Source organism: Dasypus novemcinctus, chromosome 27 (genome assembly GCF_030445035.2).
Source record: "Dasypus novemcinctus isolate mDasNov1 chromosome 27, mDasNov1.1.hap2, whole genome shotgun sequence".
Lineage (NCBI taxonomy): Eukaryota > Metazoa > Chordata > Mammalia > Cingulata > Dasypodidae > Dasypus > Dasypus novemcinctus.
In genome coordinates, this window is record NC_080699.1 from 24,173,259 (window position 1) to 24,224,704 (window position 51,446).

The 51,446-nt window shown below is 49.2% G+C and overlaps 1 protein-coding gene and 1 long non-coding RNA gene across 5 annotated transcripts; one reads left to right on the forward strand and one right to left on the reverse strand.

Moving 5' to 3' along the window:
• Positions 1-15,527: 15,527 nt before the first annotated feature.
• LOC101434250 (uncharacterized) lies at positions 15,528-35,302 on the reverse strand. 4 transcript variants are annotated; one of them, XR_011647622.1, is made up of 4 exons: positions 35,118-35,302; positions 28,373-29,916; positions 28,070-28,249; positions 15,528-15,650 (listed from the first exon to the last, which is right to left on the reverse strand). It is a non-coding gene; the product is annotated as an uncharacterized lncRNA (long non-coding RNA). The 4 variants fall into 4 exon arrangements; XR_002795857.3 differs by lacking the exon at positions 15,528-15,650 and having other exon boundaries at positions 25,946-28,249; positions 28,373-28,418; positions 28,516-29,916; XR_002795858.3 differs by lacking the exon at positions 15,528-15,650 and adding an exon at positions 25,946-26,735.
• Positions 35,303-38,437: 3,135 nt separating this feature from the next.
• On the forward strand, positions 38,438-51,221 carry IL10RA (interleukin 10 receptor subunit alpha). Its single transcript, XM_004452917.3, has 7 exons — positions 38,438-38,618; positions 40,532-40,646; positions 41,214-41,395; positions 42,197-42,366; positions 42,963-43,113; positions 44,436-44,557; positions 48,404-51,221. Exons 1-7 carry the CDS (start codon positions 38,549-38,551, stop codon positions 49,265-49,267), a joined length of 1,674 nt encoding a protein of 557 aa, XP_004452974.2. The 5' UTR covers positions 38,438-38,548; the 3' UTR covers positions 49,268-51,221.
• The last annotated feature ends 225 nt before the right edge of the window (positions 51,222-51,446 follow it).

Sequence of the window (51,446 nt, forward strand, 5' to 3'; positions counted from 1 at the left end):
ATGGAAATCACTCACTGGTGAGGAGCTTCATTCCTTTTTTTTCCTTTGTCTGTTTTCATTCCCTTTACCTGCCCTCCTCACCTTGGACTTGGCCACTGGAACAATAACAGCTAATGTTTATTTAACTCTCTTTTTGTGCAGTTGAACTCTATGAATTAATTGGTTTTATCTTGATTCCCATTTTACAGATGAGTAACCAACTGAGATTCAAAAACGATAGGCAACTAGCCCAAGACCACATAGCTGGTAAGTGCTGGGACTGAGGTTTGAATGCAAATGTGTTTGTCTTCTAAAGCTGCTTTTAATGTTACTCTCTGCCCCTCTCTACAGTCTTCTATTTCAACGTGGAAATGTTATTATTCGTCATTCTTATATTCCAGAGAATCCATGAAACTTTAAATATAGGCTGTCCAGCCAGAGAATCTTTGAGAATGTTACTTGACAACTCTTTTTATAGAAAATTTTCCAGTTTTCTCTATGGTTGGTTTTCTGCTCAAAGCTAGCTCTTTGTGGCATTATAAAATAGTGGTTCAGAATGTAGACTAGACTATAGTATGAAAAACAAACAAAAAATATAAACACAGCTCTGTTGGAATTCTGGTTACATTACTTTTCTTTTTTGGTTGCATTGCTTTAAGTTTATTATCTGAATCTCAGATTTCTCATCTGTAATATAGAGAGAATAGTCATGCTTATCCCATAGGGTTAAATGAGGTAACACTCAATGATAAACAGTAGTGGATATCATTTTATAACTTTTCTCTTAATCACTGTTGTTTCAATTGCCTTGGATATTGGAGCTTTGGAACATACTTAGAAAATCTAAAATGGAGTTTGCAAACTGGCTGATGTTGAGCTGGATTAACAGAAGTATATCATTCAATTTGGATGATATTGTTTTTATCTGAATTAGTTGCTAAGATTTAAAAATATAAGAAAGTCTGGTTTCCCTGCCAAGATTGGCCAATACTATGTCTATAATATGCTCTCAAATAAGTTCTTACTAATTGATGCAATTAGCATCCCCTCACAACGTCTAGCACAAATCTAAACAGTCAGTCAACAAATCTTCATTGCATCTCTACTATGTGCCTACTATTAGGAATTGCTTAATACTAAATTGCTCCCACTGATTTCCCCATCACACACACAAAAAATGACTGGGATTTGGGTCTGGGTCTTCCTGAAAATAACCTCAATTAAATGGATCATGGGCTCTCCCCTCCAGTGATAATCCTCATGTTACATGTATATTCTTCAAAGTAACCAGAAAAGAGTGTCTAAGTTTCCAGAATCATGGGCTGAAGAAGCAGCGTGACACTGGTTGGTTAAGAGCTTGGTCTCTGAGTCAGGCAGGCCTGGGTTTGAGTACAGGCTCTACCGCATGGAAGGTTTGTGACGCTGGGCTAACCTTTCTGAGCCTCCGTTTCCTCATCTGCACCCCAGGCATGAGCACAGAATCCACTTCCGATGAGAGCAGGTGAGATGATGCACATGGAGCCATAGTCCTCAGTGGAAGTTAATCCGACTCACAGAACGTGGACACTGGAGGGAACGTCAGAGATGCTCTTCTCTGAACAGTCATTCCCTTACATTTCTGACTTCCCAGCTGCCTTCTGACCTATTAGGGCAGAACCTTCCAGAGGCCAGGTTTCCAGAGACCTACTTCCTGCCCTGGGCCTTGGTCCTGGGCCTCCACCCGCGCCTCGGGACCTGCAGGCCCTCAACTCTCCTCTGGTTCAAACCGCAAGCCCTGGGAATACAAGTTCAACGCCTCAAGGTCAGCCGCAAGGTGAACCTGCTGGCCTGGCTTCAGCCCCCGCTACCACCACCGGCAGCCCACCTGCTCTGTGCTTGGGGGTGAGGAGTTGAAGAAAACCGGAGAGCCCTCCTGTGCCAACACCTTCCCCTCCTCCCCTTGTGCCTGGAAGAGCCAGTTCTCCCAGTCTGAGGTTTGCTGCCCTGCACTGGGGCTGGGGCTGGTGTGACACAATGCAACTCAGTCATCAGCCCCAAGTTCACTTTAATTACTATATACAGAGATGACACATAAAGAGGGGCTAACAAGGGGCAATTAGCCCGGGTGGAGTGGCAGAGCCCAGCTGACTAAGAGAAGGCTTCGCTGTAGCTGCGGAGAGCTGGGGAGAAATTTGCCAGGAGCACATTTAGGCCTGGAGCTTGTCTGGCCCTCCAGGACACTCTTCCCGGAAGAGAACCCGCAGCATCTACAGGCCGTGGGACTGGCCTCCCAGGGAGGGCTGGCGCACATGCGCAGACGGTGCCAAGCTGCCTGCTGTTAACTGCGTTTCCAGAAGCGGGCAGAACCTTGAGTCCAGGTTCTTGGGCCCAGTGACCAGCCCTTGGGGCACATCCTGCCTGATTCGTCTCCCCTAAGAGCCAGGAGGCCATCAGAAGAGGCAGATCCATTCATTCCACAAATTTTTAAACAGTTTTATTGAGATATGCTTCACATACCATACAATTCATCCATTCAAAGTATACAATTCGACCATTTTGCATAGGTTCACATAGTTGTGCAACCATCACCACAATCAATTTTAGAACATTTTCATCACCCCAAAAAGTAACACCTTACTCATTCGCAATCACTCCTCCTTTCCCTCAAATTGTCTAGCCCTAGCCAACCACTAATGTACTTTCTGTGTCTCTAGAAGTGTCTATTCTGAATATTTCACGTAAATGGAATCACACAGTAAATGATCCTTTGTGTCTGTCTTCTTTATTTAGCATAATGTCTTCAAGGTTCATCCAGGCTGAGGCTTGTAGCAGTATTTCATTTCTTTTTATGGCTGAATAATATTCCATTGTGTGGATATATCACATTTAATTTATCCATTCACAGGTTGATGAGCTTTTGTGTTTTTTTCCTACTTTTTGGCTATTGTGAATAATGCTGCTAAAAACATTCATATAGAAGTTTTGCGTGAATTTATGTTTTCATTTCTCCTGGGTATACACTTAGGAGTGTAATTGCTGGATCTGATTCATTTTTTTTTAAATCAGGTTTATTGAAGTATAATTTACATACAATAACCTTCACTTTTCTAATGTCTGCAGTTTGATGAGTTATGAGAAATGTTTACAATTGTATTGCTACTACCACAAAAAGTTCTCTTGTGCCTTTTCTCAGTCAATCCTCTCTCAACACCCCCAGCCCCTGACAGCCAGTGATGCATTTTTAGTCCTTTTGTGGAAAGTAGTATAAATGAAAAAATTATACATACCCTTTGGTGTCTGGCTTCTTTCACTCAGCATAACACTTTTGAAGTTAATCCATGTTGGCATCTGGAAGTAGATTGTTCCTATTTTATCACTACTAGTAATCCATTGTACGGCTATCCTACAATTTATTTATCCTTTCACCAGTTGATTGCCATTTGGGCTGTTTCTACTTTGGGGCTATCATAAATAAAACTTTTTTGAATACATCTTAGTGTGGACATATGTTTTCGTTTTTCTTAGGCAAATATCTAGGCATAGAACTATTGGGTCATATGGTAAGATTATGTTTAACTTTATAAGAAGCTACTAAGCTATTTTCAAAAATGGTACCATTTTGCATCCCTATCATCAATATATGAGAGTCCCAGCTGCACTTGGTTTTGTGATTCCTTTTTGAATTTTAGCTTCTCTACAAGTGTGCAGTAGTAGTTCAATGTGATTTCAATTTGCATTTTCCTGATAGCTAATGATGCTGAGCATATCTGAGTGAGCTTTTTGGCCTTTCCCATATTTTCTTTGATGAAGTGTTTATTCAGTTTCCCACCCCACCCCCTTATTTTTAACAAATCAATTTTATTGATACATATTAATAAAGCATACAATTCTTCCACAGTGTAGAATCAATGGTATTTGGTATAATCACATAGTTGTGCATTTATCACCTCAATCATCATTAAAATCAAGTTGTTTCTTTATTACTGAACTGTAAGAGTTCTGTACATATTATGAAAACATTTTACACATTCTGAATATGTGTTTGGCAAATATTTTTCCCTGACCTGTGATTTGTCTTTTCATTTTCTTAATAGTATCTTTTAAAGAGTAGACATTTTTATTTTTTATTAAATCCAATTCATCAATTTTTTCTTTTAAGGTTTTTGTTTTTTATGACATCTAAAATCTTTGCCTAACCCAAGTGATTTTCTCCTGTTTTCCTCTAGAATTTTTATAGTTTGAGCTTTTATGTTTAGTTCTGTGATCTATTTTAAGGTAATGTTTGTATATGTATAAAGTAAGGGTCGAGATTTATTTATGCTTGTTTTTTGCACTGTGGATATCTGATTGTTTCAGTACCATTTGTTGAAAGACTGTCTTTCCCTATAAAATTATTTTGACATCTCTGTTAAAAATCAACGGACCAGGAAGCGGATGTGGGTCAGGCAATCCGGCTCCCGTCTACCACATGGGAGGTTCCTGGTTCAATTCCTAGTGCCTCCTAAAGAAGATAGTGAGTTGGCACGATGAGCAGGTGTGGCAAGCTGACATAACAAGATGATACAACAAGAGACACAAGAAGAAAAACATAATGAGAAACACAACAAAGCAAGGAGTGGAGGTTCCTGATGCCTCCTAGAGAGCACGAGCAAGACAGTGACCTGAAGCAACGGGCAGGCATGGTGAGCTGGCATAACAAGATGATGCAGCAAGAGACACAAGAAGAAAAACATAATGAAAGACCCAACAAAGCAAGGAATGGAGGTGGCTCAAACGATTGGGTGCCTCCCACCCACATCAGAGGTCCTGAGTTCAGTTCCTGGTGCTTTCTAAAGAAATAAGGAAGACCAACAGACACAGCAAATGGAAACAACAGGGGGTGGAGGTGATGGAGAATTAATAAATAAGATCTTTTTTAAAAAATCAACAGACCATATATATTTGGGTATATTCCTGAGCTATCTATTCTGTTTCATTGATCTTTACGCCTATCCTTACACCAATATCACACTGTCTTGATTATTACAGTTTTTTTTTTTATTTAGTAAGTTTGAAATCAGAAAGTGTAAGTCCCTCAATTTTTTTCTTACTTTTCAAAATTGCTTTTGCAGGGAAGCAGATGTGGCTCAGTGAGGTTAAGAGCCTGCTTCCCATGTACAAGGTCCTGGGTTCAACCTCCAGTACCTCCTTAAAGAAAAAGACTTTTGCTACAATAAGTCCTCTGCATCTTCGTATAAATTTTAGAGTTGACTTGTCAATTTCTACCAAAAAAAAAGCCTGATGAGATTTTTATTAGGATTGCTTTGGATCTGTAGGTCAGTTGGGGGGAAAATGACATCTTAACACTATTAAGTCTTCCAATCCATGCACTTTATCTCTCCATTTCTTTAGGTCTTTAAATTCTCTCAACAGCTTTTTGTAGTTTTCAGTGCATAGGTCTTGCACGTATTTTGTTAAATTTACCCCTATGAATTTTTAGTTTGTGGGTGCTGTTGTAAATGGTAATGTTATTTTGATTTCCAATTGTTCATTGCTAATATATAGAAATAAAAATTTTATTTTTGTGTATTGACTTTGTATCTTGAGATACACTGTGATTGCTAAAACCACTTTTAGATTTTTTGCAGATTCCTTAGGAATTTTTATGTAGGCAGTCAAGTTTTTTGCGAATGAAGATAGTTATATATTTTTCCTTTCCAACATGCATGCCTTTTATTTAGTTACTTATTTATTTTGCCTTATTATACTGGCTAGAGCCTCCAGTACAATGTTGAATAAAAATAATGACAGCAGACATCTTTGGCTTATTCCTGATCTTTGAGGGAAAAGCATTCAATCTTTCACATTAAGTAAGATGCTAGCTGTAAATTATTTTCATCAGTGCCCCTCATCAAGTTGAGAAAGTTTCTCTCCTTACTTTGGCAAGAGTTTTTAATCATGACCCGAGTGAAATGATGTTGAATCCTTTCTCTGCAGCTATTGAGATGATTGCATGCTTTTTCTTTTACAGTATGTTGCTATGATCAATTACCTTGACAGCTTAATCTGATTCATGTTTTTAAAAGATCATTCTTAGGAATGAATTAGAGGGGAGCAAGGAAACCCATTTGGAGGCTCTTGTCACTATCTCAGTGAGAGATAATGGAAGCTTGGACCAGCCTACAGCAGCGGATGCAGAGAGACGTGGATATATTTCAGAAGTGGAGCCGACTTGCCAAAAGATTGCTTGTGGGGGTGAAGGTAAGATCACGCCAAAATTTCTTACTTGGGCAAATTGGTGGGTGATGGTACCATTGACAAGGTGCTCCTGTACAGGAGGCTGTGCCAGTCCGGGAATGCTTGGGACCTGGCTCACGTGCTAGGGATGGGTTTCTCCCACATACTCACCCCTCTGGGCTTGAGCAGTGAGGTAACTTGGACACCATATTCCAGAATGTCAGGTTGAGTCCAGCCCGGCATAGGCTGTGCCAGCCCTCGAAGTCAGGGCATGGATCAGGGATCTCTGCACCAGCCTCTGACCTCAAGAGAGGAATGCAGTCAGGGCTTCCAGGCAGCCCATGGCCCCTGGGCTGGGTTATGCCTCAACCCAGCTGGGAAGACACCTGCACTCTTCCCACTGAGAAGAGAAGGGAAGGGCTCCCGGGGAACAGCGCCTGGCTCCGTCCCCACAGAGGGTCCCTCCAAACCTGGAGACCTCTTTCAGCTGCTCTGCTGAGGCCAAGGAAGGGGCAGGCCAGGACAGGGACAGAGGAAGGGGCCTCATGAGCTGAGCCAAGCCCAGTGGGCACAGATAGATGGAATCAGCGCGGGAGGCCAGGCAGGCAGAGGCGGAGGAGGGGAGCAGCAAAGGAGACGCAGCAGGAGAGAGGAAAGGAGCGTGCGCTGTGGTCAGTGGCACGACAACAACGCCGGCCAGCACTTGGGGCTTGGGGGTAAATGAAATAACGGGTTGGTGCATGACTAAGTCACCGCAGGAGAGAAGGAGAGTGCCAGACTGGACTCCGGGGTATCTGGAGCCTGGCCTTGTAGTAGCATCACCTGGGAAGCTTTTAAGGCTCACAGATGCCTGGGCCTCACCCAAACCAAATCTCTGGAGGCCAGGCCTGGGCACTGGTATGGCTGAAGAACTCTCTCGGGAATCCTAGCAAGCAGCCAGGACTGAGAACCGCCAGTTCTAGGCTAACTAACGTCTACATCTGACGGAGGAGGAAGCTGAGAAGCAGTGAGCAGAGAACTGTGGGCAGAGAACAGAACCAGGGTGGCCAACTGCGCAGATGTGCCCAGGACTTTCGGTTTTACAACTTGGGACTTTCTGGGCTAAAACCAAGGAAACCCCGGTTAACCAGGAGCAGCAGGCCATCCTCAGGAAACTTGCACCTGCCTGTCTCCAGCCGCTCTTTCCATTAAAAATGAATCCTGGCCAGCAGACCGAACACCTGGCTTCTTGATCAAATCCATACTGTTGCAGAGATTTTGTTTGTTTATAGCTGCCCCTTAGGAGAGGACATCCCAAAAGCCCAAATGGAAAGCAAGTCAGCCAATGAGCTTCGCGGGGGACGGATGTCCATGTGGGCACCGGAGGCCACATCTGGCTCTGTTCCCACGCTGGCTTCCTGCCTCTGTGGGGAGAAGGAGGGGCTTCTCTCCTAGCTAAACCCTCCTAGACATGCTTTCCCATCACCACGTACCTCCCCTCGGAGGCACTTATCACAGCACTACTTTTATATTTGTGGGATAATTTGACTGATGTCTGGCAAGATTTAAAATTCCATGAGGACAGGGGCCGTGTCCGTTTCAGCTCATGATTGCCTCTCAGTTCCTGCCACAGCACCTGGCCCAGAGCAGGGACTCAACAAATGCGTGCACGGTTGGATGAATACACGAATGAGTAATGAGGTTGGTTACCCTTGACTGTGCTCAGGGACTAACCCTGACTCCGAGCCTTACATCACCAGGAGATTTCAAACCACTAGGAGTTAAGTTTCTGTGGAGTGACGCCCACACGGCTGGGAGAAATGCAATCCTTACGCATCTGAAATACACAGACACAGCACCGAGGATGAGCGCAGCGGTGGCCCAGCAGCGCCTCTCTCTGCCACCTGCTCCCGGAGGCGTGGCGGCTTCTAAAGCAGAGCTGCCGACCGCCCTCGCCTCACGCCCAGCCCCTGTGCCTCCCTGACTCAACGACCTGTGACGTCTTTATTAACATCGGTGCCGTTCAGGGCTGGCCAGGCACGGCCCCCACCTTCCTGGTGCTCATGGCAGATGGCCCGTGAGTTTGTCATCACTGCGACCGCTGCGTTGGACAGCCCTGTGCTGGACGGTGGTGCGGAAGACAAGATGCCTGACCTCGCACCTTTTACCATTCAGCTGGTTGGGGAGATCAGATTTGTGCTTGGAAAGAGCTTATCGAACTCCAGGGCAGTTTGTAATAAATGCCAAGGGCACGGGACAGCAAGAAGTGGTGCTCAGTTTCAGAGGAGGAGCGCATAAGAAGGAACCGTGGGCCGGCGCGGTGCTCCACGGGGTCATCTGCGTGCCCCGTTTCCCGTGCTCAGACTCCGGTCTCCAGCCCTCCCAGGGCCCAAACTCAAGGGGACCAGGACAGGAGTCTCTTTGAGGGAAGGCTAGCTGTGTCTCTCTTTGATCAGGTGCAATGCCTTGCATCTTCTAGAATGTTGAATGAATGAATGAATGAATCAAAAAGACCACCCCCAACTGAATCATCACCCTGAGAACGGCAGATGTAATGAGGTAATACCGTCCTCACCCACTGAACCTCACGAAGATCACCCTGCTGACGTGGCAGCCCTTGTGAGTCATTTCCTGGGAAGTGGCTGCAGAGCTTCTCTCTCTGCGCCCCTCGCTTTCCAGTCCTTGGCTTAGGGCGCCCCCTGGTGACCCCTAGGAAAGACTCGCCTGCTCACTCCCTCCCATCTCTGGCCAGCCCCAGAATCCCCGAGGATGGGAACCGAGGGGGAACAGGACCCCAGGGTTCCAGCTCCCCAAGATCGTGGTGTCAATACCCTCTCCCAACCTCCCCCATGCCTGTATCCCCTTGTGCGACCTTGGCCCTGAGCGTCCTCCTGAGGGGAAACGCCACCCCTATGTCAGCTTCCTAGACGTCCCTAAGGCATCCAAGGGCCTCCCCCAGGCCCCCCAGGCCACTGGCCCGGGTCCTGCGACTCCCAGTAGCCTCCCTGCCCTCGCTGGAGACTCGCTCACTGCTCTGGGCTTTGCGTCCTGGTCCTCCGCCCGCTTCTCTGTGCCATGCACCCCGCTGGACGCCCCAGAGGCTCCGCCTGCAGCCCGCTTTACTGACGGGATCAAGTGCAAGTTCCACTGGCGACAACGTAAAGCTGTTAGACATATGGGTCAGCACGGTGTGAGAGGCGGGAGCTCAGGACCGTGCCTGGGGACAGCAGGACGCCCTTTAGAGCGTCAGGTCTCAGGGGTAGGACAGGTTCCGGGATAGCTCTGGACATTTCTGCAGACAAGTGTACTGTGGGGTACGGAGGGACAAGCTCCTTGCCCCCAGTAAGCTCACACCCTTGCGGGGGAGACTAGCGATAGACAAGGGAATCAAGAGGCGATTTCAGAGAGTGAGCGTTGTCAAGAAGATGAAATGAGATGAAGGGCGAGAGGGTGGCTGGGGGGAGTGTGGGCAGGGGTGACTTCTAGGAGGAGGTGACATTTGAGCCACACCCGAACGGTGGGAAGGAAACACAGAGAAGGAGGAGAAGGAGGAGCAGCGAGGAGAAAAGGGCCAGGAAACAGCGCTTCTCTTTTGGGGTGACGCGTCAACAAGAGGCCCCCATAGCGAGGTAACCAAGGCGGCTTTGGAGACTGGGAAGATCAGGGTGCTGGCTGGCCGGGTGCAGGGAGGCCCTGGCCCGAGCCCTTCATTTTCAGTAAAGTTGGCCACACTCAGAAACGTTTTTTGCCCACGGGGGTTGGTTTTCATTTTGTTTAGCTTTTGGTTTTGGTTTTGGTGGAAATTGAGGGAAAAACTGAGATTGCCACCCATAGAACGGAACAGAAACAGAAGCGCTGAGGCAAGGGGACCGTGAGCTCACACACCCCTGGAAATTCCTCCTGGCAGCGCTTCAGGCTGAGGCTTGGGCCTCAAGCGCGTGGATTCTGGATCTCAAGGAGAGAGAGGGGGAGCGGATGTAGCTCAGTGGTTGAGCACCTGCTTCCCATGGACGAGGTCCTGGGTTCAATCTCTGGCACCGCCTTAAAAAAAAGGAGTGAGGCTGCCCTGCTGATTTTTCGGTTCTAATGCCCAATATTTATTGAGCACTTTGCTGTCACTACCTCCTTCCCTCCTCACACCCAGGTGCCACTGTAACTCGGCTTCCTAGGACAGCCCCAACAAAGGACCACAAACGGGGTGACTTAGAACTACAGAAATCTATTCTCTCCTGGCCCTGGAGGCCAGAAGCCCAAGTCAAGGTGCCGGCAGGGCCAGGCGCCCCCTGAAGTCTGCAGGGCTCTGGCAGCGGCTTGCAGCATTCCACGGCGTTGCGTGGCTGGGGCGTGACCCGGTCTCTGTCTCCGTCACCCGGTCATCTTCCCTCTCCTGTCCTCCCTTCTCTCCTTATTAGGAATCAGTCACATTGGATCAGCGCCCATCCGAATCCAGTTTGGCCTCGTCCTAATACCGTCATCAGAGACCCTATTTCCAAATAGGAGCTCATCCACAGGACCAGAGGTTAGGACTGGAATTCAACCATTTGAGGGGATGCGATTCGATCCACAGCACGCTGTTACTCCCACTTTACAGATAGGAAACTGAGGCTGAGGGAGGTTAAACAACTTGCTGAAGATCACATCACTGATAAGTGGGAGAGGTAGGACTTGAACGCAGGACTGACGCCAACGCATTGCCCTGAAACATTATGACATACAGGAATGAATTACAAAATGAATACTTCCCCTCTACCCCCTTGAACTCTCAAATGCACATGGACCAGAGCAATTTCTTAGTCCTTTGTGGTTTTTTTTTAATGATTTATTTTCTTTATTTCTCTTCCCCCTCCCCCCGTTGTCTGCTCTCTGTGTCCATTCGCTGTGTGTTCTTCTGTGTCTGCTTGCCTTCTTGTCATGTGGCACCAGGAAACTGTGTCACTTTTTGTTGTTGTTGTGTCATCTTGCTGCATCAGCTCTGTGTGTGTGCAGCACCACTCCTGGGCAGGCTGTGTTTTTTCTCATGGGGTGGCTTTCCTTGTGGGGTGCATTCCTTGCACATGGGGCACCCCTATGCAGGGGACACCCCTATGTGAGGGACACCCCTACATGGGGGACACCCCTGTGCACAGCAGAGCCACGCTTGGGCCAGCTCACCACACGGGTCAGGAGACCCTGGGTATCAGACCCTGGACCCTCCTTATGGTAGGCGACGCTCTATCAGTTGAGCCACAACGGCTTCCCTTTCTTAGTCCTTTGAATCCCCATAGCAGTCCATCTCTGTTGAAATTGGAAAGAAAACTCAATACACAGAGCAGTGATTCTTAACCAGGGGACCTGTGTCAGCATGTGGAGGGGGCCAGGGGGCCACTGTCATCTAGTGGGTAGAGGTGGGGCTGAGCTGCCATCCTGCGGTGCACAAGAGAGCACCCACAACAAAGAAAGATGCAGCCCAAGATGCCACTAGGACCAACGAGGAGAAGCCCTGACGTAGACGATGCTGTCAGGGGAAGCAGCGCGCCGGCCGGTACCAGATCATCTTGATCATTTAACCTCAGGCTGGGTTCTGTTTCTCAGCTTTTCAAGTCCAGAACCTAGATTTTGTGATTTCTCTGAGATGATAAGATCTTGAAGAAATGATTCACATGCAGCAAAAAAAAAAAAAAAAAAAAAAAAAAGCTTAAGAACTTTTTTTTAAGCAGATACTCCCAAAAGGAAGAAAAAAACAAAAGTTTTCTCCTTGATTTGTAGATACCTTTAAAAAGCCAAAGGATAAAAGTTAAAATAAGCCACTTGACTCCATCCAAGGGCTGTGTTATCTGATCTCCTGACCTGGCAGGGAGGGACAGGAGGAGCGTTGGAGCCTGGCCACCTGCCTGCAGCTCAGCATCCCTTGTCCGGGGCTTCCATGGTGGCACTGGGGGACAGATACCAGAAGCAGCCACTCCAGAAGGTCCCAGACCTGGAAGTAGTCCAAGATCCACAGGGACAAGCACAAAGAAAGACCCAGAACCAGCCAGATACCCTTCCTGGAGGACCAGCGAATCCTCCAAAGCTGAGCCCACAAGACACCTGAGGGTCACCTGGTCCAGAATTTTCTTGTCAGCATAACAATGAATTCTCTCCCCAGAAGCAAACCATCAGGAGGCCAGCTTTCCATCTCATTTGGAGGAAATCCACGTAGAGAAGGTGAGTGAACTTAATAGGCAACTCAGGCTTGGAGAAAGCCTTCCTCATCCTAGGAATGATCTTGTACAAGGGGCCCTAAGGCTCAGTTCAGGCCATGCTGAACCTTTCTAGAAGGATTCTAGTACCTAACTCACATGACATGCCCACTCTGCTGCTCGGTGCCAGAGACACCTGGGCTCCACGCCGTCTAGCCTCCCTCTGCGACGTCCTTGGTGCTATCGGCACATTCACCAGGTTGTGGCTGAGTCTTCCTCTAGCCTGAGATCAACCTGCCTCTTGGTTGGACCCAGGATGTTCGGCTCTCAAAGGCCTCTCCCATGTCCCGTGTTCGCTGTACTAGTCCACGAGGCTCCTGTCCACTTTCGCTGCCCCACGCCGGGTCCTCGTCTCTGTCTGCACCGTGGATTAGATCCCTGAGGATGTGTATTGCCTTCCCCACTAGGACGAGTTTTGGCAAGGCAGGCATCACAGCACAAACGCTCAACCCCGGCAAAGCTGGGTTTGAGCTGCGCCGCCTACTGGCTGGGTAACTTTGGGCAATGGATTTACACTCTTTGCGTCTGCATTCCCTCATCTGTAAACCAGAGCTACTCTCCTGTGGTCGGTGTGAGCACTGAATGAGGGAATGTGTGTGCAGAGCCTGACACGGGGCCTGGGGGCCTCAGTGAGTGCTGGCTGCTCTCTTTGTTGCTGTCATTTCTTACAGGGCTGGCAATAGTCATTGGGACCTTACTTCTTGCTTTCTATGTGATGTGTGCCCAGGACACATTGTGACTCAGGGAATCATGAAGGTATGAGGTATGTGCATCTGACCAATGCAGTAAGGAAAGCAGTGGGCTGGTGGGGGGGAGTCTGAGAGCCCGGGTGTAAGGGGCCCCGGAGTGCTACTTAGCCACTCTGACTCTTCACGTGAAAAATGGGGTGGAAAGCAGCACCTACCTTGTAAACAAACACCGTCCAAGAGAAATATGAGAGCCACAAATGCAAGCTGCACAAGTAATTTTAAAAATTTTAGTAACTACATTACTAAGAGTAAAGGGAGGTGAAATTACTTTTAATAATACATTTCATCTAAGAAAGATGTCTAAAATAGTATCATTTTAACATATAATCAATTTTAAAAATAAGTGGTATGCTTTGCATTCTTTTTATAGTACTGTTCTAGGCTGCTGAAAACAATATACCAGAAATGGGTTGGCTTTTATAATGGGAATTTATTAGCTTACAGTTTTAGAGCTGTGAAAATATCCAAATCTAGCCATCATCGAGATGCTGCTTTTTCCATGAAGACTGGCTGCCAGCCATCCTGGCCTGCCTCCGTCACATGGCAAGGCACATGGCGGCACCTGCTTCTCTCTCCCTTCCTTCCGGATTTCATTGCTTCCATGGCAATTCTTTGAACTTCATTCTTATAAAGGATTCCAGTAAGAGGATTAAGACCCACCCTTAATGAGGTGGGTCACAACATAAGTTAAGATCCTATTCACCAAAAGACCCAACTTACAATATGTCCACACCCCCAGGAATGGATTAACTTTAAGAACACGTTTTCCTGGGGACCATACAGCTTCAAACCATCACAAAAACTAAGCCTTCGAAATCTAGCATGCATTTTACACATACAGTGCATCTCAATCCAGACTAACCAGCTTTCAAGAGCTCAAAAGCCGCGCACGGGGAGTAGCTATTAGATAGGTCAGCTCTAGGAGCATGTAAAAATTAAATAAGTGAATGGAGGCAAATTACTTGGTCTCAAGCAGGTGCGAGGTAAATATTGGTGGTATTCCTCCACCACTTGAAATGGACAGTACACAGGCAACACTCTGAATAGTTACAGGACAGTGTTTTTAATACCCATTTTCCACATTAGGAAAATAATATGCCATAGAGTATAGAGGTTAATCATACAGTGTCTAAAGTCAGACTGCCCGAGCTGGATCCTGCCTCTGCTGCCTACTAGCTGTGTGACCTGGGCAAGTTTCTGAACACCTCTGTGCCTCAGTTTACCCATCCATAAAAGGAGGTTAAAATAAAACATATGTCACGGGGTGGGTATGAGGATGAAATGAGTCGATTTTAAAGTGCTTAGAACAATGTTTGATACATAGTAAGGATATAATAAATGCTAAGTATTATCATTCCACATTTGGTAAAGAAAATCTGAAGATACCGAAAAGGTCAGGAAGTGGAGTATTAAATAAGTAATCCCCAGAGAGTTTTCCACCCCAAACAACCACAGATGATATTTTTGTTCAGTGGTTTCTCGATAAACCGTGAGGTCCACCCAGTTCCTGTCTCGATAAGTTAAAAAGTACATCTCCTATGCCCCCTTATTTCCCACTCCGACCCTCTTCTCTGCCCTTGCAATCTCTGGCCCCAGACTAGGACCCTGAAACCAGGTGGAAGTCAAAGAGCACATTTATGAGCATAAAGAAAATGCAAAGAAATAGACTCAGGCTTTGAACCAGCAATAATACTTTTCTGTCTGTTGTTCAGGGGCAGAGTCCTCAGCAATGGGCATGTGATGTGACATTTTACTTCTGCCAAATGTCAATTGAGATGGGACGTTTGATTTGGTTGATTTGTCCTGAGCAGTTCCACATGTCAGAGATGTGATGCCACCCCATGTGATGACCCAGGGCCCTCTCTCATCCTCCCTGGACAGTCCCAGTATGCCTTGGCAACCTGATACGGGCAGAGAATGCCTGTCCCTGATTACAATCCCTTCTGCAACTGTGTCCTTGGAGCCTTCCTTCCAAGGCAGTGGTTCCCAAAGTTGAGAATCACTCAGCACAACTGTTCAAATGCAGATTCTGGGCTCCACTCTCTGAAAGTCTGATTTAATAGTTCTGGGGATCCCCAGTTATCTCTATTTTTCATACAAGCTGCTGGGGGATTCTGATGTATGTGGTCTTGGACCCACCCTTTGAGACGTCCTGTAAAGTAATGGCTACACGCTTCCTTTGTAGCCCTCTGGCGTCTACAGATGCAAAGAACAAGATAGTGATCTTTAAAAGAGGAAAGACATCACAAGCAAAAAGTGATTAAGTAAATGAGCAAATTCTTAAGAAGCTCAACAAACCCCTAATGAGCAATCCATACCTAGGTACACCTTAGCGAAACTGCTAAGGACAAAGGCAAATAGGAAATCTTGAAAGAAACCAAGAAATAAAAGAAATTTTTATTTCTGTGAAACCTTTTATTTCTTTGAAAACCTTTTTCAAACACGGTTGAAAAAGGGAAGCAGATGTGGCTCAAGCAGTTGAGTGCTTGCTTCCAACATGGAAAGTCCCAGGTTCTATTCCCAACGCTTCCTAAAAAAAAAAAAAACCAACGAAGGGGCACTGTTGTGGCTCGGTGGTTGAGCACCAGCTTCCCACATACGAGTAGTTCAATCCCCAGCCCCTGATACCTGAAAAAAAAGAAAATAAAATTGTATGGCATTTACCCAGTAATTTCACTGTTAGAAATCTGTCCTAAGAAAACAGAGAGTCATGCAAAGGTTATGTTGCACAAGGATGTTCATTACAGTGCTTTGAGGAAGAAGAATGTTTAGTCTAATGTCCAACAAGAGAGGAATCAGCTAAGTAGATTATGGTGTTGCCAGAAATAATATTCAAAACATAAAACATTCCATTTAATAAGGGTTCTGGAATATTAACCTTTTAGTTGTGAAAAGTTGGGGAAAGGATGTCCAGGGAAGCCTGAAGTGGGAAAGAGTTTAGGTAGTATACCAATGAATATACTCTTTATTTGCTAAGAAAAATTTCAAATAGAACTCGGGGAGAACTGTGCAGTCATTAAAAATTGTTATAGTATGCCTGTATATACATTTGTGAAGACTCGCCAAACTGTACACTTAGGACCTGTGTACTTTACTGTGTGTAATTATATCATAATTTTTTAAAAGTACTGTATTACAGAGTAGTGGTTAAAGGCCTGTATTGCAGACTGGAATGGCTCTGGTTTAGAGAAAATAGTTCCACCGATTCCCAGACAAGTTGTTTAATTTTTCTAAGTTTCAATTTCCTGTTTGTAAAGCGAAAATAATGAGAGTATTGACTCATCATGTTGTTGTGAGGATTAAGGTAATTAATGAAAAACACATTAGCACAATGTTAACACTTAGTAAGTGTTCAATGACTGTTAGACATCATTGGATAATATGAGAAATAAATGTGATATGACATTATATATATATAAAAGTCAAATACAAAATTATATCTGTGGTATGATTAAAATTACATTTTTCAAAAACTGTTTCACCTATGTATAAAACAAAGACAAGGAGAAAATACATCAAAATGTTAGCAGCAGTGGTTATATTATGTATCTATGAGTAACTTACTTTTTCTTCTTTTTAATCTTCTCTGCACCACCACAGTTTATTTATTTAGTATGCACTGTTTTTTTTTAAAGATTTATTTATTTATTTCTCCCCCTCCCCCACTGCACCATTTTCTAGTCTCTGAGTCCATTTGCCATGTGTTTTTCTGTGTCTGCTTGTCTTCTCTTTAGGTGGCACCAGGAACAGATCCTGGGACCTTCTGGAGAGGGAGAGAGATGCTCAATCCTTTGAGTCACCTCAGCAACCTGGTCTGCTGCATCTTTTATTGTCTGTCCTCTGTGTTTCTTTTTTGTTGTGTCATCTTGCTGTGCCAGCTCTCCATCCGGGCCAGCTTGTCACACAGGCCAGCACTCCACTTGGGCCAGCTTGTTGCATGGGCCAGCACTCTGTGTGGGCCAGCTCACCACTCAGGCCAGCTCACTCTGTGGGCCAGCTTTGCCTTCACTAGGAGGCCCCAAGAATCTAATCCTGGACTTCCCATATGGTAGACGGAAGCCCAGTCACTTGGGAATGGGGCAGGCAGATGAAGCAGACGTGGGACACAGAGAAATCTAAATAAAAGGTAAGTGATTAAGTAAATGAGCTAATTATTAAGAAGCTCAACAAACCCAAAGTGAGCAATCCATACCTAGGTATATCTTAGCAAAACTGTCAAAGACAAAGGCAAATAGAAAATCTTGAAAGAAGCCAAGAAATAAAAGAAGCATAATCTTAAAGGAGAATAAGACTAATGGCTGACTTGTTGACAGAGACGAGGGGAGCCAGGAAACAATGGCATTGTATCTTTAAAATACTTATAGAAAATAACTGCCAACCCAGAATTACATAATCAGCAAAAATATCCTTCAGATCTGAAAATGAGCACTTCCACTTCTGGCCAAAATGGAGTAACAGGTCTGTATTTACCCTGCTCTTGAAAAAACCTTCTAAAATGGGCAATAAATACATAAAATGGCTTTCAAGACCTTGAACATCAGGCAACAAAATACAGTGACCTTGAGAGATGGAAAGCAAACAAGGTGAGTCATGTGATTGCCCCATCATACTGCCTTGAGAGATTTTCCAAGTAATAGCATGGTAAGGGGGAACTGAGTCAGAGCCTGCACAGCTGGAATTCAAACGACAGAACACAAAAGAGGAGAAAGCTGCACACAGACAGAACTTTTGAGATCTGAAGATGGCTTCCTGGGAGTATTCAGCAGAGTACTGATCAGTGTACCCATAAGAAGAAACTGCCTGGGTCGGAGGAAGAACCTTCTGAAAGGATTAGTGGGAACAGCCCCTGGTGCTCACTCAGTACCTAGAACTGTGCCTGTTCCACTACCCAGGCTGGAAAAACTGATAATTCAAAGTATTCAGGATGTTCTTGCCTCAGTAAAGGGAAATAATTTGACCTAGATTGAGCACTACTCTGGATTCACCTAACAAATGACAAAAGCAAAACCTAAAAGGATAAAAGTATTTCCAAGTAACTGCACAAGAATATAGCTCCAGAATAATTATAGTATTAAATAGTACAAAAATACCCTGTACGCAACAAGGTAAAATTCACAGTATCTCGAATCCAGTAAAAGATTACCAGACGTGCAAAGGAAAACATGACCCCTAAGAAGGAGACTATTGAAACAACCCAGAACAGTCATAGATGCTAGAATTAGCAGGGAGATACCAAAACAGTTATCACAGGTGTATTTCAAATGTTCAAAAAGTTAAGGAGAGACATGGAAGATACTTTGTTTTTAAAACAAAGTTTCAAACTTCCAGGTGAAAACTACAATGCTGAAAATGAAAAATACACTGAGTGGGATTAACAACAGAATCAACAATGCAGGAGAAAAGATAAGTGGACTTGAAGGCCTAGCAATAGAAAGTACTGAAAATGAAGCACAGAGCAAAGAGCCAAAAAATAAATACAACATAAGAGAGCTGTGGGTCAACTTCAAGCAGCCTAAAATATGGGTAACTGGAGTACCTGAAGGAGACAGAGAAAGAGAAAAATATTTGAATAAGTATCTGCCAAAACTCTCCAAACTTAATGACAATTAGAAACCCGTATTTAAAAACCAAGCAAAACAAACAAAAACTCCAAGAAACATCTAGAAAACTACAGGAAGGCAATCATAAGCAAATTGCTCAAAGTAATGTTAACAAGAAAGAAAAGATTTTAAAAGTAGACAAAGAAGGACATGATACCTACAGAAAAAGGATTAAAGATAAGGATGAAAGTAGATTTCTCATCAGAAACAATGCAAGTAAAAAGATAGTGGAGCAACATCTTTAAAGAACTGAGAAGAAAATACTATCTATAGAATTCTATGCCCAGCAAGAATATCTTTCAAAATAATGGTGAATTAGGAATTTACAGATATACAAAAGCCGAAAAGGATTCATGACCAGAAGAACTTCACTGCAAGAAAAGTTAAATGTAAAACTTCAGGCAGTAGGAAAATGCCAGATAGAAATCTGGATCTGCACAAAGGATCACCAGAAATGCAAATAACTACATAAGCAAATATGTAAGCTCATTTCTTATTTTTAAATCTCTTTAAAAGATAATCAACTCAATTAAAAATAATTGCAATGTATTATGTGGTTTAGAATATAAGTAAATGTAAATTGTATAGCAAAAGTAGCATAAAGTCTGGGGGGAGAGAAAATAGAAGTCTGTTATTATGAAATTCCTATATTGTATATGTGAGGCCAAAACACTTGAAGGTAGATTGTGGTGAGTTAAAGATGTATATCGTAAACTCAAAAACAACCACTTAAACAAAAAAACTAAGAGTTATAGTTAATAAGCCAATAAAGGAAATGTTTTAATATTCAAGTAATACAAAAGAAGAAAGAAGGAAAGGAAGAACATAGAAAAGATGGGACAAAGAGGAAACAAATAGCAAGATGATAGACTCTAACCTAACTATATCAATAATCACATCAAGTGTAAATGTTCTAAACACCCCCAATTAAAAGGCAGAGATTGTGAGACTGGATTAAAAAAAAAACAACACAAAAGCAACACCTAACTATTAGCTGCCTACAAGGAATGTACTTTAAATATAAAGATACATATAGGTTAAAAGTAAAAGGATGAGAAAAGATAGGCCATGCTAACACTAGTCAAAAGAAAACTGGAGTAGGTATATTGATATCAGGCAAAGTATCCTGAGAGCAAAGAATAGAGAAGGTCATCAGGCATAGAGAAGGTCATCTCATAATGATAAAGGAGTCAAATAATCAAGAAGATAACGATCATTAACATTTGTGCACCTTCAAAATACATGAAATAAGAACTGATAGAATTTCAAGGAGAAACAGGCACATCTACAATCAGTAAAAAATTTCAACACCCCTTTCTCAATAAGTGATAGAATAAATAGGCAGAAAATCAATATGGATATAATATACTTGACCAAAACTATCAAACACCTTGACCTGATTGATTTTTATACAACATTCCACCTAAAGACAGCAGAATACACCTTCTTTCGAGTACACACAGAACATTTACCTAGACAAATTTTGACCCATAGAGCAAGTCTAAATAAATTCAAAATAATTCAAGTCATACAAAGTACGTTCCCTGACCGCAATGGAATTAAATTAGAAATTAACACCAGAAAGATATCTGGAAAATCACCAAGTGTCTGGAAACTAAATCTCACACCTCTAAATAACATGTGGTCAAGGAAGAAGTGGAAAGAGAAATTAGAAAAGTATTCTGAATTGAGTAAAAATGAGAACACAACAGATCAGAACTTACAGAATCCACTAAGCAGTACTTAGGGAGAAATTTATAGCACTAAATACCTGTTTAAGAAAATTATCAAGTAAATAACCTCAGCTTCCACTTTAAGAAACTACAGAAAAAAAGAACAACTTAAATCCTAAGTAAACAGATAAAGGAAATAATGAAGACCAGGGTGGAAATTAATGAAATAGAAAACCAAACAAAACAATAGAGAAAATCAATGACACCAAAAGCTGGTTCTTTAAGATCAATAAAATTGATAAATCTCTAGCAAGACTGATTAGAATAAAAAGAGAAAAGACACAAATGATCAATATTATGAATGAAAAAGTGGCATCACTCAGCAGGTTCTACAGATATTAAAAGAATAAGAAGATATTATGAACAAGTTTATGTAAAAAAATTTGACAACCTGGATGAAATGAACTGATTCCTTGAAAAACACAAATTACCAACGCTCACTCTAAAAGACAGACAACCTGAATAGCACTGTATCTATTAAATAATTTGAAATTGTATTTAAAAACCTACCCACAAAGAAAACCCCAGTGGTTTCACTGGTGAATTTTACCAAGCACTTAAGAAAGAAATAATACAAAATCCACACAAATTCTTCCAGAAATCTGAAGGACTTCCCAACTTATTTTGAGTCCAGAATTACCCTGATACTAAAACCAAAGACAATTGTAAGAAAAGAAGGCAAAGGGCCAATATCCCTCATAAACATACATGAAAAACTTTGAACAAAAATTCAGTAAACTGAACCCAATGATATATTAAAAGGATAATACATCATGACCAAGGGGGGTTTATCCCAGGGTGTTAGGGTTGAATAAACATTTGAAAATCAATGTAATTCATCAGATTAACAAACTAAACAAGATTTAACACCCATTCCAGATAAAAACTAGGAATAGAGAGGAACTTGCTTAACCTGATAAAAAGCATTGACAAAAAACCTACAGCTAGGAAGTGGACTTGGCCCAATGGATAGGGTGTCCACGTACCACATGGGAGGTCCACGGTTCAAACCCTGGGCCTCCTTGACCCGTGTGGAGCTGGCCCATGCGCAGTGCTGCTGCGTGCAAAGAGTGCCCTGCCATGCAGGGGTGTCCCCCACATAGGGGAGCCCCACACACAAGGAGAGCCGCCCAGCGTGAAAGAAAGTGCAGCCTGCCCAGGAGTGGTGCCGCACACACGGAGAGCTGACACAACAAGATGGCACAACAAAAAGAAACACAGATTCCCAGTGCCGCTGATAAGGATAGAAGCGGTCACAGAAGAACACACAGTGAATAGACACAGAGAGCAGACAACTCGGGTGGGGGCGAGTGGGGAAGAGGAGAGAAATAAATAAAAAATAAATCTTTAAAAAAAAAAAAACAAAAAGAAACCCTACAGCTATATCCACATTTAGTGGCAGAAGGCAATGTTTCCTGGCTAAGATCAGGAGCAGGACAGGGATTTCCATTCACTCTTTCTACTCAACATTTTACTGGAGATTCTAGCCAGGGAAATTAGGCAATAAATAAATAAATAAATAAATAAATAGAAAGCATCTGGATTAGACAGGAAGAAGTAAAACTGTCTTTATTCTCAGATGGCAATGATTATGTAGAAAACCTGATGAAATCTACAAAAAAGCTACTAGAACTAATAAGTTAGCAAAGTAACAGAAGCAAAGATCCATATGCAAAAATCAATTTCTATTACTATTTCTATTACTAACAAAAACAACACAAAACAGAACCTGGAATTTTTTTTTAAAATACTGTTTTCAATAGCATCAAAGAAAGTACCAAAACTAACCACACGTTGTGCCATAAATCAAGTCTCGATGACTCTCAAAATTCAAAATCATTCAGAGTATGTTCTCTGACCACAGGGGAACTAAACTATAAATCAATAAAAAGAAATAACTGGAAAATCCTCATCTGCCAGGGAAGGAAATAATAACACTTCTAAATAATCCAAGGGCCAAAAAGAATTCATAATGAAAATTTAAAATATTTTTAACAAAGTGATAGACATAATTAAACTTGCAGGATATGGCTAAAACAGTGCCCAAAGAGAAATGGAAAACCATAAGTACATAAATTAGAAATGAAGAAAAGCTGAAAATCAATTCTCTAAGTTGCCATCTCAAGATAATAATAAAAACAGCAAAGCAAACCTAAAGAAAGTAGAAGGGAGGATATAATCAAGATAGAACACAAATTTAGAAACAGAAAACAAGGATATAACTTAAAAACAAACAAAACCAAAAGTTGGTTTTTAAAAATGTTAGTAAATTCAGTAAACCTCTAGCAAAACTGATATCAAAATAAGACAGAAAACATGGATTATTAATATCAGGAGTGAAAAAGGGAGATCTTACTACAGATGCTATTCTATTATAATCTACAATATAAAAATAAGAAGGCTATATTTTGAAGATTTATTCCAAAAACTTGAACAATTTGGATGAAATGGATAAATTCTTCAATACACAGACCCACACAAATTAACAAACCTAAGAGAACACTAAACAGAAAATTGGAATATTCTCCTATCTCTTAAAGAGAGTGAATCTCTGCCCCCCAGCTCTCTGCTGGCCCCGTGGGTGTCACAATATAGAAGCCAGCTAAGGGTTAAAGAGGAAGTTGTAGGCAGATTTGGGGTGCTCCCTTTTGTGGCTCCCTTCTTTCCAGGATTTTTCCTTCTCAGTTTCCAGGTGCTCTGGCAACCCCAAGTCCTGTCCTTTGGTGGCATCCTCAGCCCCGTAAGACTGGCTGTTACCAGCAGCTCTAGCAGGCCACGAGCCACTGCCACGAACTGGATGCGCTCTCAGGCCCACAGGGTTCACTTTCCTCCTTTCAAGCGACGTGGCCCCTGCGGATTCTGGCTGCTTCTGGTTGTTCTTTGGTGCCTTCAAACAGTTGTGTTGTTTTGCTTGTTTCTTTTGCAGGTGATATAACTTTTTTGTAAAGATTTCAAAGTTCCAGAAGAGTTGCAAGAATAATACAAAGACTTCCTGTGTACCCTTTACACAGAGTTGTCAATTGTTAACATATCTGCATGATTGCTTTCTGGGATGGACAGATGAGTGGATGAAAGGATGGATGGACGAAGTGGGTGGATGGATAGATACATAGATAGATATAGACATAGATATATAAATAGATATGAGGTTGTATATATATTTTAATAGACTTTTTTTTTTTCAGATACTGAGGGCTGGGCATTGAACCTGGAATCTCAAATGTGGGAAGCTGGCGCTCAACCACTGAGCCACATCAGCTCCCCTGAGCTGGTTTTTTCACTTGTGGTTTGTTTTTTGTTTTTTTAGGAGGCACCAGGAACCGAACTTGGGACCTCCCATGTAGGTAACAGGCACTCAACCGCTTGAGCCACATGCGCTCCCCTAGGCCTTATTTTTCATTTATATAACTGTTTTGATCACCTGCTATTTAGTCCATTGATGAGGGAGGGATTCCTGCCCTACGGTTATGGGGATGGTTGACACATAACACCCAACAATGGACAGATGAGATTGACAGCGGTGCATTATTCCATATGCTCACAGCTCTGGGGAGGATACCATGTAGCACGTGAGCTTCCAGGATGCACATGGGAACTCACTGAACACGGGCTGTGAGAAGCAGCCTTTGTAACATCAAGAGGGTGGGGTGCCCCCTGGTTCCTGCAAAAGGATGGGATTGATTTGTTTGAATAATTCTGAGGGTTGGCAGGGAAACTCACTATTCAAGGATAAGCAGGAATTGCACCTAGTCCATCTGAAAAGGAGGTTGTTTGGCTAGCAGACTGTATCCATGGGAGCAGGATGGGGAAGAAAACTTGTGGTTAGGCCATTTGAGGCCCTCCCAATTTCACAAGATGTCAAGGCAGCACATAATATTAAATTTAGGCCCTATACCACATTAAGTTTTAGATTTACAGAAAAAGTGAGAAAGTACAGAGAGTTTCCATATACCCTGTACTCAGTTTCCCCGATTAGTAACATCTTGCATGGGATGGTATATTTATTATAATTAATGGACCAACACTGATCCATTATATTAACTAAAGTCTGTATTTTATCCAGATTTCCTTAGTTTTTTACCTAATGTCCTTTTTCCTGTTGCAGAAGCCTATCCGGGTTGTCCCATTACATCGTCATGTCTCCTTAGGCTCCCTTTGGCTGTGAGGGTTCCTCAGACTTTCCTTATGTTTGAATGATCTTGGCAGTTTTGAGGAGTACTGGTCAGGTATTTAGAAGAACATCTCTCGGCTGGGATTTGCCTGGTATTTTTTTCATGATTAGGCTAGGATTATGGGTTTTGGGGAGAAAGACTACAGAGGTAACGTGCCATTTTCATCACATCATATCAGGTGTACACACATCAACATGACTGACCACTGTAGGTGTTGACCTTGATCACCTGGCTGAGTTGGTGCTTGTCAGGCTTCTCCACTGCAAGTTACTCTTTCTCCCCTTCCATACCTCACTCTTTGGAAGGAAGTCACTCGGGCAGCCCACACTTAAGGAGTGGGACTTATGCTCACCCCTCACTGAGGGCAGAGCATCTCCATAAATTATTTGGAATTCTTCTACATGGGAGATTTGGACCTTCTCCTAGTTGAGATTATTTTATACTTTAATAAGAGTTCATAATTATCAGTTATTCCAGTACAAATATTCCCTCATTACCTGACCTGGATCTTCCCGTATCCAATGTTTGTTGGACCCTTACCATGTTTCACGAGCTGTGCTTAACATCTTTTACGTATCTTATTTCATTTGATCCTTGCAATAATCCCATTATCCCCATTTCATAGATAAAGAAACTGAGGCTCAGAGAGCTGTCTGTGACACTCTTTAACTCTTACATGTGCTTTGTGTACTATGCTCTAAAAATCGGAGTGAATTCCCTTACATCTTCGTGGACCCAGGTTTGGGGGTTGCTAGGTGAACCCTACTCTGAATCCTCTTGTGCACACGTTCCTCAGCCCGGCCTCCCTGTGGGGTCTGGTGGTGTAGGAACTGGGCGCTGGCCACAGTTTGCCCAAGGGCACATCCAGAATCCATCTATCTGCATGAATTCCCGTGGGTGCCTGAAGTCTCTGGAAAGACCGCAAGACCCTGCTCGCCACCACGGCCCCAGCGCGTGAGGGGCCCCCGCCCAACGCCTTCACCCAGGCAGAAAGTACCCTCACCACCAAAGGGCAAAAAACACTCCTTACACCTAGGAAGACCTGAGAGGTCTAGAGGCCTGTTTCACACTCTGCGCAAAATCCCCCACCCAGAGGTTCAGAGGCGAGAGGACAGGGAGGGCGTTGCAGACTGAAAAGCCGCTAATGGTTGGAACAGAAAAGCAAAGGGGACAAACAATCTCTGGACCGTTAACCCACCTGCCCCCACAACAGCCCCTAGAGAAGGAATCAGGGGTACCACCGAGAAGCCAGCCACTCACCACTCAAGGGGTTGCCCATCTCCACCCCCAACCCACAGGAAGGCCAAACAGGGCCACATGCAGACGCTCATTTGATCTTTACAAAAGCCCTGGGAGGAGGGCGGGCGGCCGTTTACAGCCTCGCTTTGCCATAGAGGAAAAGCAGATTCAGAGAGGCGAAATGATTTGCCAAACACAATAAATTGGCACCTTGTTTAATTCCATCTTTGGGCTTTTTTTTTTTTTAAGATTTATTTTTTATTTATTTCTCTCCCCTTCACCTGCCCCCCCGTTGTCTGCTCTCTGTGTCCATTCACTGTGTGTTCTTCTGTGTCCGCGTGCATTCGTGTCAGCGGCATCAGGAATCTGTGTCTCTTTTTGTTGCGTCATTTTGCTGCATCAGTTCTTCGTGTGTGTGGCGCCACTCCTGGGCAGGCTGCGCTTTTTTCATGTGGGGTGGCTCTCCTTATGGGGTGCACGCCTTGTGCATGGGGCTCCCCTATGCAGGGCACATCCCTGCATGGCAGGGCACTCCTCATGTGCATCAGCACTGAACGTGGGCCAGCTTACCACACGGGTCAGGAGGCCCTGGCTTTGAACCCCGGACCTCCCATGTGGTAGGTGGACGCTGTAGCCATTGAGCCAAATCCCCTTCCCTATCTTGGGCTTTTTACATGGAATGGTTGGAAGGAAAAGATTGGAGCCACTCCTATTGTTCAAAAAGTAGCAGTCACTTAATAATGGTGGCTAATAAAGATACAGATGAAAAATGTGGGCCCAAACAGTCGTCCCCAAAACTGAGAGTCAGCCAGGAAGACTGGCATGGCTAGTGTTGATCAAGAATGATTTTCTGCAAGAAGTGCTGAATACCCTGCAGGAGGAAGAGGAGGTGAGAAGGATCCACTCCCTTCCCCACCCCCCCACCCCCAGAGCATGCATCTCCTGGAGCACTGTGCCCAGGGTGGGCTCCCCATGCAGAGCCACCTCCTGTGTCCCGGGAACCCATCTCGAGATGTGCAGGTGGCACAGCTGGAGCTGGTGTCCCAGGAGATGAAACAGCCAACCTGAGTGCTCTCCTCCCAGCCAGCTCTGTCTCTAAGGGCTGCCAGCACGTGGCCTCCTGCCTAGCTCTGAGTGGGTCAATAGTAAAAGATGCTTGGTGACTTGAGCTTGGTGCTCCTAGAGGAGGACTGAGGCACAGAGAGAAGTCGTTCTCCCGAGATCACACAGCCGGTCCATAGCAGACGCAAGATTCACACCAGGTCGACAAAGCACTCGGCACTTCAGTCCTTGCCTGGAGAGCTGGAAAATTGCCATCTTCTCACCCTAGACCCTGGAATTCCCAACACAATGTCCACCACACAGGAGGCTCCTGAGAAGTTTTAGGTGACCCAAGTTCAGAGGCCTGCCCCCAACACCGAGCTAGAGAGTTCCCTTGCTAAAGCACATGCCCCACTGCGCAGGAAGTCGAGGGGTGGGGCCTGTGGAAGAAGCAGGGAGGAAGGGGCCCTGCATGCAGAGGTGAAGGGCAAGGATTGGGGGATAGGATGGGAGGGGGCACGCCACTCGGATCCCCATGCAGCCCCTCAAGCCATGGGTACCACCCCCAGCCCTGCCCCTCCTGCCCGTGCTGAGCAAGGCCCGATTCTGCCATCTACGGGGAACACTCTTCTGTCCCCTCCTTCCCTGGTTACCCCAGCCTGTCCCTCAGATTTCAGCTCAAGCAGCGACTCCCTGCAGGAAACTTCCCAGGCCCTTCTCATCAGGCCAAGTCCCAGCCACAGGTTCTCATAGCACTCAGTGCGGTTGCAACTTTACATTTTATTGGGGTGATTATTTGATTAATGTCCTCTCCCAAGAGGGCAGGGTGTCTGTCCGATTTACCCACAGTGTAATCCCAGAATCCTGCAGTGTATGGTGCTGAGGGCCTGGTATGTTTATTGAGCAACTATTATTATTTATTATTGTCCGGTTTATTATTGAACATTAATAAGCAGTGACTGAGTGGATGGAAAGAGGAATGTTGAAACGTTGACACCCCCTGTGGCCGGCAGAAAAATGACCCCTGAAAAGAGGTCCCCAGCCTCATCTCTGGAACTGGGAACGCTGCTATGGAATCAGCGTCTTTGGAGATGTGATTCAGTTAAGGATTTTGAGATGGGAAAATTATCGTGGGTTACCAGGGCGGGCCCTAAATGCAATCACCTGGAGGAGGGAGCCAGCGAGATGGCGTGCAGAGATGGGAGCAGCTGGAGGGAGGAGCCACCAGAAGCCGGCAGAGGCAAGGAGCAGGTGCTCGCTGGAGCCTCACCTGGAGGGAGCGCAGCCCTGCCAAAACCTTGACTTGGCCCAGGCAAACTCATTTCAGACCTCGGGCCTCCGGAACTGTGAGAGAAGAAATGAAGCCAGCAAGTTTGTGGTAATTTGTTGCAGCAGCTCCAGGAAATGAAAACTGTCCCCAGGCTTGGTCCCTCCGCCTCACCCTAACCCCAACCCTCCTTCCCTCACCCTTCTCCATGTCCAGGCACTTCAGATCCGTAGGAGAATAAAGAATCTAAAAAGGAAAAAAAAAAGAAAGGAGGAAAAATGAAGAGAAGGAGAGGAGTGTGAGGCTAAAAAAGGCTAGAGCAGGAGAGCAGGGGGCAGGGTACCTTACTCAGTGGCTGGAGGCAGAGCCGAAGCTGCAGGAAGAGCCCGTGTCCGTTCCTCCCAGTGAACAGAAGATTCTCAAGGGGAAGTGGGAAGGGCTGAGGGTTCTTCCGGCCTCTGTCTGCCAGCCACGGGCCATGATCCCCACACAGGAGCCCACCTACAGCCAGTCCACACTTGCCTTGCCGTTCCCAAATGTGCTGGGTATGCTCCTGCCCCAGGGCCTTTGCACTTACTGTCCCGCTGCCCTGAATGCTTTTCCTCCAGGTATCCACGGGGCTCGTCCCTCGCCTCCTTCAGATCCTTGCTCAATGTCACCTACTCAATGGGGCCTACCCTGACCACCCTGTTTAAAATTGCAACATCCCTCCCCCATTCCCTATACCCTTCCCTTGCTTTATTTTTTTCTGCAGTGCGAATTGCCATCTGACGTACTACATAGTTATTTATTACTTAGTGTCTGTCCCCTCCTACTAGAATGAGCACTCTCTGCAGCAGGGGTTTTTTGATTGGTTTGGTTTGGTTTAAATCTACTTTGCCTAGAACAAAGCTTGGAACATGGTAGCCCATCAATAACCATTTGCTGTATGAATAAACGTTCTCAGAGGGCCGTTATCTGGAGAAAATGGGAGTGCGGGGCGAGCACCCTCAGGTTGCGGCAGCTGGGAGCAGGAGAGTAAAGACTTAGCTTCAGCAGCTGCATCCCGGCCACAGCTCCACAGGCCGCCAGTGCCCGAAGCACAGCCTGCAGGGCACCCCGCACGGTCTGGGGTCATTTTCACACCCACGGGACCATGAGCATCGTCACAGGCCCCGTTCCTGGCTGCTCTGGGCTCTGAGTCTCCCGCAGGGGGAAGCGGCAGAAGCTGAACACCTGCCAGTGGGCCCCAGAGCTGGCCCTTTGCCAACCGCCTGGCATCTGGAACTATGTCAGCTGCTTCTGGTGCAGGTGGGGGCAGAGAGGACAAGGGAATATGGTGTGACTTCGACAAACCTAGGCTTCAAATCCAGCGGTACCATTGACGGAGCGACTTTGGGAAAACCACGTAACCCTTCTGAGATTCCTCTTCTGTAAAACGAGATCAAAGGACATCATAGGAGCAAATTACCGCCCCCAAAATCATAAACACTAGCTTTCCTTTCGCCTCCCTTTCCAACGAAACACCCTCCAAGGCAAACACCAAACTCTTTGATTTCTGTATCCCTGGTGCCTAGTCCCGGCCCAGGTCACCGTGACGGGTCCTGGTGAGTCCTTGGTGAATGTCTGCAGATTGGAGCTGTTGACCCAAGGCGCAGAAGGGCCATAGGGAAGGTGTAGCAGTTACGGAATCTGTCACCAAATTGGGGAGTTGGAAGAGATGCGCCACTGCCTCCTTCTCTAATGTGTGGTGAGGAGAGTTGGCCTGGAGAGGGGCAAAGAATAGAGCTGTCGAGCTCAGAACGTGGTGCCGTGGAGCGAGACTGGGGCAAGGGGTCCGCAGGGCCCCCTCTGTGGCTGGGCAGGGAGCAGCAGCTGGGCCAGCTTCCAGCAACTGTGCGCAAACCCTTCGGCTGGCTCATACACACGGACGCAAGTGGTGACCATGTAGAAGAATTTCATGAACCTCAAAGGACTTATTTACTTCAGCTTTCTTTGAAATGAGACCTCGAACGTCCACAACTGGTAACATTTTAAACATGAGTCATCGATTTGGAATTCACACAGGACATCAGAGGGTTGATTAAAAATTGCATATATTTTTGAACACTCATTTACTTCGCCAAAGAATTTTTACATGCTTTGGACACTCATTTACCAAATCAAAGCTTTCAAAGTTTTAAGAAGTATAAAAAAATGACCTCATGAACGCTAAAATTCCACCAAAGAAATGCTCGGTTTTCCTTCCATGGGCCCTGGGAACCGTCCTGGTGAGAGGGGCTGAGCGGCAGTGAAGACACAAGGGGATTGGCTCCTGGCGAGCCAAGGATCAAAGTCACCCAAATGCGGGTCTATGAAAAGAGTTTGGGAGAGCAAGGTGAGAAGAGCTCTGACTAGTTTGTTCTTTTGTCCCAAAAGGTCAGATCGCCACAGAAGAACTCTGGGGGTGGGGTGTGAACCTGCCATGATCAGAACAGCTCTTCCTCTCTGGCTTTCGTTTTCTCATAAATTATAAGAGCCTCAGCTCCACCCCAGGACCGGGCTGCTTCCCTCTCCCGTGCCTCCCTCCCACCACTGTCCACTGGGCCACGTGTGCACACCCACCATCCGCCATCCCCGCTCGACCACCAGGTGCCATTTCTTGCATTTTGTCACCAATTCTGGGAGAGGAGAAAGACAATCTGTCCTGGGAAGAGTGCTGGAACAGGGGCCTTGGGATGGATGGATTGATGTCTCCATACAAAGATCCCGGGATTTAAGAGGCAGCAAGGTCTCCTGGGGCGGTGGGGGACAGGGTGGAGGGGTTCACAGTTAGGAGCCAGTCGAGTGTGGCCTAGCAGTGAGCGCAAAGGACTCCACCCTAGAGGAACAACAGCACGTGCAGGTGAACCCAACTTATGTTACAGTAATGATGCCCTACGTGTGTGAAGCACCTTAGTTACAGGGTTAATATCTAAATCGGTCCTTCTCAGGTCATAGCAGAGTGATTTATTACAAGACTAAAGGCTCTGAAGGGAGAGTGGGCGTAGCTCAGTGGTTGAGGGCTGCTTCCCACGTACATGGTCCCAGGTTCGCTCCCCAGTACCTCCTTATATAGAGAAAGAAAGAAAGAGAGAGAGAGAGAGAAAGAAAGAAAGTAAGAAAGAAAGAAACCCTCCGAAGGTCAAGCTCTGATTAATTTTTGTATCCCACAGGGCCTAGCAAAGGGTACTTAACAAATGTTTGCCTAAATCAATCTTCTCACTAACCCTAAAAGTCCGGAAGAAGAAGTCCCATTCTCACTTCATGGCAAAGACATCTGAGACCCGGGTCTTTGTGACTTGCCCAAAGTCAAGGACGACCACAGACAGACAAAACCCCAGTGTTACGTCTTATTGTCCAGCCTGCTTGCTGCTGCCAGAAGTGTGGCAGAGCATAGATCTTTAAATCCTTGAAGCTAAAGTCTGTAATTCAAGGGGTTGGAAGCAATTTCTGTATTAGAGAGCAGTGATTAGAACTTGTCTTTAGGGAAGTGGATGTGGCTCAGGCGACTGGGCTCCCACCTACCACAGGGAGGTCACTGATTCAGATCCTGGTGCCTCCTAAAGAAGACAAAGAGCTGGCGCAACAGGCAGGCACGGCAAGCTGACAGAACAAGATGACGCAACAAGAGATGCAGGGAGGGAAAACATAATGAGAGACACAGCAAAGCAGGGAGAGGGCATGGCTCAAGCGATTAGGTACCTCCCTCCCACATCAGAGGTCCCGAGTTTGGGGACAAGAAAGATGAACAGACACAGCAAGTGCAAACAACAAGGGGGTGGGAAAAAGAAATAAATAAAATAAATCTAAAAAAAAAAAAAAAGAATTTGTCTTTAGGTGGGAGCCATCCTCTGTCCTGGGAGAAGGTGAACTTTCCTTGTCATGTCAAAATAAAGTACATCCCATTGCTTTGGGCAAACCTCTGGATATCAACAGAGGCAATGCAGGGGCCTCACACTGCGGTGGTAAGCTTTTGTTTGGCAGTGTCAACTGGGCTCTCCTTAGCAGAGCTGTGCCCTGAGAAATGCTTTTCCCTGACTCTGAATTTAGGCTGCCCCAGGGAAAGTCCTTTATCCGGGTATTGCTCACAGAAGTCTGGGGGCTAAGGAGAAGCAGGTGGTGGGACACCTGTGGCCCTGGATTGGGCCACACATGCCACTCTCTGGGTCACACAGCTGGAGTCCCACCGAAGCTACTATTTAAGGCTAAGGCAGATTTGAGAGGCTCTACTGGCAACAGCTCTGGTTAATTTATGTGGGCCATTAAAGCCAGACTACACCTTTGGGGGGGGGGGGGGCGGCTAGGAATTTCCCATGAAGGGTATTGATCTGCTCTGAATCACCCTGAGGCAAAAAAGAAGGAGGGCTTTGAGCAGGGGGAAGGAGAGGCCTAGAGATTTCCAAAGGTGGGAGGTTACCTGGTCTCCCCACTCCCCGCCGCCCACCCCCCAGACACACTGCCGGAGCTTCAGGAGAGTCGGCAAGATGGAACTGCCCTGGTGGAAGCTACAGGAAGAGATCATCTTTCTGACCAGCTGCTTTGTCTGCACAGCTGGTTCGGAGGTTGTAAACCTGACTTGGCAATAACACAACCAAACTAACATCAAAGAATATTTTAATAAGGATATCAACATGCAAATGTAGAGAAGAGTCAAAATGATTGTGTTTTTCTTTAGCTTGACTATTTGAATTCTGCATGCAACAAAAAGAAGTGGGTTTTAATTCTTTCTGTGCCCTGACATTTCGTATGTTATTGAATTATCCAATAATTGAGGGGATTTATCATTATGTAGATAGCTCCCACAATGCTTGTCTAGCACTCCTGAAAGTACACAATGCAAGCGCTTGTGTATATTTCATAGTTTTTAATACTTTGAGGAAAAAGGGTCAAAAAAAAACAGTATTTGAGAGGAGAAAGTAAGTAAAAGAAAAATTCAAAAACGGTCTTACGAGACTTGTGTTACACACTCATGGGATTCTAATTATTATGAATTGTTACTATAATCCCCTACCCCACCCTAAGTAGTTTTCCCCACATGTGCTTTTAGTAGCTACTTTATTATTCTTTCTTTGGTACTTTTTGTCATTAAAAAAATTCATTGAAGTATATCACCCATACATGAACATGCATAAACAGTAAATGTAGAGTGAAAGTTGTGACTTTACAAAACAAACATGCATAACATCATACAGGGCTCCCATCCATCACCCCACCACAACGCTTTGCATTGTTGTGAAACAGTTGTTACAAACTACACAAGATCTCTTTGGTACTTTTGTTTCCTGCGAGCCTCCAACAACACGTGAAAATAGGTCTGTGCCCACGCTGCAAGAAAGCCAGCGCACAGGAAGTGAACTTAGCCCAATGGATAGGGCGTCCACCCACCACATGAGAGGTCCAAGGTTCAAACCCCAGGCCTCTTTGACCCGTGTGGAGCTGGCCCATGCGCAGCGCTGATGAGCACAGGGAGTGCCATGCCACGCAGGGATGTCCCTCGCGCAGGGGAGCCCCACGCGCAAGGAGTGCGCCCCGTAAGGAGAGCTGCCCAGCGTGAAAGAAAGTGCAGCCTGCCCAGGAATGGCACCGCACACACGGAGAACTGACACAACAAGATGACGCAACAAAAAGAGACACAGATTCCCGTGCCGCTGATAAGGATAGAAGCAGTCACAGAAGAACACACAGCAAATGGGACAGAGAGAGCAGACAACTGGGCGGGGTGGAGAAGGAAAAAAACCTGTGAAACAGCCTTGAGGTCACCATCCTTAGACACTAGGTGTGACCCGTGTGGCCACCAGGATGGCTCTGGGGTCGCAGGAGGCTTCCTTGGGATATAGAAATGGAAACCCAAGAGCCGTGGGATGGGAGCTGTTATTGTTTTAGAATTAAAGGGAAGTGATACCTCCCAACGCTGGAGAAGTCAAGACCATCTGGGCTAGAGAAGGGAAACACAGCTGTTTCTTGAAATGACATGGGATGCTTCTGTCAATGTTCTGCTTTCTATTTTATGTTAGCTTTCTGCTTCCCAAGTTGGCAGAGCAATGACAATGATGATTAAGGGTCACCTCGGTGGGGGGGGGGAGTTACCCCCTGTATCCTGGGGCGGGGGTGGGGCTCAGCTCAGCACACCGCCTGGAGGATGCCAGAGCTGGGCTCCCAGTCTTCAGCAGAAGGCACTGTTATTGGCAGACGGAACAGTGTTGTACCTGGCCTTACAACAGCCAGGAAGGTTGCAATTATTCCAGTCTCGCCAATGACTAGCGGAGGTAAAGGGCCAGGGCCAAGGGCGCCCAGCTGGCGACGGCCAAGCTCGACAGGCACTAGGTCTCCTGTGTCCGGGGCCCATGGCGCCTCCCTCCAGCCTTGGGAACCTGGAGCACTGACCAAGAACCAGGTCCCAGGCGGCTTCACGAGGGTGACAAGGCTCTTGGGCCCAGCTCTGCTGATCCCAGGAGATTAGCCGGGGTGGGGGGGGGGGGTCCCCACCTGAGGCTGACGGGAAGGATGTCCTTGCAAAGCCTTCCCAGGCTTAGCTATTGTGAAATGTCAGGCAAAGCGAGTCGAACTTTGCTCAGGAGACTCGAGTTTTAATTCTGCCACCAACTAGCGGAGTCACCTTGGCGAGTGACTTCCACGCTCTGGGTTTCCTCTTCTGTTTAAAAAAAAAATCTACCTTGTCCCTCTCCTGCCAACCCCTCTTCAGCAGATGCCCATTGCCCACCCTGCAACTCTCCCGTTTAAGTCTGGGCCACGTCTCTAAAGAGAGAGGGAAGTTCGGAAAGAGGTTTTGTCCCTTCTAAGTCTTTTACACTCAGCCAGAAGGGAGTCGAGGGACTGGACTTTCATGAGGTTCTACAGGCAAGAGCCAGAAGGCTCTACCCGGTGGGGGCGGGGCAGGGGCGGGGCCGGATGGGGGCCCAGCCTGTGGCTTGGGGGGCAGCTCACCTTGCAGGCTGATTTTCCAGCTCTGTCCGCTTCCTGGGTCAACTGCCTCTGGGTCTCACTCCCCTTCGTGTGCAGCTCGTGACTGGGAACTTCCCCAATCAGCAGTCTAGGGACAGAAACCACGGCGAGTCTGTCCCCACCCCCCACTTAGGGGCATCACTCTGAAGACCAAGATGAAGAAAAGCCAAAAGGAGACGACAGGACCCTAGAGAGCTCAAAACTCCCTTTGAAAGTCTCTCGCTGTGGCCCCGGGGACAAGACATCAGCCCAGCTCTGCTCACAGCCTCCTGCTACACCAAGCCCCAGATCCCCGGGGCTCGCCAGACCCCTCTCCCCACACTCTCGCAGTCCTGTCTCCCACCCATACCCCCAATCTCTCTCTTGCAACTCATTTGTCTCTGTCAAGAAATCTCCCGAGATTAGGAAGGACACTGTTGACATGGTGGCCAAAGCATGACTGGAATCAAACAGAACTGGACTGACACCTTAGTTCTGCCACTTACCGGCTGACTGACGCAGACAAGGACTTAGTGCCTGACCTTACTTCCCCCATCTGTAAGCCAGCCACAATGCTGCCCATCTCACTGGGTGGTTAAGAGATTAAATAGACAATGGCAAATAAATACGTAAAAGATAGACCACGTCTGTGTATCACTCGGGGTGGTAATGCTAGCTACTCTAGCGAAAGCGCCAAATCTCCAGGGCTAGATACAAGGGTCCACTCGTCAATCAAGTCAAAGGCTGATGCAGATGGGGTGTCTTTCCTGCAAAGCTCCTCCAGGAGAAGCTCCAGGAACCCAAGCTCCCTCCATCCCCGTGGAGTCCCCCACCAGATTCCCTCCGTCTGGCTGACGGAATAGCAAAGACAGTGCTAGGGGCCAGGCCTGGGAGGGGCACCCATCAGCTCACCTTCCCGTTGGCTAAAGCCCTGGCACATGGTTCCACCTACCTCTAAGGGACGCTGGGAAAGTAGTTGTCCTGCGAGCCCAGGAGCAGGAAATGGGGTTGCCAAGCATCCAGTCAGGCGCTGCCACAATAGGGGGGAGGTAGCAGAGTGCCTGGCCCAGAGTAAGAGCTCAATACACAGAGGATACTATGATAATTACCACCTACATCTGCGTCCGGTACTGGTGTGAATAGCAGAAATCACAGAACCCTAGGATGGGCTTTTCAGAACACTCCAAATAAATAACTGAATACAAACCAAACGAATGAATTTCTGTGTTTAAAAAAGGTCTGGCAGTCCTGTGACCAGCATAACTCCTGTTCTGGGTGCTTTCTGCGAGGCAGCAGTGTGCACTGGAAAAGCTCGCATTCGAATGCTGGCTTGGCCTAACCTGTCAGCCACAGTGGTTTTCTCATCTGTAAAACAAGGCTGCTCATTTACCCACTGTATAGGGTTCTGTGAAAATGCCATATTCCCTCATCTCAAAGCATACACTTCGCTCTGTCTAGAGCACTTTCCCTATACACTTTTCATCCAGCTACCTCCTACTCATCCTTCAAGTTGCAGCTTAGATGTCACCTCCTCCAGGAAACCTTCCCTATTTCACACCCAAGTATGGTCAAGTACCTATGCCCTGTGCCACCACATTAGCTGAACGTCCCTTAGCAGAGCACTTACCACAGCATTTTAAAATCTCTGTTCACTTTCCATCTCTAACTAGATGGTAGGTTTCTTGGGGGAAGGGACTTTGTCTTCATCACCATTTTGTCCCAGCATCAGTGCAGTGTCCAGAAAGTGTGTAGTAAATGTTTGTCAAATGAATGAATGAAGAATCCTGATCCTCCTTCATAATGGTAAGGGGATTAGATTTTTTAACTTGTGCAACTCCAGAAAAAAACTGAAAGTAAAGACAAGTTCAGAAAGAAAAATCACAGTTGTACTCCTTCCTGAAAAGGCCAGTGGGAACTAAGAAGTCATTTCGGAAGGCAGCGACACCCCTGGAGTCATGCCCGGGTACTCTCGAGCAGTTTGCCACTCTTACTCTCCCAGTTGAGCAATGGAGAGTGCAAAAAAACAACCTCACACTTTAAAAAGCCGGGGACTCTCCTCCCAGCTGGTCTGAGGGTGTGGTGACAAGGGCTGCCCCCTGAAGGTGGCCCTGATTGACCACGTGGCCCACTGGGCCAGTGACACCTCTCTCCACCAGCCCCACGGCTGACCTTCACTGACGATCATCCAAGAGCAAGGTCTTTCCAGGCCCAGCGCAGACCCTCACGCGGGATAGGAGCCCCCAGCTCTCACTCCCTGGCAACTTGGCACACTGTTGGGCCAGCCCACAGGGCAGAGAGGTTTCCACCTGAACAGAGTTCACCTGGCCACAAACCAGGGGGGCTGATGCCTGCCTAGCCCCCACACATGCACACTAATGCCACACCCACCCCAAAAGCTCCAGAAGACGAGGCTTTCATTGTGGGCACTGCACGGAAACTTCTCGGGAGCAGGGAGAGCCTGGTGACCCCAGCCCGGGCATGGAAATGTCCTGAACCCTCCTGCCCTGGGTCCTGGGCCCGCTGAGCCCAGGGGCAGGGGTTGGGAGACCCGGCACTCTGGACCGGGAGCGCAGCCTCTATTTGACTCACTGCCACCACCTAACCCAATCCAGACCAGCAGACTCATCACGGAAAGCAAACGAGGGCAAGCGCTCCCGCGCGCACGCTGAAGCAGGTGTCATCCGCCAATAAAAGGGGACGCAGACCAAGCTTATCGCCCACGCCCTCACATCCTCTGGTGCACCTGGGGCAAAGTCTCGGACGAGCCACGGCACACAGGCCAGAGTGACCCACCGTGTGCCTTTCCCAGTCCTCCAGCAAGGAGGAAAAACAGCTTCTAGAAGTGAGATTTCAGACAAGCGAAGGAAACGCAAAGGGGCTGGGAGACGTCGTGGGCCAAAAACATTAGCCCACAAAGAGGTCGCCTACTCCACGTTTGGATGAAAGCAGACCGTGCTCGGAGGCTCGCTCACGCCGCCCCGGGGCTCTCTAGGAGCGCTGGCGGCCACAGCTCCAGCCCACTTTTCTCACCCTAGGGACGGGGCTGTCCCTTGCCTGCTGCCTCCCAGGCCCCAGCCCTTATCCCCAGCCCTCTCTGTCACACACACACGTCGGACGCCCGCACTGCTTTAACTCGATTGCACGGGAGCCCAGAGGGAAGGGGCAGGCGGAGCGCGGGTCGCAGCGCAGCGCCCACCCTGGGACAGTCCAGCCAGCGGCCCGCTCGGCGCCCGCCCCCCCCCGCACCTGCTGGGGACTCCCGCACTGCGCGGCCTCGGGGGCGGGGCGGGGCGGGGCGGGGCGGCCCGCCCTCCCGTGACGTCAGCCCGCGGGGCGGGGCCGCGGGCGGCCGAGGTTTCAGTCCCCGCACAGCCGGGGGCGCGGCGGGAGGCGCGCGGCTCGACTCGGCAGCCGGACGATGTTGCGCGCCCAGGATGCGCCACCCTCCGCTGGTAGTGCTGCTGGCGGCGCTCCTCGGCCTGCGCCTCGGCTCGGGCGCGCACGGTAAGACCCGGGACCCCGGCCCGCCCTGCGGGGCTGTGCGGGTGGCCGGACGCAGCTGCGGCCGCCCCTCGCTGCGGCCCGCGGAGAGCCCCGTCTGGCCGAGCCCTTCTCCCCGAGTGGCCCTCATCCTGGCCAGCCTGGGGCTCAGAAGTCTAGTGCCCTTGACCCATCGTTTGTTGAGGTCGAAGAGGCTGAGATTGGCTGGGGTGGAAGGGGGGAGAAAAAAGGGAAATCGGTGCCGGGCAAGTCAAGTCATCGTTCACCCGCTCGCTCCCGTCGAGCCACAGACATTTTGTCCCTCTGTGGAATGACTTTGGTCCACATCTGCCTCCACCTTCCCTTAGCCAGTTTCTGCTCCTGTCCCATCTCAACCCCACCCCTGCCCCTTTCCCCCATCCCCACCAGTCACCCCGATGCCATCATCCCTGCTCTGCTCTGTAGCCCCCCAACTCACTCCAGCTGCTGCCTGCCCCCCTCCTCCCTTATGGCGACCCCCAGCTCAGGCTCCCGGTCCAGCCTGCTCTCCCAGAAAAGTTTCTGCGAATGAAAAGAGGTAACTCTGGAAAAAGAGAAGCGCAGGGCCCTGGTTAGAAAGACCGAAAACAGGCAGAGAGAGCAGGGACCGAAACAGTTTCTACATGATGACAAAATGCAGAGTAAAACAGGCAGTGGGTGCTCACGTGATCGCGAGCTGAGCTGGGGAGGTGTAGACCAGACACCGCAAAGACTGCCTGTATTTATCACTTTCCGCTAATGTTTTGAAATCGAGACACAAACTTGAGGATCAAAGGCAGTATTAGAAAGAGTGCAGGTAGGGACAGAAGTGTTTTCTAAGTGAGAATGAGCCTGAAAAAGAACCATTATTAGAGTGATCCGCAGAAGTTGGAGGAGGGAAACAAGAGGGGACAAACAGATATTAAAGGAGAGGGGAGAATAGATACTGGTCTTGCCTGTACTTCGTTCCATTTGATGGGCAAGATTCTTAAAGTCGATGTATTTATCACATTCTTACCAATGAGGGAACAAGTTTGGCAAGGTCAAGGCATTTGCCCAGAGCCACAATGGCAAGTGCCAGGTGGAGGCTGCTGGAGTTGGTGTTTTCCCACGGCGAGTGGTGTGCTGTGGGCAAGGGGGTGGTAATCGGATCTCAGCTTGGAGTCACGGGTGCTAGCTCTTCGTGGAAACGTTCTCAGCCGGGTCTAGAACCAGAGCTGGTTCCGTCTATCTGTCCCTACCCAGCCTGAGGCTGGACTTCCGGCTACAGGCGAAGCCTTATCCAGGAGCTGGGAAGTAGGGGAGCACTCAGCTTAGGGGAGCCCTGAGGAGAAGCAGATGGATGTCGACAAACAGGATGTTTGCCCAAGAACCCCAGAGGCATGCATGGCCCGGGGCTGGAGTCAGGGCTGGAGTCAGGGCTGGGGCCAGGGTGGGGAGCCAGCCCGGGGGTGGGGCGGGCAGAGCCAGGGACTGGCTCACTGAGAGCCCCCTGCCCGCCCCCCCTCAGCCCTCAGCCCTCTCTGCTGGGGGTCAGCAGTCAGCCTGGCCCTTCCCAGCCACCCCTTCTGCCTCTGGTCACAGCAAAGGACGGCGACTTGAGGACACAACACTAGTTTGGAATCAGGTGCCCCTGGAATCGAGGCCCCACTCTGCTTCTTCCTGGCTCCACAGGCCAGGGCAAGTCACTTGACTGAACCTCCATTTTTCAGGGTGGCAGGGCCTCCCTTGGGAGGCCGTCGTGATGATTAAATGAGCCAGAGGTGGCAAGTTCTTAGCACAGTGCTCAGCTCCTAGTAAGGTCCTCGGTGAATGGTAGCTGTGAGACTCATTGCCCCCATCACCTCGTCCCTGGGGGGTGGCCGAGAAGGGCTGGCCTCTGCTGGCTCTGGAACTGACACCGCTCTCCCCCCGGACAGAGCTGCCCAGCCCTCCATTCGTGTGGTTTGAAGGAGAATTTTTCCACCACGTCCTCCACTGGACGCCCATCCCGAATCAGTCCCAAAGCACCTACTACGAAGTGGAGCTAATGCCGTAAGGAAAGGGGAGGGGAGTGGGGGACGGACGGGCAGATCTGGGCCCTTCTACCCCCTTGACCCTGGGACGATGCCTGTCTTCTTATTGAAGCAAGGCTGGGAGGGACCCCGACACCTCTCTACCAGCCAACAAGCCCATATGTGCCCAGCAGTGAGCGGGAATTCTGGGGTGAGAGGCCTGGGTACTGCCTGTGCCCTCAAGGCACCATGCTAGAAAAAAAAAAAAAACAGGAAAAGTATCCAAGATCAAGTTGGAGAATAAGGAAACCCTAATGACTGCAAGTATTGTTGGCAGAAGGGAGACATTAGGTCGTCCTGAGGGAGTAGCAGTTCTTCCTGAAGAAGCTGGGACTTCAGTTAAGCATATTCCAGTTTCCACCGGACAATTGATAGGGGGTCCCTGACCCCAGGACACCTCCTTGCAGCAGATGCCCTGGACTAGGAGAGACCCTCCGAGGGCTGAGCCAGTTTCTCCCATCACGGGGGCTCTCTCCCCTGGCCTCCCTCTAACGGGGCGGGTGTGTCGCAGGCTCCTCTCCCAGTGCCCGCCCTCCTCTCTCCCCAGCTATGGAAGAGAGCCCTGGAAGACCGTCCCCTCCTGTAACCAGACCCTGGCGCTGTCCTGTGACCTCAGCATGGTGACCCAGGAGCTGTACCACAACGACGGTTACCGGGTCAAAGTCCGGGCGGTGGACGGCAGCCGGCGCTCCAACTGGACCACCACCATCCGCTTCACCTACGATGATGGTACGTCTCCTCCCCGGGCCTGAGTCTGGCTCGGGGATACCTTCTGGCCAGAAGCTCTATCCCATAGTGCCCCGCGTCCGCCAAGGGTCCCGGCCGGGGGCGCGGGCCATTCCTTTGGAGAAAGTTTAGGTGCAAATAGACAAAGTCGGCTGAGGTTTGAAAAGGAACTGGACTTGTTTATCCTGCAGAGGACTGAGAAGAGAGGCCTTGGGGTGGGTCAGGGCAGCCGAGTCACGAGGGCCAGGCCCGTGGACTTGCAGGGTTTGGGAAGAGGAAGCGAATCCTCAAGCACTCGGCACCGGGCAGGAAGCAGCAGGGAGGTCCTCCTCCTTTTAGGGACGCACTCCCGGGCTTAGGGTGGGAGGCACCGCGGCGGGGAGGGGCTACTGAAGAAAAGTCGAGAACCTCTCTCGGGACCAAAGGATAAACCCCAGTCTTCCTGGGATTCTGACATTCCCCAGATTGGGGTCAAGCTCCGTGTGTGAGTTGAGCTGCTCAGAAGGACCAAGCCGGAGCCAACAGCCCTGAAGTCATTGGCTCCTTGGCGGGCCCGTGCCCAGCTAGCGGCAGAAGCGTTGCCTGCGGAGAGTATTTAAAACAGGGGTGGCCAGGGCCCCGCAAGGACCGTGCCCTGGGTGGGCCTGGGCCGTCTGTACTTCGAACACGTGCCCCAGGAAATCTTTATGTGCCTCGGGTTGGGAAACCTCTGGGCTTTAGGGCGGGTGAGGCTTGCTGCTGTGGGCAGGATGCTCGCCCATGCCCTCCCAGCCCGCAGCCCTCTGGTTTTGCCACCCCCTGCAGTGACCCTGACAGTCGGCCACTTGGAGCTCGAGATGGACAGGGACGCCCTCCGCGGGACGATCCAGCCCCCCAGGCCTAAGATGGCTCCCGCGGGCGACACGTATGAGAGCATCTTTAAAAACTTCCGCGAGTACGAGATCGCCATGCGCAAGGTGCCGGACAACTACACGGTATGGGGCCGCGGCGGCCGCGGGCTGGGCCCTCGGCTTCCCCGTGTACCGGAGGGGAACCCCACTGGCAGAGTAAAGAGGGGCCCTGGGGGCGGCCGGGGATGGGAGCTGAAACGACCTCGGCTCTTTCGGTCCAGCCCCTAAACCTGTGCTCCCCCCAGGTGTGGGGAGGACATTGATGTTTCCAGGGTGACCCCAAGACGTGTTAGAGCTGCTATTTCTGGTCCCCTGGCAGGTGGGTATTTTAGGCCCTTTTGTAGGTGAGGAAAGGAGAGGCTGTGGCACCTGCCTGAGGACAGCCCTGCAAGAGGGAGCTCTGTGACTGCACAATCTCTCTCCTTTCCTCGCCACCATGGCTGATTTGGTCCTTCGCTTCTGTAAAATGCTGCCTTTTCTCTTCCAATATAAAATAATGTATAGGAATCCCAGAGACCTCGGGCTGTGTGGCTAATCGCAGAGTTTGTTATCTTAGGAAAGGAAGCCCGGAGCTTCTGGGGATGGCCTGGACCCTATCCAAAGGCCCCCCCAGCCCCCAGCTTCTAGGGAGCCCTGACGTAAGGGCGTTTTGCTTATTGCTGCTGCTGTTTTTGTTTCAGTTCACAAACAAGAAGGTGAAGGGCGAGCACTTCAGGCTCCCCATCTCTGGGGAGGTGGGAACGTTCTGTGTCATGGTGAAGCCGTCCCTGAGCTCCCGCCTCAACAAGGGCCTGTGGTCCGAGGAGGTGTGCCACGTCCTCACCCGGCAGTGTAAGTGCCGACGGCGCGTGGGGAGGGCCGGGGAGGCGGCCGGGACGGGCCTCCCGCCGTCTGGCAAGCCTCCGCCCTGTGAGAGAGATGAGGATTAGAATTCCCACTTTGGAGATGAGGAAGCTGAGGCTCTGCGCGTTGAGTGGCGCACAGCAAGGACACAGCGGCCGAGCCGGGCCTCCTGGTTCCGTGGGCGCTTCCACTCAGGCACAGCTGTGCTTCCCGGCCCCCCCCACCCACACCGTGAGCTGTGGCAGCTCCTGTTCCTTTCACCTCTTGGCTGTCCTCCCTCAGAGCCCCGGGTGCAAAGGGCCTTTTCCTTCCACTCCCCCAGAGGAAGCAAACTGAGCTGCCCCCTTGCCCACAGCTGCTGCTGAAATCCACGCACGCTGAGCCCCGCTCCCAGCCTGGTGCTGAGGAAGGGAGTGGAGGGGAGGGGGCGGGGACAGAGAGGCTGCGATCCTGCCTGCAAGGTCTTATGGTGGCGGAGGAACCAGAAGATGCACAGGGCGTTTCGGGGGGCCCAGTGACTCATGCCAACATAAAGTGCCCTGAGAATGCCAGGGCCACTGTGGACAGGGGTCCGGCAGAGACTAAAATGACTCCTTACGTTTCTACAGTCAACTTCTGTTCGCGAGGCCAGGCCTCACAGCCATGCAGGGATTTATTGATACAAAAGAAAGTTTTGTGTAAAGGTCTGGGTTCAAATCCCGGCTTCATCGCTCACGAGGTGTCTGACCTTGCACAAGTTATTTAAACTCTGTGGGCCTCAGGATTGTAATCTGTGAAAATGGAGATGGTCAGCTTACTTACCTCGTAAGGTTATTGTAAGGATCAAATGAAATCAGTCGAGTGCTTGGTACATCGTCAGTGCTGTGTGCTGTGGTACTTCACAGCCATCTTACGAGGTAGGGGCTGTTGTTCATCCCATTTTATAGATGAAGAAACTGAGGCTCAGAGAGGTTAAGTAACTTGTTGGTAAGTGGCGAAGCTGGGATTTGAACCCAGGCCTGGCTGCCCCCTGAACCTCCGTTCTTACCTGGCTGCACCATCCTGCCTCACTGCTCTGCTGGGTGGAGCGTGAGTCAGGGGCAGAGGGCTGGTAGCAGAGTCAGTGTGTCTAAGGGGGTTTGGAGGGCCAGGCAGGGGTTCCCAAGAGCCCTGGCACGTCTAGACCCATGATCTGACCATGCTGGGGTGAGGGGTGCGGTTACCTGGGGCCACTCACTGAGTGGCTCCTGAGAGGGGCCGAGGGACCTGTGGGGGCCGCCCCTCCATGCCCCGTGGTGCCAGGCCACAAACGCCTCTCTCTGGGCCCGCAGACTTCACCGCCACCAACCTGGGAGTCTTCTTCGCCTTTGTCCTGCTGCTCTGCGGAGCCCTGGCCTACTGCCTGGCCCTCCAGCTGTACGTGCGGCGCCGGGGGAAGCTGCCGGCCGTGCTGGTGAGTCTCACGGGGAGGCCCCTGCCCTGTCCTTCCCAGCCCTGCCAGAGTCCTGGGGACGGACAGTGCTCCTTGCCAGCGGCCACCCCCCTCCCGCACTCTCCTCCGCTCTCAGCACTGACGTTAGTGTGAGGACCTTCTCGGGCACAGTGGGGACAAAGAATGCAGTGGACACGAATAACGGTCTTGAGAATGTTGCCTTCTAGTAGCTACAGAAGGCACACGCCAAATAATGACAACCCCTCCCTGCCACGCTTTATTTTTGAGTATACTCGAGTCTTATTATTTACAGGAGTTCTGTTTTATAAAGTCACTGGGAACCTTGAATTAGCAAATCCTGACTCATTGCTCCTAGGGGAAATAACAGAGTTAGGTTCCTGCATGCCTCTGGTCATATTTACATCAACCAGTCAAGACATAGCCTTGTTTTATGTGTGTTTCTGTTTGAAGATGTCTTATTTCATAGGGACTGTTGACTTCTTAACACTGAGTTCACAACCTGTTGCACTGTGACTCATACCTGAACAAAGCTATCTAACACGTGAATTTTCCCCGTCAGGCACATCACAGCCTTCTTGCACGTAGGAACACTAGATGGCACTTGGCACTAGGCCTGGGGGACATCTTAAACAGCGAAATCACCAACAAAGAGCACAAAAATGCCAAAAGATAAAACAAAAAACCATGGCACGAAATATACCATGGAATGGACACTTGTTTACTGTAGGTGAGTCGAAACAAGAAGGCCGAGCTTCGCCTTGTTCAGCCTCAGCTGGCCATGTTCGTGTCAGACAACTCAAACGTCTTTACCACATGTCCACAAATGACACCAAAAGTACAACAAGGATAATTTTGGGGTTTACAAATAAATGTCAGTGAGTAAGCAAATTTACAAGTATAGAATCTGTGGGTAATGAGAATTGACTGTATTTAAATAACTGGCCGTAGACCAGCCCTCTACTTTAGTACCTGTGAGATAGACACAATCATTATCCTCTTTTCACAAGAGGGGAAACTGAGGCACAGAAAGGTTGTTACATGCACAGGGTTACTCCGCCAGGGATAGAGCCTAGTTTTTCCAACCCTGAGTGGTGACGAGTGCCCCGGGAGAGAAGGACAAGGAGCAGGAGAGCTGGCCCCCGGCTGCTGTCAGAGAGGGAGAGCACTGGGCAGAGGATGCTCCAGAGGAGGGGCTCAGGTGGAGGTGAGGGGCTCATGCCCTGGCAGGGTGTTGCCTCTTGCTACATACTGCTGACAAATGCTGCATTTGTGATAAGCCAGACTCCAACTCTCAACTTATAAGAACTGAGGGTCATTTTCCAAAGCTCGCCCTAACTCTGACTTGGGGGGGCTGCCTCAGAGGTCGCCAGCCACCACCCCCATAGCTGGCATTACTGTGCGGTGGCCCTCGCTTGGTCAGAGAGGCTCAGAGCTGGAAGGGGACCTCCAGAGGGATCCCAGGATCTCTAGGAAAAAACAGGGAGACAGATTCTCTGAAAATATTTTGAGTAAGAACTCCAGGATGCATGGAAGGGAAGATGGGAGGTACAAGGCCTGGCCTAATTAGGGCCTTTGTCCAACCATGAAAGAACTTGTTCCCAGCTCGAGGCTACCCTGGGTAGAGAAGTACAGTGAGAAGTGTGGGGTTAGGGGCCCCTACAGCCTTAGGGGATTATAAAGTTCTTCCTTGTGTCTAACTGAAGTGAGTACTCTTTCTCTGGGGAAATTAGGTTGATGGCAGTGGTTTGGAGGTAAATGCCCCATGGGTCCTGTCCTCTGGGTTGGGAGCCTGGAGCATGGCAGCTACCGGGGAATGAGGGGTGCTGCTGCATGGCCAGGAAAGGCATCTAGAAAGCGAGTGAGGAGATGAGGTTCAGCTCCTGAACCCCTGCTGCCTGCACAGTGTTGAGAGAAGCAGATTCGGGTGACCCTCGTCCCAAGGCGCTTGATTACAGGCGGGGGAGGAAGCCAATAGGTAAACTGTTCATTTTAATGCAAAGTGCCGTGAAGTAGGCCCAGGTGCAAAATGCCAAGGGAGATGGCAAGCAACTTCTAGTTTTTTGTTCCTTTTGTACTTTTGGATCACAGGGTAGATTTTATCCTTGAGGTTTTTTCTTCCTGTGAGATCAAAATAGCCCAGTTGCCTTCATCGAAAGATGTTAGTCATTACTGGCTTCATGAATAACGCAGAGCACACAGAGCACTTTCACATCCAGCAGCTCATCCCCGCTCGTTAGCTGGTTTGATCTGATCTTTCGGCAGTGCAGCAAGGTAGCTATTATTGGACAAGCAAGGGATTTTGAATCAGGAGAGTTGAGAACAAATCCCACGTTTGTTCTTTGCTGCTGGGTGATTCTGGGCAAGTCTGTTCGTGTCTCTGAGCTTCAGTCTTCTTCTCTAGGAACTAGAGGTAATGGTATTTCCCTTCCAGAACTGTTGGAGGGTAAAATTCCATTTGGCAAGTATGTCTTGATGGCTGCTCTGTCACAGGCACTATTCAAAGCACTTTACATGCCCTGGTCACAAATGAGGAAGCAGTACTACCATTTCCACTTTACAAATGAGCAACTAAAGCACCAAGAGGATAAGTAGTTTGGCCAAAGTCATGGCTGATAAGAGGCAGCCAAGGGATTTGAACCCATGGAGTCTGGCTCCATAGTAAACATCCTTAATCAGCAAGCTATATGACAGTAATAGGGACTCAGTCAATAGGAGTTGCTTTTGAGTCGTCATGTACCAAGGGAATGTGGGCAGATGTGCACGAGTGAGTCAGTATGTCAGTCAACAAACCTTCTGAGTGCCTACTATGTGCCAGCTCACTTTAGGCACTGGAGACAGAAGAGTGAACAAGAAGCAAGAGCTCTTGCTCTCAAGAAGCTTATGTTCTGTTGGGATGGGGAGTGAGTGGAGGGGTGGAAGACAGGAAACAGGTAAATAAGTAAAATCCTCACAGGAATTGAGTGCTAGGAAGAAATAAACTGAGTTAACATGGAGAGAGCAGCTGGAGTACTGCTTTAGCCCGGGTGATCGGGAAGGCCTCTGCAGAGGTGACATCTGAGCTGAGACCTGAGCATTGAGGAGGACACAGCTGGGCAAAGGGTTGAGAGAAGGGTGTGCCAAGCAGAAGGAGTAGTGCGTGCAAAGGTCCTGAGACAGCACTGTGTGTGACGTGTTTCGCGGGCAGAAAGACGGTCCGTGCAGCTGGGCAGAGGAGCTGGCGGAGGAGGGGTTAAGTGCCTTCCGAGATGCTCAGCAGTGAGTGGGGAGCTGCCAGTGCTGTGCTCGTTCTGCACTCACACTGCTTGTCACCCTGTGTTTGTCCAGGTCACTACGCGGGTAGAACCATTAATTTGATGTCTCAGACACATCCAGCATTAAAAAAACAAAAGAAGGAAAGGGGAGGGGAGGGTGGAAAATATCACAGCACCCATGGAATAATGATAAGTGTTCTTTTGTGAAACTGGTTTCGGCTATTTATATATGGGTTATGATGTGAAATGTGTTTCTTACTTTGAGTCATAGTCAAAAGAAGTTGGAAACGCATTTCTAGCTGAGCGATGGAGCCAGCGTGCTCCCGTTCTGCCTGGCAGCCCACCTGGGCTCCAGGAAAATCTGCTTTTAGTAATCTGGCCCCAAGACAAACTAAGAACCCGAATTAGCAGGGCAATCTGATCGGAAAGGGAACAGAGGGAGCAGGTAGGGGCAGGAGCCGGGCTCTGCGGGCGCATCTGCGGAAGCAGCAGCTGCTAGAGTCCCCCCCACACACACACCAGACCCGTGGCCTCCCCCGGCCACCCTGGAGTGGGTTCTCCGGGTGACTCTCCCCCTCTTTCGCTCCCTCCCCAGGTCTTCGAGAAGCCCCGCCCCTTCGGCCTGGTCAGCCAGGTCCCCTGCCGGGAGACCCAGGACCCCGTCTACCTTGACCAGGAGGCCTTCCTGAGCGTGTCTACCGCGCTGAGGAGCTCGGGGCTGCACGGCAGCACAGACAGCGGCTTCGGCAGTGCCAAGCCATCCCTGCAGGCCGAAGAGCCCCAGTTCCCCCTCCCGGCCCCCAACCCCCCGGCCGGGGTCACCCTTGGAGAGGGGACGCCCCTGGAGAGGGAGGACAGCGGGGGCAGCGGCAGCAGCACGGACAGCGGGATCTGCTTGCAGGAGCCCAGCCTGAGTGACAGCCGGGGCCAGGAGGACAGCGGCATCGGCCTGGCCCAGAGCTCCGCGGGGCAGCCTGGGGACACGCAGCATGGCTCGGCCTCGGGCCGTGTCAGCCCCCTGAGGACTGAGCCACCGGGGGAAGAAGACCCAGCTGTGGTGGCATTCCAGGGCTACCTGAGACAGACAAGATGCACAGAGGAGAAGGCAGTCAAGGCGGGCTGCCTGGAGGAAGAGTCCTCCTCGACAGATGGCCTTGGCCCCAAATTCAGGACGTGCCCGGATGCCGAGGCGGGCTGGCCTGCGCCAGCCCTGGCCAAGGGCTATTTGAAACAAGACCCCCCAGGAATGACTCTTCATCCCTCAGGGTCCCCCACCAGACAGTGGAACCAACCAACTGAGGAATGGCCACTCCTGGGCTTGACCAGCTGTGGTGACTGGAGCTTTGCCCATGACCTTGCCCCTCTGGACTGCGGCACAGCCCCAGGTGGTCTCCTGGGCAGCTTTGACTCAGACCTGATGACCCTGCCCCTGATCTCCGGCCTGCACACAAATGAGTGATTCAGGCTAAGGGTTTCAGCCGTGCCTGCTCCTCCCTTGCCTGACAAGGACAGTCCTTGGGGGAGGAGGAGAGGGCCCCAGGGGGACAGCAGTGACCCAGGAGGCCGGGCTGGGCTGGCTCCGGTGCCAGCGGCAGGAGGAGGCTGTCACTAAACTGGCACAGGTTCCTGGGTGGGCTTGGTCTGTTGTGTTGGTCTGGGACCTTGCACAGCTGGCAAGGGCAAGCAGACACCTGCCCCCGCAGGACTCTTTCCAGCAGCATGAGGCACTACTTGCTCAGGGGAACCACGGGGTTTTCGGGGTTTTCTGGAATGGTGGTGAGGCTGCCGGCTGGCATTGGCTTTGGTCCAGTCCTCCCCGCTTAGGCCAGCCGTGGGCCAGGGTGGAAGCTGGGAGCATGGTGGCTTTGGGGTCTCGCTGCAAGGGTGACTTCTAGGCAGGAAAAGGACTCTGGGGCGGTTAGAGCAGGCCATCGGGCTGGCCTGGGCCCCTGGAGAAGCACCCCCACTGGCCTTCCAGGCCCGGCGGCTATCAGGAGACGGTGAAGGGTGTCTACCTGGTCAGGCAGGTGATGGGAGGGAAGGAGGGGGATGGAGGAGCTGAGACAGGGAAGGTGCTTCTGGCTCCCAGCCTGCGCCCAGGTGGGCCCTCTCTGGTGTCCACCTCCAGACTTCTCCCTCTTTCCGGCCAGTAGAGCCTCAACGCCCCTCGGCGCTCGCAGTGGCCCATCCTGTCCCCACACCGACTTGGCTGCCGCCACCATCCTCCTGACAGGACCAGAGAAGCCGCCGTGGTTTGCTTAGTCACACTCAGCCCCTCAGGCAGCCGCTGGGCTTGGGCAGCGGCTCTGGTCTGCCCTGAGGGTCAGGGCTGGGACCCGCATCTGTGCGTGCTGCTGACCTCCCGGCAGGCCTCAGAGGGCCCTGGTTTCCCCACCTGTGGAATTCCAACTCCGGCTTAGGGGCCGGCCATGCTGTGTGCTGGCCAGCCTGGCCCTGGGGCGACATTTCCAACCGAGCTAGGAGAAGTGGACTCTGCGCCCCAATCTGCAGAGCCCACTGTGTACTGAGGGCTGACAGCTGCCGGGAGGCCCTGGCTTCATACCAGGAGAGCAGCCAGTCACCAGGGCCACCAGAAAGGGTCCGGGTATCCCGAGGCGAGTTTGGAATCAGTCTTCAAACAAAACCAATTCACGGTCTGGGGGTGAGGAAGCTGGGAGGGGTGACAGACCTGGGGTCCTGCCTTCCGAGCACAAGACGTCCAGCCCGGGGCAGCCGTGACCCCTTCCACCCTGCCAGGAAGCTCCACGGTGCCAGTCTGAGAACAGCTCTCCCCGGAACCTTAGGCTTGTGGGAGGAGTCCTCGGGGTTCCCTTCGAAGCTTATTTATTTATTTTGTTCGGTTATTTATTGCAGAGGCAGCACACTAGAGTGAAAGAATTGGAGTAGTGGAGGAACCTTGAGTTCTAGTTCCGACCACTGTTTACTGTGTGTCCGCAGGCAGGTCACTTTTCCTCTTGGAGCCTCTGTGTCCTCGTCCGTAAAAGTGGCAAGCCCTGCCTGCCTTATCCACGTTCCTCGGGCTGGGAGGCTCCATGGGAAAATGGACGGGAGAGTGCCTTGAACGCAGAGCTGTGAGAAGGGTGATGCACATTTGTCATCCCAGGAAATGGCCAGGACCTCAGGGATCTTGCGGGAGGAGATTCCCACAGCACAGTCGCTGCTGGAGGACCGGGGCTGGTGACTGAGGAGGACGTTGGATAGGCTGTGGGGGGCTTGAAAGAAGCAAGACCTGGGCCCATGTCCTGGGGCCACCACGTAATGTCTGGGCCCTTTGGCCAATTACCGCCGTCCCTGGAAGTTTCTGTTTTCCCATCGGCAAAATGGGGGGACAACACGCAACGCGGGGAGGTGTTGTGAGGGGTGAGGGGGGTCGCGAATAAAAGGTTGAACACGACTTCCGGCCGGCCGCTGCTCTTTTCGGCTTGCCTGGTGCGCGCTCCCTGATGCCTGTCAGTGTTTGCTCAGGTTTCCTTGGAAACAGGTGGAAACAAAAGAGGTAGAGAGCACGCAGAGGGTGTCTCTCAGCAGACTGAAAACGGGAAACTAGAGCTGAGCACTTTGGATGCGAGGGCGCAGCGGGCTGACACCCTGGCAGGCCGCCGCGCCCCTCCCTGCGG

Excerpts from the sequence above, each read along its gene's own strand:
- IL10RA (XM_004452917.3), top strand. The coding sequence starts at position 38,549 with ATGCGCCACCCTCCGCTGGTAGTGCTGCTGGCGGCGCTCCTCGGCCTG. Across the intron at positions 40,647-41,213 it reads TACGAAGTGGAGCTAATGCC|CTATGGAAGAGAGCCCTGGA; the intron begins GTAAGGAAAGGG and ends CTCTCTCCCCAG. Across the intron at positions 41,396-42,196 it reads CCGCTTCACCTACGATGATG|TGACCCTGACAGTCGGCCAC; the intron begins GTACGTCTCCTC and ends CACCCCCTGCAG.